This window comes from Emydura macquarii, unplaced genomic scaffold (genome assembly GCF_026122565.2).
Source record: "Emydura macquarii macquarii isolate MOO-44397 ecotype Brisbane River unplaced genomic scaffold, CSIRO-AGI_Emac_v2 contig_2676, whole genome shotgun sequence".
NCBI lineage: Eukaryota > Metazoa > Chordata > Testudines > Chelidae > Emydura > Emydura macquarii.
Window position 1 is genome coordinate 48,964,585 of NW_027132813.1, and position 71,355 is coordinate 49,035,939.

The window sequence follows — 71,355 nt, forward strand, 5'->3', positions numbered from 1 at the left end:
CCCTGGCTGTCCCCTTCACTTAGGGCAGGTCTACACTTAAAATGCTGTAGCGCTTTAGTGAAGATGCTGCTACACCAACGGGACAGCTTCGCCTGTCAGCATTGTTAATTCACTTCCATGAAAGGCAGTAGCTACATCAATAGGAGAAGCCCTCCCATTGACATGGTGCTGTCTACACCAGGGGTTAGGTTGATATCACTTTGTCACTGAGGGGTGTGGATTTTTCTACATGCCAGAGCGACATAGTTATAGCAATGTAAGTTTGTAGTGAGCTCATACCAGTTTTTACACCAGTGTAATTCCACTGACACCAGGCTAAACTCAGGATAAGCGAGAGGAGAATGAGGCCCACAACTTTCTGAAAATGTCTGATCATTTTAGCTTGCTAAATCTGCATTTTGCTGTAGTGAGAAAACAAGTACAACAAAAGTCAGGTTTTCTGCTGGCAATGCAATAAACATCAGATATAGCCCTCAAAATGTCGCTGTGGAACGCTTTCTGCCTTGGAGCTGCAGGCTTCTTGAGTTTATAAATATTTTCTCAGGGGCAGTGTATTTTGTAGGGTTTTTATTCTGTGCTTTTCGCTTTTTGTGGGCACATAGGTAATTTTTATCCTTCAGAGGCTGCTCCTCACGTCAGTCAGCCCTGCAAAGCAGATAGGGTATTCCCAATGACAGATGCACCACTTGAGTTTGTACTTTGTTTATTTCAGTGTTAGAAATGATCTGGAACTCTTAATATCTTTTAAAATCAGATTTGAATCTTAACTGATTTTAATGTAAACTAACCAGAGGTATAAACAATTTAAATTACAATTCCAGCTACTTTTTACCCCTAATACCAACCACTGTCCTCTACAAAAAGTCCCCCGATAAAAATGGGGAAAGAAAAATAAGTTAAAAGGAAAATAGATCAATGAAGATCCTCAAGAAATGTGGTTTCACTCTGATTCTATTCCTCCTTCTTCAGCACTTAGCACTTCTTCAGCACTCAGCCATAGAAATCTTTCACCGTTTGGTCCATCCCTGTGCGGCCACAAGGGCTTGATGGGCCGAGAGTCACCCAGACAAAGCTGATGAACCTATGTAATGGGGTCTGCCTCTGGTCCGCCTCCACTCCTCAGTTGGTGGAATTTTATCCTGGATGTTACAAGCCACCTGGAAAATGGTGTTTGCCGGAATGTCTTGTGGCATTCTCACAAGATGTCCGAGAAGCGTAAAACACCATCTGCTGACAATGGCCCCAGTAGTCTGTAGACCGGAGTGACCATAAACATCTGCGTTACAAATGAAGGCATTCCATTTTATGCCCAATATATGACACTGGCATTTTGTGTGGAAAGCCTCCAGCTTTGGCCAGTCCGAGCGGCAACTGTACAACAGTACGGAAAGGATACAGCTCGAATAGATCCTGAACTTGGTTGTCGTGGTGAGATGATGTTGATTCCATATTCATTGTAAACGAAATGGCAGTTGCTGCAATGCCAATCTGGTGGAGAACCTGTGTGAGAGTTAGAAGAACTGGTGAATATTGAACCCAAATAGCAAAGCCTGAAGACTGCTTCAACAGTTCCGTTATTCAAAGAGATTGGAGTCATGGATGGACCTGATCCCAGGTTTTGCAGCTTCGTCTTTGGCCACAAAACATGGAGGCTGACCTTAGCCGACTCCTCCTCCATTTGCTAGAGCCTCACGAAACCTGTCAGGGCTCTGTAATAGAAGAACAACGTCATCAGCATAGTCAAGGTCTGAGAGCAAGAGCTCACCAATCTTAATGCTTAGGGACCTGACGGAATGCTGCCTTATGAAATCCATTTCCTGACACGAGTGCAGGGGCCGAGATACAGTCCAGATGCTGATTTAAAAGGTGCTGACATCCGATTCTCCAGTTCTACATGGGCAGTGGTTCTATTAGGCAGCTTGCTGATCAAATTCAGCAGAGTGGTTGGGACGGCTACATTCTTGAAGGTGTCTCATAGCACAACTCGGTCAACTGAATCAAATGCAGCCTTAAGATCAGCATACGCTACGTGCAGAGGCTTCTTGAACTCATGGTGTATCTCCAATAACAAGCGGAGGGCCAAAGTGGCATCTAATGTGGACCTGTTCCTCGTAAAGCCTGACTCTTGGGGGCAATGTTCCAATGCAACTGGGACTCCAAATGTGCCCGCAAAACATGCACAAACTGGCCCAGACAACAAGGTGATCGGCCTATAGCTCTTACATTCACTGCCATTATAAAGGGAGATCACAACATGGTCCTTCCAGGCGGCTGGCAAGGTTCCCTTTCTCCACACCAGGTGAAAGGTGGTCTGAAGTGATTCCATTACAGGGTCAATAGCACATTTTAGTAGCTCCTAGGGGTGCCATCAGGGCCAGCTGCGTGTCCATTTTTCAGTCTGCAAATGGTGCGCTTCACTTCATCCAACGTTGGTGCGTCAGTGCAAGTGTCTCGGTCTAGAAACTGCAGTGGCTGCCAAATCATCCAGCACGGAGCAAGCAGCAGCTGGAGGGTGGTTCAGGGCGCTATGGTGATGTTCCACCCAGTGGGAGAGGATGTCGTCATCTGATTTACATGGACGGCCTTAGCTGTCACTCAGGATGCCATTCGTAGTGACTGCCTCTGGACCGCTGAGGTTGCAGATTGTGAGGAATGCTGGCTTTAAGTCTCTCCTGGCTAAGCCAAATTTAACATCATCTGCTACCTGGTTATAATATGCCCCAGGACTGCGGAGTGCTGCCAGGGGGTTGGCCTTTCACTTCAGCTGATTACAAGTGTGCTTATCGCTGTGCTGGTGTGCTGTGGCTTTCAATTTAATTGGCTGGAAGGCCTCCTCTGGGTCAGTGTGCTGGGCACCAATAGCTGATCGTCTGCTTGGCGGATTGGTGGAGGATGGAGGTGAACAGAGACCAAGCAACCTTGTCAGAGCGTCAGTGCCATCCGGGCAACAGCTAGTTGGTGATCTGTGTTTGCGGCACATTCCGCACCACGATATACTCTGCAGGGGGTGAAGAGTTGCCTGTCACTCGATGAATGTGGTCCAACTCCCCTGAGTGACGCCATCGTGAGATCCATGGCAGCCGGTATATGCATCACCGCTTGAACCATGACCCATGAATAGAAAGATTCTGAGAGGTGCAGAATGTGAGCGGCACGAGTTATCGTTGGGTATAGTTGATCCATAATGGCCAATGACCCATTTAAGCCCAATTCATAGAGAGACAGTAACTGCATTTTGGTCACCCAGGATCGTGAGATTATCATGTGGAGGGACAGTGTGTACTAGAGATTTGAATTGATTGTAGAAATGGTCTTTGACTAAATCAACAGATTCCTCTATCAGCGCGTAGACTTCTATGACAGCAAGGGGACCACGCTGATGTTTAAGATGTGCAATAGGCAGTCAAAGACACGGGCGTCCAGGTTATCAAGGGGGACTTGGCCTCACCCTGCAGTAGTAAAGCTACCCCATGTAAGTGGTCGGGGCCGCCGGAATACAGAAGTAATGCTTCTTCCACCTCGTAATGTCCATGATCTATCAGCCTTGCTTCCATTAAGCCTGCAATTGATCTGTCAAGAGGGTCCATTTCGCATGAGAGAGTGATCTGATGGCCACATCTGTGAAGAGTCGCAACATTCCAGGTTGCAATTTGTATGCATTGGCGGAGATCCCAGCTACGACTGAATACATTGTCGCAGTGTTCTGCAGACGTGCCTGCTGACATCAGAGGACCTGCATCCCCAGGGGGGCATTGGCATGAGCCCGTCACATTTGTGACAGGGGAGACGGCACCGGCAGGGCATCTGTAGCTGAGGCTAGTGCAGGAGCTTTAACCCTGGTGCTGAGTGCTAAGTTATTCATGTTGATCAAAAGCAAGAGTGAATGATTGTCCCAAAGAATGCCTCATCCCACTGGGATAAGATGGAGGCACAGTAACACAAATCTTTTCCTGTTCTGCTAGTACTGATTTCACGCTATATGGCCTGAGCCATTGAGTCTTTCTCAGCAACTTCCTTCGCCTTCGCAGCTGCTACCCTGCATCTTCGCCGGCTGTGTAAACCATCATTTTCAGGGCTCTTGTTGGACCTGTCCACCTCACATAATGCCCAAGTAGATGTTTCGAACCAGCCGTCATCGCTAATGGCATAGCTCCAATGAGCAATCCCCTACTTCAGATGCTGCACCCCTCTACCCCAATGAGGTACAGGTCAGGGGATTTTATTCCTGGCAATAATCATGTATCAGGCTACTCGTCTAAGCATGCCCTCTAAAATCCTGATCCTACATATGTTCCACATATGCCTGAGTCACCATCTATGGACTGTCCAATACAGGTTGACGTCTGTATATTTCTTTATTAAACCAGACAGCACTAAACTCTATGGGGTGAAATGCTGGCCCCACAGAAGTCAGTTGCAGAACTCCTGTTCACTTCAGTGGGGCCTGGATTTCACCCTGAATTTAAGAGAAGTCTTTAAAAAACAAAAACAAATAAAAAATCCACCTCGTTTGGCTGATCTCTACTTTGATATGGTTTCTTCCATCAGGGTTTTTATTTTTGAACAGCAGTTCAAGGGCATGGTTTGCTAAGAACATCGGTTATATCTACAGAACACATAGTTAATTACAGGTGAATCTTAACCTGCTAATTGCCTAGATTCACACTTGATTGAGTGCTTATGCATGGTGGTGATGATGGTGATTATTATGAGATCTCATTGATGCCCTGAGGCCAACCAATATCAGTGTCCCATTGTGCTAGGCGCTGTACATACATGTAGCGAGAGACAGACCCTGCACCCACAAATTTACAATCTAAACAGGCAAGAGAGACAAAAAGAAGGGGTTACAGGATTATTATCCTAATCTTGCAGATGAGGGGACCAAGACACAGTTATTTGCCCATGGTCATACAGGTATTCTGTGTCAGTCCCAGAGCCGGGAATTGAACTGAGACCACAATGGGTGCAAGAGAGAAGGTTATAGTCTGCTACCAGTCAGAACCATTAATAAATTACTGCTCCCACCACTCCTTGCCAGAACAAGAGGGATGCAGGAAAGGAATCATGATTCCCTGAGGCAAAATTGCTTCCCCGCATTGCTGCACAGCCTAGCTATGCACTAGCCTGTAGCCAGGGCAGACTGTAAATGAACACAAGGATTTGTGTGTGATCTAACTACTATGGCTGGATGGGAGATGGATTTCCCATCTCAGAAGAGTTTTTGAGACTTCAGTACATTTTCCTGCCTTGAAATGGGATGAAAAGTTAAAATCTCGTACATTTTCGTAAATCAATAATCCAGTAAGAATAATTTAGATCGGGTCAACTGAAACGTTATGTTTCACTTTTGACCTTTAATAAAAATGTTAACCTTTTTCAGTATAAATGAACTAAAATTTCAAAATAACAAGTCATTTTGAATAGACACACAAATATTCATTCTGAAAATGTCAAAACAGGAAGTTTGGTCAACTTTGAAATTTTTTTCAAAATTTTTCTAATCAGAAGATTTGTCAAAATCAAGCCTTTTCTGCGAAAGTTTACTTTTCAACAACTCAACATTTTCCAATGAAAAAACATCTTGTCAGAAAATTCCTGACCAGTAGGAAGCGAGCCTCTTTTTAGGACCAGATTTTGACACCCTTATTTACAAGGAGTGGAATCCAAGCCATTAAATATCCCATTGATTTTAGTGGTGGTGTTCATTTCAAACAAAGGTACCAAATCTCACCTTTATTAAGAGGTAGCACACCTTCTGGTCTGTTGATAGAGATTTGACTCTATTTTCAAGAAGAACCTCTAATTTTCACTTTGTAGAAAGTGTTCAGGTTGTTAGCAGTGGTAATCAGAAGCTTATTTCGCCAGAACATCTAAAAATATAGCATAAGGAACTAATTATTGCTGCATTCTTTATTATGTCATTCACACCTGTTCCCAAGTCTCTGACCCCCTCTAAGGTTTATGGGTTCACTGCAAACTGTTACAAAACACAAATCCATTTTCTTGGTGAAGCCTCCACTGAGATTTGAAAAAGCATTAATATGTTGTCTAATGGAGAGTATGAAAGTCATCTGCAATATTTTTTTCCCTAAATTATAAACCAAGCCAAAGTGCTGAAGTGTAATGTCATTGAAAAATACATTTATAATTATTAGCAATGGAATCAAATTGGCCAGCAGCTGCAAGGTATTAATCAAAAATCCAGTGTCCCATTATGCTTCTCTTTGCCCTGCAATATGTGTCAGATTGTTTAACTAGGCAGTGGCATGCTCTGGCCTTCAAAAGTCAGCGAATATCTTCTTCACGTGTTAGAGATCCTATGTGAACAAGTTTTGTCAGGAGATTTTTGGTACTTGCTGCTCACAGACTCTTTGGAAATATTGCAAGAGCGGTTTTTCATCGGTATTTCAGCATTTCCAGTCCCAGGTGGAACTAAAGTTCAGAGGTGAAAATGACCTCTCCCCTGCCCCATGCAGCCCACGCTGCTCTCTAACCCCATCTGTAAGTACTATGTTATCCATAAACCCCTTGTCCCATCCTTCCTTCTGACACACACACCTGACACCTACAGGCCAATGGGCTGCAGGAGTTTTTCAAAAAGTGAGCTGTGTGGCACCTGATTCGTGGACACACAAACACTGGTCGGTGATTGGTTCTGCCTGGGTGTAAAGTCTCACAGCAATTTTTTTTCTTTCTCTTTTTTCCATGTATGGACTCGGGGTGGAAAAGCCAAAGACACCGTTAGAACAAGCCCTGAGAAAAGCTGAGAGTGCTTTCGGGCACAGTGCTGACTAGAAAGGGGCTTGGAATTCTGGGCAAAGACACTATCTCTTGTTTTTGACTCCTGCTGTGTTCAGGGAAACAGGACTTTCTATCATGCAATCCTGTTTATTTATAGAGAATGTACAAACACCTGACTTCATCACCAATTTCTCCTCCTAACTGGAACAACCTGCAAGACCCTGAATTTTTAGCGAACTGCTCCAGTCAAAAGGGGCAACAATATAACAGAATGATGCTCCCTTCCCCAAAGAGCTTAGTCTTCTCCTCCCCAGTTAACAGCTGAATTGACCCTCTCCCCAATTGACCACAGCTCCTCCATTTCCTCCCTCCTTATTTTTAACGCACTCTGTCTTTCCCTCATCTGTTAGGACAACTAGTGGCCAGATCCTAGAGCAAATTTCCCAGAGTGTCTGGATTTGCTTTACATGCATCCCGCACATTACAATAGCTGACCTGAGGAACCTTGTGATTCAGATAGAGCCCTGAACCCACATCAATAGAAGTCCTTCCTTGGACGTCAGAGGGCTTTGAACAAGCCTAGCAGTAGCAGCTTTGCTTGGTTAGCTTGACCTCTGTGTAACAAAGGACAAGGTTAAATTTCACTCTGTTACCCCAGTACTGAGCTCGATAACTTATGTTTGACTGAAGCATGCCTTCCAGAAAGGCACCTGGTTGTGATTTGAAGACATCAAGAGAATTCACTACTGCCCCTAGTAGTTTGCTGCAGTGGTCAATAAATATTTGTGCCTTATTTGTCCGGCTTCAGCTTGCAGCCATTGGTTCTTGTTATGCCTTTCTCCGCTAGATTAAAGAGCCTGTTAATGCCTGATGTTTTCTCTCTGTGAAAGTACTTACACATTGTATTCAAATCGCTTCTCACTCTTCTTTTTGGGAAACCAATCAGATTGTGGTTCTTAACTTGTGAGATCTTGGAGGCCGACTGTCTTTTGTGCTAATGTCTAGCTAGTTATGGTAATACAAATCATTCTGACAATCCGCATCTGGGATACAGGTAGAGATTTGCTTTTCTTATTGTTCCTGGCACAGGTGATGTGTATAGTTCACATGTGGCTAGATGCCACGGTTATGAGCTGTGACTTTTGAGGTGGCTATTGGGGTTTCATCATTTATATCCAATAGAGTTTGAAGGGCGGTGGGCTGGATTGGACTATTTCATAGCTTTTGAGAATGCATTTGGGACCATTTTATTGTTTGTTTGTATTGCTGTGATGCCCTTGAATCTGCCAAGGCTTTTGTTTCATCAAGTTCTCTGCTATTTGTACTGGCTTTTCAGCTCGGTTTGTATGCTAGGAGGTGCCTGAGCTTTCTCTGTGGCCCTCCATCTGGAATTACACTCTCTCTGGCCCGTGTAAGGTTGGGTCATTTTGAGTTTCTTGTCTGAGCTGGTCCAATTTTGTTCTGTAAAGGGATAGTGCTTGTGGGATACTTACGCCAAACCACGCTGTCTGCAAGCACTTGCTTTCCCTCATTAAGAGGACTCTGGAATCCATGTCTTCTGTAAGATTCCCCTCCTAAGGGCTTGTATTACCCACTACAGAGCTCCTGCCAGTTCAATGGGAAAGGCCTGGGATTAGAACTCAGGGCATCGGGGGGGAGGGGGTGTTCAGTTCCTGTGCAACAGACTCCCTTGGGCAAGTCTGTGACCTCAGGCAAGTCATTTAGGCCCCGATGCTCAATGGCATGTCAGCACCCGACTCCCACTGAAGTCAATGAAAGCTAGGCACCTCAATGCCTGTGAGGATCTGGGCCTTACCCTCTCTGGGCCTCGGTTCCCTATCTGTAAAACCGGAACAGTAATTTCCTACTTCACCTGAGGAAAAGGTCCATTGGTGGCGGTGCAGGGCTCAGAAGCGCCGATAAAGGCATGTAAATAGATAGACCTCCTCTGGGAGTGCAGTTCTCTAATCTTTCAAAAGTCTAGGCAGCTCTTTGTAAAATGGTTTCTGGCTTCCAGCCGTTCATGGTCTGTTTCCACTTCGACCATCTTCTGCATGTTATCAAAAACAATCTGCGTCCAACCGGAGCATGGTTCCTTTGGCTTTCAATCAGCACTTTGGAAGCATCCGCTCTGGGGCTCTCATCTTAGAGCAGCACAGCCCCAGCCCATGGGAGTCTGCAGTGACTGAGATCTTAGGCTCTGCGTTAACCATATCATATTTTTTGTTCGGGTGCTTCTGAGGCAGCTATTTTTAATTTGCCACCTGCTGCTGCATTAGGCATTTCATCAGGTCCTGTCTGGTTCCTTTCTTCTGGAGAGTGTCTGATAGTTACTTTGGGCACCACGTTGTGGCAGTGCTGAGAGCAGCACGACAAGAATGCCTGTGGGAGAGTCTAGCTTTAATACCAAATTAACCCTTTCGGGGTAGATTTTTCTTTAAGGGCTTTTGGTTTGATCCAGATTACACCAGCCTGGCAAACGTTTTCGAGCTGTGTTCCTTGCATGCAGCCTGGCACATGAAGAATATAAAAAGTAAACACCCTCAAGTGTCAATCATGTATTTTCCCAGGTTACGTGCTCTGACATCCATGTGTGGGGGGTCTATCTCAGTCCTTCCAAACGGGTTCATCTGCACTTACCTTAATCTCAACTGGGTAGTGCATCCCTGAGCTGGGAATTTACACCTACAGCTCCTGACCATCAGCTGGCTCATTGCAGCCTCTGGCTAGTGACCCCGCTAGGAGTAGCCAGAGCAGTGATATCCCCTCCAAATCTGCTCGCCCTAATTGTCAGATTGTCCTGTTAGCTGAGGGATGGTATGAGCGGATGGTGGGGCAGGTGAGGGGAGAGGGAGTTGTTGCAGCTCAAACTGTGCCGGAAACGTTAGACTCATGCTGCAAATTTTAGACATGTAGCCACTTCCTACAGCACTCAATGAAGAGGGACTTTTGAGGTGAGGCGGGAAGGGGTCAGGCAGCCCAGAAACTTACCGAGGCTGAGGTCTGTAGCTATTTCCTCTGCAACATGCTCTCCCAATGCAATGGATGCGGTTACCCTGTTTTGTGCAGCCCTGCAGAAAATAGCAAGCAGGAGTGGCTCAGCTTCTCTCTGTCCCTCCCACGCTGGCCTCAAGGTGTTAAATTCAAAGCTTGAGCAGGACCTTCGAAATGCCGATATTGTTCAGCACCAGTGAGCAAGACGCAAACACTTAGCAGGAGTCCTGGTTCCTTATAAAGACCCGGGGCCCCATCCCCACCTGGTGTAAATCAGTGTAACGCCACTGGAGTTAATACACAGGTTGGCCCCAGCTGCAGATCTGACTCACGGTCTCTCTGCTTTCACTCTGTCTGCCCTCTTCCCCTGGGCCTGCCTTTCTCAACATCGGTTCTCCAAATGGGGACTTTCCCACCTGGGACTGGCAGGAGGTTCTGGATCTCTCTGCTCCTTTCCTCCTTCAAATTCCCCGTCTGTATTCTCCCCTACCGCCTGCCCCTCCAGATCTCCACTCCTGTGTGGTCACTGCAACATCAGCTCCAACCCCGCCAACAAAGCCCACATCAACCACAGCACCAGCACCTGGATTGCTCTTGGACCATGTGGCGGGATACCAGAGTTACGTATCTCTGCGCTCTTCCATCCAGTCGCCACATGGGCATTTCTTCAATGAAGCCTCACACGATTCACCCCTTCACCGGCAACCTTCTCTTTGGTGAGAGTCACTGCAGCACCATGAGGGTAGCCTGAAGCATATGCATCACTTTAAGCCTTGAATTGCGACCTTGGTTTTGTGCTGGTCCCTGGCCCAGGGGTGAATTTCACCCCGTGTGATCAAGGAGATGCATTTTAGGGACATTTATCCCCTCCCCCTAAGTACTGCTTATGGTAATTATTGTTCCTGGCTGTGCAAGATTGCTGTATTTGGGCTTAGATCTTTGTGCTGCAGTTACAGGCTTTCCATTGGCAAACTGCCTCTGTATCGATGACGGACACTAGCCTCTTAGGGTGTGTTTGCACTGCAGTTAGACACTCACGGCTGGCCTGTGCTGGCTGACTTGGGCTTGGCGAAGGGCCTGTTTATCTGCCGTGTAAACTTTTGGGGCTTGGCTTGGAGCCCAGGCTGTCGGACCCTGCAAGGTGGGAGGGTCCCAGAGTTCAGGCGAGGGGCCTAACCCGAACATCCTTAGCCCAAGTCCTGCGAGCTGGAGTCAGCTAGCACAGGCCAGCCCTGGCTGTCTAACTGCAGTCTAGACATACCCTTAAGGGAGAGGCGCTGCTCATGAAGCTACAGGCATAAATGGTGTCCTTCAGAGAGAGAGAGGCAGGGTACCCTGACCCAATATAGAGACCATTCCAAGCAAAGCAAGAGACCGGGTGCAGGACTGGAAGAGGCTGAGATGCTGGCAGTGGGAGAGTAGGTGTGAAGGCTGAAGTAAGAGCGAGTACCCCCATACCCAGTGACCTGCTCCCCAAATTATCCCTCCCCACAGCCGTGAAGCCTTTTCACTCCTCTCACGTTGGGCACTTCTTCAGGGTCCAGCTTCTCCTCCAGTGACGTGAACGGAAGCCAGGTTCCCTCACCCCAGCTTTCAAAAGTGCTGCATCATGCGTGCACATGCACACACGTGTCCCCTAAAGCCAGAGTCCTCCCACGGGGGGTCACCAGCACCTCCCATACTTGATCTGCTCTGGAGAGGTGCCCCAGATTTTTGGATTTAAAAATCAGGCCACTCTAGCCTTGTTAAATTACCTTTTATTTCCGCCAAATGCGAAGTAGCCAGCTAGCTGTCTTTGGAGAATTTATTATTAAACAGGCTAATTTAATTATTCTTAATGCTAAACTTGTCTTATCCTCATTATTCACATACACCTCATGAAAGTAAAGTGCAGGCAGAAGTGCTCAGGGCTGTTTTGTGTATGATTTCATTACGAATTGTTTAAATTTGTTATCTCAGACTTAGCGTAGTAATAACAGCACAGGGAGCCTGGGAGTAGACCTGTACACATACATTAAGTTTCTGGTGACTTAAGATTGCCTTTCAGTTGCCAACCCATCAAACAGCCATTGTCAAGAGATTAGATGGTGATGCAAACATAGTATTATAGCATCACTGAAACGCAAGGAGAGAAGTTGATCCCTGAAGGAGGCAGCTCTTAGTCAACACACGAGTGATCACACAGGGCCCACAAAAAGAAATCATTCACTGTTTTGCATTTTTCATTTTGTTGCCAGTTGGAAACTAACGTACTAGAGTTGAATTCTCAGGGCTGGGTGAAATTTTTTTGGCTGAAACTTTTGTCATCTGAAAAAGGTAGGTTGAGGTTGACTGAAACATTTTGTGAACTTGTGTGTGCTTTGCCAAGTTGTTCCCACTGGATAGAAAACAAAAACAATTCTGAAAAATTGAAATGTTTTTTATTTGTTTGAGTCAACTGACTTCATTTCAAATTTGACCTCTGTTTTATTCGTTTCAAAAGATTTTTAAAAAGTTGTGAAATGGAGGGGATTATTTGGCCCCCTAGCTTATTTATTTTTACATTTTCGATTTGGTCAGCAAACTGAAAAACGGATTATTTGCACAGCTCAACTTCTCAGTAGCTCTTAATGGGACAACCGTAATTCAGGCCAGTGGGAGCAATCTGATTGGCTGCTGAACATTCCTAAGGTGTATGTCAATTGGCTGTGACATTGCTGCATTGCACTCTGAATGGCTGAATCTGGCGCTGCTTCTGGCACAAACACATTTTGTATTTCTGTAAACATTTTTAACAATTGCTTTATACAATTCTGGGTCCTTTTTTAAAAGTGAGTGTGACACGCTGGGACCTCTTTTCTCTCCGCTGCTCCACATTCCTCTGTCTGCTGCTGTAATCTAGTCACTTGTTTTCTGTTGGGGGTCTCAATCTAGCTGATCTGTGGCCCCCCTTATCTTCTCACAAAGACAGAAGCGAGTTTCTCCACAATTTCCAGCTTTGGCATTCCCCCCTTGGAAATACACACAAGCTCCACTCTGAAAATTCTCGGGGGGGCCTCCTGGAATGTGAAACCTGGAATGCAGAACGCAGTTAGACGCAGTGGTCCCGTACAGGGCTGGTGACAGTGGAAGCAGACCCAGACAGGCCTGCCGACAGGGGCAGCAAGGGGGACAATTGCCTAGTGGTCTGGCGATTTAAAAGGGCCCAGGTGGATAGGAGGATAGATACGTACCCTCTTCTCCCCCACACCTCTTTTCCCCAAGACCCCGCTGCTCACGCTGTCCATCCCTCCCCTGAGCCGAGCTTATTTATTATGCACAATGCAGCTTCCCAGGTGGTTGAGGAGGTGGTATCTGCTAACTAGCTTCCCGAGTCCATCAGTACAGGAGTGCAAGGGACCCGAGAAGCTGAGTAGCAGATATCGCCGCCTCAGCCACCTGGCAACCTGCATGGCTCATAATAAATAAGTAAAAACTTCCAGCAGAAGCCCATGCAGACCTCAGCCATCCCTTTCTGTGGGGGGCCATTGGCTATTCTGCCCCGGGACCCAGAATTGTTGCCGGTGGGCCTGGACCCAGACACTGTCACATGACATCCCCCAGCAGCAGACTCTCAGCCCAGAAGGGAACTACATCTTCTTCTCTTCTACTGGGAGGCCTGTCGTCAGACTACACACAATGCTGACTCGGCATATTTACCCCGGCCCTGACCACATCCCTCCCCACCCATACCGCTAGACAGATGGCATTATGATAATTGTAAGGGAGACAAAGCATGACAGACGCCAACATCGGCCTCAATTTCCTGTGACCCCCTCCCAGAGAATGGTACCCTGAGCGCATTTAACTCCATGGGCCTGCGTAGCCCCTTTCAGCCTGAAATGCCCAAACAGGTGGTGAGCCAAGGGTGTGGTTTAGTCCTGGGTTTCTAGTGGTGGTAGCTGAGGCTTTAATATAGGGCTCTTCCCCCCCCGCTCCCTCCCCCGTGACAGAAAATCAGCCCAGAAGACTAGGGGTGTCTCTGCACTGCAGTTAGACATCTGCAGCTGACCCGGGGTCATGGGGCTGTTTAATGGCAGTGTAGACAGCTGGAGTCAGGCTGCAGCCTGGGCTCTGGGACCCTCCCACCTCATAGGGTCCTAGACAGCTAAGCCACAATTAACCAGCTCCTGAGCTCATCAGCTGGCCTGGGCCAGCCACAGGTGCCTAAGTGCAGTGCGGACACCTAGGGGACCATAGTAATGTGCATGCACTTGCGAGCTCCCCACTGCTGGGGGTCTGCAGTCAGGCAGTGGTGCTCCCCAGGTGGGGAGAGGGGTGCGTCCCGGGCAGTGGGAAATGTACTGATGGCCATGTCAGAGGCTCCCAGTTCCATGGCAGGCCCCACAGAGGTGTTCGTGCTACACTTCGGCTTATACCTAAGGATGTCATAGTGGCAGAGACTTACAGGCTGGAGACAAGAACTGCACCATCCACCCAGATCCACTTCTTGGTGCTGGAGACATACGATAATCCGATCCAGAACGGGAAATAATAGGAAAGGCCTTGGCGGTCTTCAGAATGTTGATAGGATGCTTTTTTTATGAAATCCTGCACAAGATGAAAGAAAGACCCTAAATTCCCTCAGGTGCGACTGATTAGAGCAGTAGAGTATCATTGATTCCCAGCGCACTATATTATTTTTCCAGACATGAGCGCAATAGCTGAGGTTGGCTCCTGCTTCCACTATATTAACCTGCTCTATCAGCTACCCAGAACTTACTCAAACAAAACCCTGTGGGGCTGAAGTTTTGCAGCCTGAATTTCAGCCCAAGCTGACTTTTTTTTTTAAGGGACATTTCAGCAAAATTCACATAGCCATTTTTGAGTTACATAAGGGGCAAATATATATATATATATATTTCCTTGCTATTTCCTAATAAAAACTTTTGCCCACGTTAATTCAAAGGTGCTTGAATAGATTTTATTCACACATGGCTCATTTTATAGATTTATGACATCCTAGAAAATCTAACAAAAGGCCTAGTTTGAAGAAAATAGCTACAGTGGATTTTGATTTAAAAGGCTCTGATTCTTGTTTAAACTAAGGCACTTTCACACCATTTCATCAGTGTAAAGTGGTCATAAATTACATATACACACTCTTTAGCGTCCCTTTTCACTGCTAGAGCAGAGTAAAAGGAGCTTAGTGTAAATGAGAATCAGATCCTAAATGTACCAATTTTTCTCAGACATATGCAGTAGGTTTAGATTTTTGCCTACATTTCTCAGTCTAAGCCCTAGAATGGTGACTGGGTAGCTGAAGGTGACTGTATCGTTCAGCAGCCAAAGGCAGCTGTAGAGCTGTGAAGTTGGAAATTCAATATAATCCAATAACTTCAATGCAAAATCCAGGTTGGGGATACAACCACTGAATTGCTAAATGCCAAAAACCAACCTTAACTCTGCCCCTTTTGCACCTTAAAATAAGGTATTTTTCTGTCACTGTGAACTATTTGCCAACACAGTAGATAATATGAACTTGGGCGTAGATTGTGACATTACAATCTGCCCAGTGTAAGGGGCAATACTTTGTTGTGCTAGCCCTGGAACAGCCTGGGAAGGACACTGTGACTTGGGGAACCACAATCTCCTTTCTGGTCCCTCCATTGCTCTAAGGAAGGATTAAACTGTGCTAGGCCTCTATCCCATGCCAGATGGCCTGTGCTAGCTAGTACATTGTGAGGATGTAGCCTAGGCTCCGCCCCTTTCCTATCCTATTTTAGCCCCTCCCACTCTCTAGGGGGAGTGGCAGCTCTGTGGATTCTGCTTTTGCCTTCCTGTGAGATGGGTACCAGGCACTGGAGCATAAGTGCCACAATTAGTCCATAGTCCTCCTTTCATTTATGCCAGTTTTACAGCAACATAACTACATGGACTTCAATGATATTTCTCCTGATTTATCAAAGGTGGCTCAAGGCCCTAATTCTGATCCATTTGTTTCCACCAGTGTTTAAAACGAGACTTGTTTTTACCAGCTCTTCCTGGCCATCAATCTTAAGCAACCTGGATTCTCGGGAGGAGCAAGAGGAATTACAGATTTGCCAAGTTTTGTTTTCATCAGAAAAGAGGTAAGAGGCTTGTCCCTGATGTATCCACTTCTCTGGACAAGGGCTGTTTTTATGTCCTCCAAAAAAACAAAAACATGCCATTACTCCATTGCATCTCGACATAAATGGTGCAACCTTTTGTGGCTGGGGATTTGGAGACCTGCCACCAGTCAGATCATCAGCTTGCCAAGTCAATAAAGTGGAGTTATGCTCTCCTTTATCATTTACTCATAACTCTTCTATGCTTCAATTATTATGGGATTTACAATCAGATTGCTGTTGAATGGTTGGCTGGTAAATTGCAAATTCAACAGGTCTACAGCTCTGAAGCTTTCCTAAGGAGACATCAGGTTCTAATGCACAATTTACCCCTCTCCTGTGTCAGATGCTGCAGATTCTCTGAGACGTTTGCATTCTGGACTTGGCAAATACTCAACTGATGGGTGAGGTTTTCTAGCTGTTGGATTAAATCCTCCTGTTGTCTGCTCAAGAAGATGACTGAAAAGTGAAACAACAGAACAATGTATTTTACAACAACTATAGTACAGTTTCACTCCGCAGTTGTCCTTTGATTATGGCAATACCACGAGTGATACACTTAATAATCCAGATTCCTTTCAGTGCTTGAAACAATGTCTAAAAATTCAGTCTCTCCAGAGTTTTTCTGGTGTGTTGGGGACGCGTGACTGATTTAGAACCTGATCCAGAAAACTCTGATGCTTGTGTTTAATTTTACATAGTCTTTTATGCAGTGAGTAGTCTGTGAAATGAATAGTCATTAAAATGCTATTTTAATGGGAGGTGGGAGGTGCTAAGCTCTTTGGAAAACCAGACCCCAAAATGACAATTCAGTGTTACAAATCTATGTAACAAAGATGACTGCATGCCACCCCAAAAGAGTTATATGCTTTACACCGCGGATTTGATTTTTTTGTGTCTTAAAAGTATTTTTAAAACGATCAACTTTTCAAAACAAAGTGTACCCACTCCAAATCAGGACAATTTCATAAATCATAATAGGAACCTAACTAGTTTTGAGATGAAGCTTTAACAGCTTATGAATGCGATCATATGACGGGGTTGCCTGAGATAGCAGGGGACTGAATTTGATGATCCTAGAAGTCCCTTTCAGTCCTATGTCCCTGTGTAATAGCGAAAGCCCTTGAACGACACCTAATGTGGGAGCATATAGAGAGAGGATTTCAAAGCATTCTGCCTAATATTAATTAATTATTCTCTCCAACATCCCTGTGGAGGAAGGACCTGAGCCCACAACCCTTTCTCCTTATCTAGATGTTTTGAACTGGGCCTGCTCCTCACTTCGAGGTGCAGGTATAATATACAGATATTTACACAATCTAAAAATAAACCAACCCTGCATTAGAAGACATTCCTCATGCAGCTAATCCATCCTTGTGCCTGCCCCTTTCTCCTTTCTGAGCCCGTCCCTTCCCCATCTCAAAATCCTGCATGAGCCAATGGCATTTTCCACCTGCCCCCAAAAGCAACAGACTCCACTTCTGTCAAACCAAGAAGGGAAGGTAGTTCCACAGGTGAGGGCCCCACCCTGAAAATGCCCTGTCTCTAGCCCCCTCCTATTTAAATGAGCTTGAGTGGCTCAGCTGAGCTGGGATAGGACAGGAAAAAAGAGGGGGCAGCTCAGACAAGCAGGGACCAAAACTGAACCTCCACCTGTGTAAATGGGTGCAATGCCACTGACATCACTGGTGCCGTGTCCATTTACACCAGCAGAGGAGCTGGCCCTAAGTGTCTGATAGCTCAAAACCTTGAGCGGAATTTGGAAACCAGTTGGCAACCAGGGCAGGTGTGAAGTGCTTCCTGCAAGGGGAGAGGAGCAGACATTCTGCAGACACAGACATTTCTGCACAGGCGTTAGGTGTAGCCCCATTCATGGCACATACAGTGACCCAGCCTTCAACTAGCCAAGGCACAGCTAACTGGAGCAAAGTCCATTTTTAAAAGAAATAGTCACCACTTTCATCCTAAGCACCTGGTGGGAAACACCTCTCCTGGCCAGTGCTATTACCTGACTGACCAGACACAGACAGGGATCCAAAAAGACCCCAGCTTAAGCACCTGCATGATGAACAGCAAGTTTGAGCTCCAATCCAGGGAGGCAAAATCATCAGCCAAGCCCCCCTTTCCATTGTCACTGCAGCCCATCACCTGAATCAAACAAGACTGGGAGCCTTTTTTAAATGTATTATTTATCATTTCCAAACGCATCCAAGCAAATAGCTGGGTTCCAAGAAGACAAAGTTCTTACAATCAAGCCAATAAACTTACTGAAAAAGAGCCTTGGGAAACCAGAGGGCCAAATAACTGTGGCTTGATAACAAATCAATAACTTGACACATTAAAATGTCCGTCTCAACAACAAATGAAAGAGGCTGTACAAAGCAATTACTACAGAGTTACAGAAAAGAAACTCCTATTGCTGCTTTGTAAATTATTAACAGGGCTTGTGAAAAATGCTACAAATAGGAACAAGAAGAAACAAGTGAGGAACATTAAGAAACAAGGGATTGCCTGACTGGCTCAGACACAGGGTTAATTTAATCTTATCAGTAACAGGTCTCCCATCATCACTGGACCCAGGTGCTTCAGAGGAAGGCACAAGAAACTTCAGCAGACAGTTATGGAATAACTTGTCTGCAGGGCACATTTCTTCCTAACCCCTGCTAGTTAGAGGTTAGTTTGTGCCCTGAAGTTTGTGAGTTTATATCCCTTACAAAACTCTTGGCTTTATAAAATAATCCTCAGTTTTGTAATGAAATAGATCATTCAACTTTGGTGCTTGATTCATCATTATCATTGAGGAAAGAAAAATCTTGGCATCCTCGTAATAATAATCAAAAAGAATAACATTTACCATCCTCACTAAGCCAAAATCTTAGACGGGAACAAGACCCAAGCTTTAAAAGCAAGATAAAAATGTCAGCTCTACAAAGTAACAGCAACTTCTCTTTCTCTGAGCTTGTGTGTTCTTAGAAACACCTGGGAATATGTGGAATTTAAAAAAATAATGTTTTTCAGACTTGACTCATTAGTCTTTCATGATTGGATAGTGATACCAAAAGCAACAATTAACATATACGGGAAAGGGCTTGCTGAGGTTAATGAGGAAAAACTCTGATTAGGGATGCAGGAAGTTTAAAGAGAAGATTAAAATGTCCATTAGAGTTAAACGTATCTGTGACATTCCCCTCCTGCAATCTGGACTGGTGTGTAGCTGTGTCACCTCACTCCTGGGCCCTGATTTATCCCGTTTTGCTGTGTGAACCACCCACTCCTGGGTCAGCCCATGCCCAGCCTCCTGAGAGTAATCAGTCCCTGACCTAGTGAAGGAGCACTTCTTGCCAGCCATTCATGGGATAGACCCCCAGCAAACACCCCCAGTCCCAGATGCAACCCCAGGAACTGCCGTCTTGCAGGGTTCAGTGCTGTGCACTGCACCCTGCGACTTCATTTACATTTGTCCATCAATTTATCAAAGAAATTGATATGCACCAGCTCTGTCACTCTAAGTGAGGTCTCTGCACACACTCAGTCCACATACACTGTTTTAGATAAAACAAACAATTACGTTTATTGACTATAGCAAGATTTTAAGTGGCTCTAAATCAGATTAATATAAATCCAAAGATTAATAAATGAGTCGAGGAGCTAATCATGATTAACTAAGAGATAACTTGCATCTTAACCTAAGATTAATATTTTGGTCTATATTCAGTTTACCACACAGGCTGGTTGCGACACCTCTTGCAACCCAGCCCCTGTGGGTAGATTCTCAGTCTTTGGTGACTGAGAATGGATCCAGAAGATGGATTCCAGGGGAGAGCCCCGAGACAAAGATGCCTCTTTCTTTTTAACAAGTTTCCTCGACATCCCCTGGGGTCAGGTGATCGTCCATGTCCGGCAATGGACATGATTTTTCCCTCTTGAGCCAAAGTTCTCAAAGATGCTTAGGCCAGTCCATTGTGCCTGTATGCATGCCTCTGAGAGACATGGAAACACAGCTTTGTGCTTGGTTGCATCTATTCAAGCCATGTGAGACACACCTTTGGAGATACAATACAGCAGGGTTTCATATCTGTACACATGTATGACATTGCAGGGAACGTGCTAGTGTTCAGTGTGCCATGAGCATTCCAAAAACACCTTACGTGGCATACCTCGCATCAGACCATACACAGTTACAATGTAAGGGTGAAGATGAATGATACACAAATCACACCACAAGGGTGTATATGGGGTACAGCATGTCACAGTATCTTATTAGCAAACAGTTCCCCACCTGCATAATCCTCACAGAAACCAAGCCTCCATCGGGTTTTGAACTTGATAACATTTCCCATTATTTCTATTTCCTAGGAAACCCCACATGCTCTCTAATAAACACCAAACACGACTCCTAACACTCGCCTCCTTCATCTCTAAATCAGCTGAGTTTACTTGAGTTTCATTAAAACTATGCTCCATTAAAGCAGTGTTTTTTCTCTAAATCAGACTTTTTTTTTCCAAAGACACAAAGAAATCTCTTCCCAGGAGAGCAGAAAACAGACTTGAAAACCCTTGTACGACACCGAATGTGTATTTAAATATTACATTAGATATTGTAGAAGAAACTGACAACCTGGCAGTTGATACCTTTCCTGATAGTATAACAGCCTCCCGAGTCGGCAAAGAGCAATGTGACAGGGACTGAAAGGAGACAGAAAGCAACCCTTCCATATTTTCAGCTCCATTTTATGTCATCAGTGCTTCTGCTGATATAAACTGATCGAAGATTGCTTCACCCTTAAATCTGTGCTCATTATTCCAGAAGCATGAGAAAGAGAGTTCCATTCGAGTCAATGGGACTTCTCACACAAGTAAGGACTGCAGAATCAGATCCTATGTAAATGGCATATTATTATTATTATCCATTTTACAGATGAGCAATTTGAGATCTGGAGATACTAAGGACCTGCCCGAGTTATGCAGCACCTCAATAACATAGCCAAGAATAGAACCAATGGTTGCTGACTAAAGCCCTTAGTGATTTTTTCCTGCCAGTACTTACTGTTGGAACCAAGGATTCTCGCTGCTATCAGCAAAAGCAGGCACAGCAAGAGGGCACCTAGCACCACTGCAATTGGTGACCAGAAGGACGATGGAGTGGGAGGATCTAGCACAGAGAGAGGGAGAGAGAGAGAGAGAAATGAACACAAAGAAGATGAGCAGAGAGAAGCCTGAGAAAGGAAGATTATGTTGGAATGTATTTGGGCAGCACCAAACTCTAAGAAAACAGAGACCAACCACCCAATTGGAAAAAAAAAATGCTCAAAATTAACTTCCATTAACAGGAAGCTCAACGGGCCTGAACACCAGCTGGCGAAAGTGGAGTGCAACCTGGTGGTGGTTCCAGCTCCATTTATTTCAATGGGGCTCTGCCTATTTGCGTGAGCTAAGGTTCTAGCCATATTTTTCCATAGTCCCGTATTTGTTACATGAAGTACCTTTGCTTCCAGCATTCTCGGGATTTTGTCTCTGGTGTTCAGAAGAGGGTTGAAATTTCAGGTCTTCCTGCTCACTCATTTCTGGTGAGGCAATATGGATAGACATTTTAGACTCGCCTTCAGTGGATGGATGAGAGTTGATGAAAGACTGGTGTGTCTATAAAAAAAGATCATAAAGTCAGGTGCAGAGCCCTTCAGTGAAAGGATTTTAAACAATACAATGATTTGTAGTATCTGGGAAGACTGAGATGAACAGAAATCATGGAATAGACTTTTGAACATAAAAATGGCCATATTGGGTCAATGCCAGATGCTTCAGAGGGAATGAACAGACCAAGGCAAATTATCTAGTGATCCATCCCCTGTCGTCCAGTCCCAGCTTCTGGCAGTCAGAGGTTTAAGGTCACCCAGAGATAGGGTAACAACCCTGACTATCTTGGCTAATAGCCCCGATGGACCCATCCTCCATGAACTTATCTAAGTCTTTTTTTAACCCAGGTATTCTTTTGGCCTTCACAACATTGCCTGACAATGAGTTCCACAGGTTGGCTGTGCGTTGTGTGAAGAAATACTTCCTTATGTTACTTTTAAACCTGCTGCTTAGTAATTTCATCAGGTGACCCTTGGTTCTTGTGTTATGTGAAAGGGTAAATAACACTTCCTTAATCACTTTCTCCATACCATTCATGATTTTATAGACCTCTACCATATCCCCCCATAGTCATCTCTTTTCTGAACAGCTGAACACTCCTAGTCTTACTAGTCTCGCCACATATGGAACCTGTTTCATACCCCTGATCATTTTTGTTGTCCTTTTTTGTACCTTTTCCTAGTCTAACATACCTTTTTTTAAGATGGGACGACCAGAACTGCATGCAGTATTCAAGGTGTGGGTGTACCATGGATTTATATGGTGGCATTATGATATTTTCTGTCATATTATCTATCCTGTTCCCAATGGTTCTTAACTTTCTGTAGCTCTTTTGACTGCCGCTGCACACCGAGCAGAAGTTTTCAGAGAACTGTCCACGATGACACCAAGATCACTTTCTAATGAAACTAAATTAGACCCCCAGCATCTTGTATGGATAATGAGGTCATTAATTGGAAAGATTTTCTGATTCAACTTCTCTTTTCCCATTCTCATTGTGTGTGTGTGTGTATTCTAAGTCTTTAATCCCAGTTTTATTCTGTAAAATTCTCTCCTTGTTCAAGGAAATTTAGGGAATATATCTTCCATCTGCCAGTGCCTTCTGTCCACCCTACAACAAAAGTCAGGCATGGCACCAGGACAATGTGCCAAGCCAACCTCCTTTCCAGGACTACAAATTTTCCTTTTGGCCCATGACAAGTCCCAGCCTCATCTCCAAAATCCTACCAAAATTCTGTTTTTTGTTTTTTTTTATTGGAACTATTCAGTCACCTGAAACACAACGGATCAGTCTCCCCGATAGCCAGTGCCCATGATCAAGCTACAATCCATGGTAGCATGCGGGAAGGATACCTTAGCGTGTGTCCGGAGGTCTGTAAGCCGCGGCCGCTGTTTCGGAACAGAGCTCTAAGTGGTTTCTCAACCCTGGGGCTGTTTGTGAATCCCAGTGGGCATGGCAGGAGGAGGAGCAAGGCTCTGATTCTCCTCCCCCATCTGCTTTGCATGGGAGTAACGACCTTGGCTTGCTCCTGATTTACTCCGGAGTAAGTGAGATCAGAATGAGGCTCCAGCAATGCATGTATTACAGTCTGACCGTCTGGCTCTAAAGGGCCCAGCACAGAAAGGAAGGATGATTTGCTCATTACTGTTTCCAGCTGAAACCACACAGGAAGAGCTCTCTCGCTGCTAATTTGAGATGTGCAGTTTCTACACACAGTACGCCGTGAAAAGTGACTTTTACCGTGATGAGATAAAGAAAGCAACACTGATGAGGAGGCCTGAGGGGCTAACTTCATAGACGAATGGAGACTCTGCAAATGCTGAAGTTATTAAACAAGCATGAATTGGAAATAGATGCTCAGCTGCTGACCAGGCTTGTTGAAAAAATACAGGCCAACATTTGCAAGCCAGGGCGCCTAAAGACCGGCTCCTGGGGGCCTGATCCAAAGCTCACTGAAGTCAGTGGAATGACTCCCATTGACTTCAGCGGCCTTTGGATCAAGCCCTTCAAGCCATATTGTAGGATCTAGGCTGAGATGTTCAAAGAAGCCTAGGGGAGTTAGATACTAAACTTCTACTGAGTTTCAATAGGACCAGGGTGTCTTATTCCCTGAAACCCCTTTGAAAATTCCAGACTTAGCCCATGGCCTTATCTCTAGAAGTACTCAACACTGGCAGCTCCCCCTGAAGTCTATGCAAGTTTTGGTGCTCAGTGCCCATGAAAATCAGGCTACTGTTAGTGAGGTGCCTACTTTTAGACACCCATATTTCAAAAATATATGCTGTGGCTAGAGCATTGTCTATATACACTTAGGCCCTCTTCTTTTCCTTAGAAGGGACTCCACCTGGAATGGGACGTCCAGTCCAGCCCCTACACTGTCTGGGCTGAAAGGAGTTGGGGGAAAGTTTGTCCCTCCCCCCATCCTTGATATTTTCTTTTTTGTCTCCTTTTCATTGTTATTTATGGTGCAGCATCAAAACCCATTTTCCAGCAGCATCCCCAGCAACAAACACCTTAACTTTTTAGACCCAGATTGTAAAGGTATTGAGGCAGTGCCACACTCAGCCTGGCAACATCTGACTGGTTTCGGAGACAACATCTGATTCCCAAAAGAGATTGAGGCACTTAGGAGCCAAAATCCCATTGACACTCAATAGGGTTTAAGCTTCTAAGTGCCTAAAGCACTTTTGAAAATGAGATTTAGGCTCCTGAATTAGCTAAGTGTTGCATGGCTGAACCTAGCAATGTCTCAATACCTTTAAAAATCTGGCCCCGCGTGACCAGGCAGCGCAGTCTCAGCATGAAGGGTGGGAAATTGAGCAGTCACAGTCTCTGACTTGGACCAAGGATCTTCATCAGTGCCTCCAGGGATATTCTCTCCAATATGTCACACTTAGCAACAATTCGCTCTGGCTGATGAAGGAGCTGCACAGCAAAGATATTCTTCTGTGCCCTAGCTCCAGGGTTTATGGTAATTGCTGACAGCTCTGCAAAGTGCAATTACCCAGCACCACAGGGAGTGCTATGCACCACAAAGGCCAGGTGCCCTCTCTGGAAAGTGCAGATCCGTGCCACAGTCATCAACACGCACTTTAAAAAGCTATTCCCCACACAGAGTAAATTAATTGATCTCTCCAGAGTATTGACTCCCCCACTGTCAGGATCAACTGCATGTACAGTTCTGAAACCGTTTCAACACTCGCTCATGATGGAGGACGCAGAGATGTTTGCTATGAGATTTATTTTAAGAGCAAGTATTCAACGTGTGTAACAGCTTTCAGATAGATGATGTGGCATCTGCCTAGGGATGTGGTGGAAATCCTCGCACGTGAGACTCTTGAAATCAGACAGGATCAGACCCTAGAATATAAACAAGAGGGGGCAATCGTGCATTTGCAGGGAGTTGCAGTAGGGGAGTTCATAGGTCTTTTCCATCTCTCACGTCTGTGATTCTGTGACACATGCATGTGGCTGTACACACCAGAGGCTCTGGAGAGTTACAGTTTGCCCCAGTGGTTCCCAACATTGCATCAAAACCCCTCAGACAGCCATGAAAATAACATTTGGTGATGTGAGGAATGCAACTTTGTTCAACCACTATGGATGCCAGCAGATAAAGTTAGGCTGTAGGAGAGAGAGATTGTTTTTAACTCTCACACATGCAACATAAAAGAGCAGCTAGAGGAAATCGCCAAGCAAGGAAATTAGGTTTTTTCCATATCTAGTTGGTTTAGCAGACTGTCCCAGGCTGGCGGTCCCTTCTCTATATGATGCAGTTCACGTTCTTGCCAAATCCATCATCTTCTCACAAAGGCAGAATCGAGTATCTCCACAGGCTCCAACTCTAACAGTTCCATCTTGGATGTAGGCACAAGCTCTCTGCCGATAATGCTGGGAACTGGCTTCTGGGATTTCAAACCTGCAATGCAAAATCACAGCTTCCACTTCATCTTAATAATGCCTGAGCACACTGCTTCACGCCACGGTGCTCAGACCCTGTGGGATTGTCCTGGGGACAGGAAGCAATGCTGAACCAATGCCCCACCCAATGTGTCTGAGGAGACTCCATGAGCACAGGATCACTAAGACCCTATTTGTGAGAGTCAGCACATTCAGCCTGGTGACCTGAACAAGTTTCAACTCACACTGACCTAAAATTGACCCTGGGATTCAAATTGAAAAATATGGTCTTTACTCCCCCTCTTCTTGTGGTATATTATGGCCAGAGATGTCTCCAGTTCAGTGGTGGGAGAGTGACAGACAGACAAAGACACACACACACACACCGCCACGTTCAATCTATCAGTCACGTAAGTGACGATGATATCCAGGGGATAAATCCAGATGTCACATGGCTCTGCACTTTATCATACATCTGAGATCAACTCACCTGCCCTTAGCCTGCTAACCTATCTCTTTGGGACTTGATCTAACGCTGAAAACCCTGGCGCAGGCTCAAACAGCTGACTTAGTTCTTGTAAACCAGCCTGCCAGAGAAATGTTAACCGACATTTACACTGACGTGTTCAGAAAGAGAAAAGTTATTTTAATATACTTCAAAGGTATTTTTACGATTCTGGCTAAGCCCTGTAGTGCTGGACTCATGGTGTAACAAAGTCACCAGGTGGAAGGATACAAAAGGAGTCCGGATACATATTTTTACAATAACACATCGTTCCTGTAACATGTGGTCTGTATAGAACACGGGCCAGGGTTGTGTGGCCCTTGTTTGACACCAGTGAGTTCAGCAGCTCATCCTTCAGAGATTGCTGAATAACCATGCCCAGCCAACAAGCCCACATTGAACCAGTGTGTCCAGCTGCAGCCCCTAGCAGGGGGACGTTGCAAGTGCCTTTCTCCACCACGGCCTTTTTGGCCTTCTGAGATGAATTTGTGTCACTGAGGGCCCAGCACCACATACTATTGGGTTCACAAACTGAGGGCCCTTTGGGGTGTTTCAGGATGAAAGGCTTCACTAAGGCGTTTGAATGGCTCAGAACACAGCACTATGGGATCTGGGAGTAACAGGAAGTTCCCAGTGGCCTAGATCCAGTTCAGGCCTGTGCTGTGGGTTGGTGTCTCTTGTTATCTGTGTCTCCACTAAAGACAATAACCCCATCTCATTCAGGCTGGCTGAGGCTCACGGTGGAGAATCAAACATGGGACTTAGTGCTGTTCTTTGGTTCATAGCTGAGAATGAGCTAGCGACAGAGACTTACAGGCCAGAGGAGAGAGCTGTGCTGTCCACGCAGACCCACTTCTCGGTGCTGGAGTTGTACGATAATCCAATCCAGAAGGGGAAAAAATATTTAAAGTCTTGATGCAGATCAAAATAAAGATAGGATTCTTTTTGTATGAAATCCTGCACAAGAATAAAAGAAAGTTTTAAGACCCCGAATTGCATCACGTGTGTATAAATGGAAATGGCTGGATAGGTTAGGAGATCATGAGCTCACAGTATCACCATAGGTCTTATTAGAGGTATCGTCATTACCGTTAAGGTTGAGTTCCCACTTCTATTACAGTAACTGGCTGTTTCAGTTACCCATAACTCTTTCAAATCAAATCCTTTTGGGCTGAAATTGTCCAGCCTGAATCTCAGGCCAAAGTTGAATTTTTATAGCAAAGTTACAGTAAAATCTGTTTAGCCATTTTTGGAAGGATGAAAAAAAAAAAAACCCTACATTTCCCCCAAATGTACCAATCAGGAGGTTGTGCAAACATCTAACTCAAAGAGACTGTACAGTTTTTGAGCAGACATGGCTCATTTCATAGATCTCAAAGGGATTTAAGAAAAAAACCTGCCTGAAAGAATGTCAGCTCAGTTGGGTTGAGTTCTAAATGTCCTAACTTTTCTCAAATACTCCCACTCAGTTTAGACTGAGATAATTCGCTTTTACTAGTTTAACTGCTACGAAGGTACAAAAATGGTCAATTGAAACTGTTTCATTGATATCAATGCAGAACTTGAATGGTTTAGCATACAGGGGGCTGTGAGGGACATTAGCTTCATTCAGTCTCGTTGCTATGGACCAGTTCCTTTGGGATTCATGCTTCTTGGTGGAAGTTCTCAAAACAAACTAGATGACTAAGTCACCCAGTTTTGTTATTTTCAGTGGGAAGTTGCGTGGCTGAATTCATTGCTGAGTTTTGAATATTGCAAGCCAGGATTCCATCTGCAGGATTCCCCTGCAGCCTTGGGAAAGTGATTTAGGACAAACATATCAAGCCTGAGTGCCCCTTTCTCCCACCAGCAACAAAGCCCAACCTCAAGCAGAGCTCATAAAATGGCGGGTGAGAGAAGAGAGGAGATGGACAATGGACATTGCCATTGGCAGTTTGGCTTTGTTCACCACAAACAGGGCTTAATGGCAGAAAGAGGAATTTTCTGGCCATTTTCACGCTCACAAGATGGTGTTACCCATAGGGCCTTGTTAATACATTTACAAGAACTGATCTCAGGATCTTCAGACTCTGTTTGTTTAGGGGAGTTCCCTGATACTTAAAATCAAGCTGAGTCTGAAGGTGGCAGCGCTTTTGGTGCCGTGATGCAGAGTCATTGAGCCCTGCTTGTAGCTAGGGGACAGATTGTGTGGCAGGCCCAGTCCATCCCCCGCATTCTGCTATATGGAGTCACTGCAGGAGCAGCCTGCTCCTGACGGCACATTCACGCTGTGCTGTTGGCTGGCGCAGGCGGCAGTGGAGTCAAGACCCTATCTCTCCTTCCACTGTGCGCCCTGCCTCGCAGCAAGACTCCCCTCCCCCAGACACCTCTAATACACATTGCACATTTACACACCCAGCAGGGCTGGAAAAAGTGTCTCTGAATGGCGTATTTTACACTGAGCCCAAGAAATATGACAGCAATGGCCTTGTTGCTGATTAACACAAGGAGAATCAGCTTCTTCCTTTTAAGTGACCCGTTTGCCCCAGTAGTTTAAAAGAAACACATAATCACCGTCTCTTCTTTGCTCTCAGTTTTAAGCAGCCAGGTGGTCTGAGTTGAGCAGTAAGATTTACACTGTCCCCAAGTTTTGTCTGCAGCAGCAAAGAGGTACCAGCTGTTGCCGGATTGCATCCACCGTGCTGGACATTTGTCCCCTTGAACAAACAAACACAACTGATCAGTTCACCAGGGTCCACGTCTCCTGGTGTGACATATTGTGCTGGGGTCCTTGCCACCAATCCCTGGGACCGTACGCCAGTCTTCGTCCTCCGCCACTGCTGTTGCCATGGACTTCACCTGCCATCCCATGAGGATGGGTCTTTCACCTCCACGTGCTGCTGCTGCCGGGCAGGCAGCCTGAAGGGACTGGCTTGCCCAGCAGCAGGACAGGGTGACTGGCCAACCAACCACCACCATCTTGGTAGAGGCCCAACTGCCATCCTGAACCCCAGTTGGGTTGGGGAGGCGGGAGCTTGTCACCAGCAAGGAGAGGAGGGCAGCTGGGAGGAGCCCATCGGCCCCACTCAGCAGACTCCCAGTTGCTCAGGGGAAATGGGGGAAGCCAGCTGTGGAGCTGGATATGGGAAATGACCCCCATGCTTCTGCCTGAGCGCGACGCCTGCAGCTGGGCTGCATCAGGCCGAGGGAGGGGAGTGTTAGTCACTGTGTAAGTTCCTTCCTCTCCCAAGGGACAGGGGAAAAGCTGAGCTGGCTGGGCTGAGAAGCGAGGCAGGGTTGGCCTGTGCGATCTCCTGGAAACACCCATGGGAATGCTTATCCTAAACCCAAGCACTTTGGGACAGAAGGATGATAATCCACAATGCTACACGATCTCCTGTACAGATTTGGATCTGCCCTTCACTTCCTCCATTTACCTCTTTCGGTTGGCAGCTCCTGCAGAGTCCCTGGATGGTCTGTGGTTTGGCTTTGGTAAAACTTCAGCTGCTGGGTGAGGAGTTCCTGCTTTTGGCCCTGCTGAATGACTTAAACAGCAGAACAACAAAAGTATCTCTTACAGTGTTTACTGAGCAGTCGTTCTTTGTATCATGGTGATGCAAAAGCCCTTTCTGCCCTTGAGAATGGCACCAGTAACACTTATAATGATTCGGTTGAATCATCGTAATTGGCAACACTGCAATTGGTCCATAAAACCCACCTTGATTACCCTAGATCTGTTCAGACTATCCGTACACCGCATGCCATCCAACCATTGCAGTACCAGTGCATTGTGGGTATCTGTCCCACAAATCCAAGCACATTTACCTTGAATGGGGATTTTCTGCAGTAGTTCTCCACACCTGGGGTGGTACAATTCTTTCTAGAAAGTCTACCGTATAAGGTAGCTTTTCTAACATATGAAATAGCATGCATTTTGCAATATTGAACAGCCTTGGTACTTGTTTAAAAATACAGAATATTTTTATGCAACACAGGCACCAACACTGCAAGCCAGATTCTCAGCTGGTGTAAATCAGCGTAATTCCTGTGGCTATGTCAATTTACTTCAGCAAAGAACTTTGCCTGAAAGCTGTATGCATAAAAATACAGAGGCGGTAGTACCTTAAAACAAAAGCAGTCAGGTGTACACGGGACGGTTTATGTTGCACAGAGTGTTGGCTGATTTATTACAGGTGACTGCCTCAACACCCCAGTGATGTCTGCCTGGATTATAACCTTGTAAACATGGGTTTGTGATGGGGTGGTTACCACCACACAATGCCGGACTAGGTAAAAAAGGGCCAATTAACTCTGTGACCGGCTGCACCTGGAGGAGAGTCAGGGCTGATAAAGTTCAGCTGCGGGGGAGGAGCTGGGACAGGCATAGAGAGGGGAAGTTGGTGGTAAGAGAGGGTGGCAGGGAGGTGCTCTGCTCTGCTCTGCTCTGCTGTCACTCCCTAAAAAGGAGAGCAACAGACCAGGAAGAGAAGGTCCTGCCTTGGGATACAGACTGACTATGGCAAAAACCCGAGAGTAGAGAGAGCCATAGGGAGCAGAGGAAGCTCCACTGGTAACCTGGGCCAGAAGATAGGAAGAGAAGTAGGAAGAAGCACAGCAGGGATACCGCAATGGGGTCTGGGAGTGAACAGACTGGACAGAGAGTCTCTGTGCTGGAACCCGGAGTGGTGGGGGGGCCCGGGTTCCCCTCCCAGCCTCTGAGGAAGTGACACAGAGTGGCAGAGGACCGCCTGAGCCGGGACTTTGGAACCCCGGAAGGGGAGGGCTACAGTGACCAGGCCAGAGGGCCAAGGCATGAAGCACCTCAAGTGATGGAGAGGGAGTAACCCGACTCTAGAGAAAGAGAGCAACGCCACGGAGTGAGAAAGCGAAGGAGGGGGTATCAGACTGGTCGGGAGCTAATCCCCAGATGCACACAAGGAGGCGCCCCAGTGGTGAGTGGAGCACAGAGAAGGGAAGTGACTTGTGCAAGGTCAGAGGCAGAGGTGTGACCAGAAACCTGGCATGGAGCTGGCGTTAGGCCTTTGTGGTGGGTCTCCCAAAACGAAAGTGCCTCCTGACTGAGCCCAGGAACTTCCCCAGGGTTTGGGGGCGGGTGAGGGAGACGATTCTAGCTCTCGTCTCGCTAACGCTCCCTTCCCTGAACTGACTCTGAAATTGTTCTCGGCGTGGCACGTGGGGAGACTCGCCGGATCGTGTCCTGCTGCATAGCTTGAGCCCCGCTCCTTGCCACCCTAGTGGCCCTTTTGCATCGATGCAGTTTGACTTCAAGGTTCTTCACAAGCAGAAGAGCATTTTTTTTTTTTTTTTTAAACGAGGTTTTCTCATGCCCCTCTAACTCCCCCAGAGCATGGAGGGTCTGCGTACAATGCAAAGGACTGCTCCCCCCCAGAGTCCTGATTCTCAGTCTCTGCAATGGTACGTGGAATTCCTGTTTGTCTTAAATAGGAAGGCACTTATTAAAGAGAACCCCTGCAACTATAGACGAACAGGCTTCCACCCAGCTTGTGTTCCAGTCTTGTCTCCCTTGTTTGCGAGGGTCCACACTCTGCCTACGGCACACAGAGGTATCTAGTGACTGAGTAATATACTGCAAATAATATGGCATTATGGTCTCCTGCTGTGGCCACTAGACAATGCTGCCTTCCCCTTCAAAACATTATAAGAACTCATGTTGGATTCACAATGGCTCCTTTTTCCTGCACTTACCCTGGAAAGCCAAAACTTCTGTTGCTATCAGCAAAAGCAGGCAGAGAATCCCAAAGATGTCTGTAGTGAGCAACCACTGAGGTGGCGGGGGATCTAATAAACAAATACAAAAAATACTTCATAATTATTGACATCTGCAAAGCAACACAATGAACAACATCAAAAATAAAGTGCCTAATAAATCAGGAAGGAAGGGGGTGGGGGGGCGGACAGAGCAGGGGTTGTTGTAGTTGTCTTAAAAAAAAATCTCCTAGAAAGTGTGCTTTTGATTAAAAAAACAGAGTAGCAGGACAAAGGAACAGTAAGCTAAGGCGATAATTCTGGCATCTCCAGTAGCACAAATAGCTAAGTGCCCTATCTTGAGAAAGTGTGCTGAACCTGACAGAACCATTTTGCAAAGCAAGTAATGTGCATGCAGTCACAGAAACTGATGGTGCAAATGCCGCAGTAGATTACCCGATTATTGAAACGGGCTCCCCAGCAATGCTGAGGGGAGTGGGAATAAAGAGAAGGAAGCATCTCTGGAAATGAAAAATGGAGAGCCTAGCTAGCTAGCTGGACCCTGTCACAATTAAAGTTGATACAGGCACCCAAGCCAATGTGTTGTCAGCAAAGTGACACCAGAAAATCAGAGATAAGCCTGAGCTAGGGAAAAAAGAGAACTAGCAGACAGAGGACAGGGGAGAGAAATTGCCAGTAAATGGAATTTCAGCAAGAGAATGTCTAAAAGGGCTGTGAAATCATTTGATTTTTAGTGAGTGGGGGGCCAGGAACATCAGCCTGTATTAGGGATTGAAATTTGTAAATAATTAAAACAGGTCAAGTTTATAATGGGGGGCTGGTGTGGTGGGAATCAAAATGCCCCAGACGAGTTTAATGTTTGGTGAAATGTGCTGCATTAAGGACAGACCTGAGCATTTTAAAAATACAATGTAAACCCAGTTAGCGCTCAACCCAGGAAATCTGCACTTGCCCTGAGAGGCTGGGTTCTGCGGGAGCTAACCTGCCCAGTGCACCGAAAAGTCATAAATAGAGGCTATGTCTTCACTGCAGAGATAACTCAGGCTGTTTCCTGTGCGTTGCTCTTAAACCTTTCCTGTCCATCCTCTCACGTGAGTGTGGTGATGCTTTCAGTCCAGGGTAGCCAGCCCACCTGGGGGTGTGGGTTAAAATATGGGCACTGCCTTTGCATGGGCTGGTAACACTGAAGATGCAAGCTACACCTATCGAGTGCTGACATTCCTCCAGTGCTATCCCACAATTCCCTCCATGTGGCCAGAAGGTTTCAACAAATAATTCTTACTGATTATTTTACTCAAGAAATGTCCTTCTTTTTCTGTTTGAACACACTGCGAAGTTCTGGAATGTCATTATTATTCCAAATTATCTTCAAATTTCTTGGATAAATAATTCTTCATTTGCAAATTATCCAGACACAATCCACTGTAAATGTTTGTAATTTGCAGCGCATTGGGTGTTGTTTCCGTTCCCTGACAAGATGACATACAATGTACTCAACACAATGTCAACTGTGAATTTTACAATCAAATAGACCACGCACAATTGGCTTTGTGTGAAATATTCAAGCTTAAGATGTGATTCTTACAAGTATTTATGCTGGAGCGCTTGACTATTTACAGAAAGTGAGTACAAAAAGTTGCAAACGGGTTCAAATTAAAATTAGCTTTTGCATTTAAATGAATGTTCATGGGGAAAAATTCTACTGTTCACTTAGTTCTACCATCAAATACTCTGTATTACATCTGAGGCAATTCCTCCAGTTGTTGTGGCCAAGTCATGAAAAGGCCCAGTGATTAAAACTGAATCATGGAATTAGTGGGAATACATGGATCGTTGCACTTAGCTGCCTTACTACCGTAAGTATGGTACCGCTAGTGTTGTAAGTACAGCATAGTGACAGCAGCACTGTCCAGCCAGTGCGATATAACTCAGCCAAAGACCAGGAGGGGATACCTACTATGTCACAACCCTGGTTGAGAGAACATCAGATGGCCAAAATATTCTTCCTGGGTCCCAGATCCCTTCATGGTGGGATGATTTTTCAGCCATTTTGGGGTTCATGGAGCAAAAAAAAGGCTGAGATCCACTAGTATGTTTTCTTCTTACTATTTTTAAGTGTGATATATCATACACACATCAGGTTAAATTATGAATATATTTGTTACACTGAGCATATAAAATATGGCCATGGCATAAACAAGGCTACATTCACTACAGAAATTGGGTCATGAGTTCAGTTCTGACCCTTATTAACTCAATATGAGTCTGTCTTGCTCAGTTAGACCCTTTGGTTTTTGATCTGAGGGTCCAGTCCCTTCTGGCTTTAAACATTATGAAATGAAAGGAAACCTTTTTAGGATTTTTAAATCGATTTTCCCCACAACAGAGATGTTATTTCCAGTGTTGTCAACTCTCTCAATTTTATCATGAGTTTTGCAATATTTTTGTGAAGTCCCAGCTGCTGGAGTCAGGTTATTACCTGAGACTCTCAACTTCCATTTTAAAAAATGGAAAGATACTTGCACTCATTGGTTGTGGAGACAAGATTGAACACCTGAACCTAAACGCCCCAATATCAGAAGGAACATAAAAATAAAAGAAAATGTAATATTTTTACATCTCATGATTTTCAGGCCTGACTCATGATTTTTCAATGCTTGGGGCTAGCAATTCTGAATGAGCAGCATACAGTGGTGGTCTATGTTTCTGTTCCAGATTTTCCCTCTTGTGGTGACAATGTTTTACTTTGTAACTCAAAGACTGCAGCGACAGCATGGCTGCATCTGAGATACAACAGCCATTGGCCTTCATGAAAGAAAAGTTCCAGCTTTAAGGGACTTGATATAGTGTCCAGAGCAGTGGATTACACTTAGATGCTTGCTTATTGGCAGTTCAGTAATAGAACGGTCAGGAGAGCAGCGCATGCGGTGACTGGTTAGAAGGTACAATACAGTATTGTGCTAGTCAATTACTACAGGTAGGAAGTCTCATGGGGTTTTCATATATGGCAGGTGAATTTAATAGGAAGTACAGAAGATGGTTGTTGGATATTTGTTGTATTGGTGGTGAAGGAAGAGTGGAAAGGCTAACTTCTGAGCAGCAATTAAGACAAGTTTAGCTCTATTTTCTCTAATAATGCTTTTGTTACATACAGTACCTTTGTGTCCCGCACCTGAGGTCTCTGGCTTTCCTGCTGCTCAACCAACCTGTGACATTTCAGGTCCTGGTACATTGTTGATTCCTTACATGTTTCTGGTGAGATTATAGAGGCAGAAATTTTAGACTGGACGTCAGGGAGGTTGATAATACAAGCACAGTAATAAATGGGCTGATCATGAAAACAGGGTCCCATATTGATAGTGGGGGAAGGAAATAAAAATTGTAAGTATCTTTGGAATTGATGAATGAAGACCTTTGCAACAGTTAATTTGATGTAGGGGGCATTGTGCTGCCCGCAATATTATACCCAGAATAAATCCAAGATGATGGGGAGGAGGGAATATAGCACAGGGCCCAATGGAGAGAACGCTTGTTTGGAAAACCTTTGATTAAAACACCCTACAGAATGCAAAGGGCACTGTTAAGCTCATGAAAGTATGAGTTCAAACTAAGGCTTAGCTAAGACAAAATCCCTAGCAAGGGCAATGTTATCAGAAGCTGAGAGTAGCATGGAACATGATCTAGACGGATTTGTTTACCGTGAAAACTTGCTAACGCCTGTTGATAAAACATAGAGGTTGATGCAAAAAAACTTGCAAAGATACAGATCTAAAATCCTCATAAGGATCAATCTTGAGTGATAGGCAGAGGTGAGGAGAAATCTCATCCACTGGCTATCATGACTGGTCTGCTTTTGATGAGCTTCTGATGGTTAATGTAATCCTTAAAGGGGAAAAATAATCAGGGAGTCCATGCATCACGAGGAAGCAAATGTTATGTTGTATTCACGATGAATACCGGGGTATGAAATTAAGGAGAAGAGCCAGAGAAATCTTTATTAGCCTGGTACAAACACACACATTGCTGATTCACGGCTATAGAATCAGCACATCTTTAGTAAGGAAAAGAAAGATTTTGGTGAAATATATCAGCTGACCTCTTTTACTTTGTAAGCACAGATTATTTAGTGGTAGAGGACTCGTATTCAGACTACTTTGAGTTTCCTACTAGTACCCTGAGTGAAACACCATTAGATGTTATTTCTGTACAATAATGTTTTACTATATACTGTACATTTGTCACTAGCTCTCGGCCTTCTAGACTCAGATGACTTATCAAATTTCAGATCCGTGTAGGTTATCACATCCTCATTCATTTCTGGTGGAGTAGAAATTTTAGACTTGATTTTAGACGACTGAGGAAGATGGATGGAATTCAATGAGAAACTCACAGATTCATGAAAGATCTCTGTGTGCTGTGATAACTCTGTCAGTGTCTTGTACTGCTGAGCTTTATAGCATGTTAGAGTTTATGACATTTTTCAAAAGAATTAAAAGAATGTTAAGTTCGCAAAATCAAGCATTCAAAAATTAGGAAATGCTAGATTTAACGTTGCCCCTATAACCTTAATTCACCTCCCCCCACTCCCGCCTGTGTGTATGCATTTTGGTGCAATCTTTAATTAATGTTTTTTCCACAGGACCTCAGCCTCATTTGGTGCACAGGTTAGATGGTGCTCTGCGAATGGATAGCTATTCAAGATCTCTTTCTGTTCTCATTATTTAATATGTGGCACCTGCATTATTTACTGTGCACTATTCAAATCCAGCCCTGAACAGAGAATTATTTATTTCTTCATGGACTTTTCTATGCTACTCTCATTGTGGTATCTTAGTGCTTTGCAAACCGTAAGGAATTCATTTTCACAACATCCCTCTTTGGAGAGGGGCTATTAGTATTTCCATTTTACAGATGGGGAACCAATGCACAGAAATTAAGGCCAAAATTGTCAAAATTGTTAACTAATTATGGATGCTCAGTTTAAGAAACCCAGGGTCTGATTTTTGCAGAGTACTTAGCTTTTTGTAGCACTTTATTTGTTCTGAGCAGAGGTCCCACCGACTTCAGTTTCAGCTGTGAGTGCTTAGTACTTATGCAAATCAAACTCCAGGTATCTGAAGTCAGGTACCCAGAAAATGAGGAACATACAATTAGTGACTATGCATGAAAAGTCTCATTTAAGTGACCTGCCCAGCATCACATAGGAACTGTGTGGCAGAGGCTGGGATAGAATCCAGTCTCCCGGACAGCATTCAACTGCCTTACCCAGGAGGCCCTCCTTTCTCTTCCTGAAATCCCCTGCCTCATTCACTACACATCTTCCAACTTCTGCAACAAATGACACATACAACAGCCTCCTTCACTACACAGAGTTCCTAAAAGTTGTTTTGAAAAGGAAAGTGCCATTTGGAATCATTTTGTTTCAGTCTAAACGCTTTTTGGAATTCTTTATTTCATGAAAAAAAATTTGACATTTCAACTTTTCATTCTGATGCGGAAAGGAGAACAATTTCAAAATGGCAACCTATCCTGGCAAAGGAAAGCTCCATTTTTCAAACAGTCCTAATAATAACTGATCTGAGTACTGAAAGGAGCAATAGCTTTAGATATATATCATTTGAAAATGATGACCTCTTGAGTTGCAGAGGAGACTTTAAAAGGCTGCAACCCAAAGCCCGTTCAGTGCTGTTAAACCAAAACCTAAATATTTTTGTGAAATCAATGTTCTGCTGTCAAGATTTGTCTGTCTTCAGAAGGAGCTGGAAAATACTGCTATGAGTTGGATCTAATGTATAAAGAGCTTGAAATTGACTATCAAACTGCCAAATTCTTCTGCACCAGCTATACACGCAACAGTTAAAGTATGGGCAATGAGACAGAGCATAGCTCCGCTTCCTATGGTAAAACTAGCAAGGGACATATATAGGACCTGATTCTGTTCAGTTACACTACTGTAATTCCACTAATTTCTCTGGCGCTACTCCTGCTTTATACCAATGTAGGAGAGATCAGAGTCAAGTACATTGGATAAATACAATTTCTTTGTCTACTGTGAATCTCCAGTAGGTCTGTCTCTATAGTGGGCTAGTGTAAATCAGCATACTCCATTGGAGTCAACAGACGTATGCTGATTTATGCCAGCTGAAGGTCTGACCCATTGTACATTAAAACAGGAAAACAAAATAAATCAGATTCTTTTTCTTGAGGACATTAGCTCCTTTCAGAAAAGTCTCTTCTCCCATTTCCCAGGCTGCTTCTCATCAACATGACGTCTGACCGTGACAGGTTTCAGTGGTATAAATACAGCAATCAAAACCTGTGATTTCTCCCCCCTGCTGTAAAACCAACATTAACCTTTACCACAAGGACAATCACCTCCAACCCAATCCCGCTCCAAGCTGCAAGATCCTTCCACTAGCCCTGTACAAACATTTCCAACTGCCTCCCTACTCTTGCATTTCCTACCAAGACATTGACAAGCAACTCCATCATGGCTCTCATCCACTGCTACCAGAATCTTCCTGTGTATTTTCCAAAATCATCCTGCGTTCTTCCTTGGAAAACGTGATTCTCTAAAAGGGGATGGGCGAACTATTGTCTGCTCTAAGGATGCTCCCCGCCCCCACCATGATTTGAACACAGTACCTTTGTTTATCTCCAGTGGCTCACGGGCAGAGGTTCTGAAATGGACGTTGAAATGGGGTGTCTCCTATATATGAGTCCCCAGTGGGGGATAAAGGAGCACAATGATTGGCTGTGCAAAGTTCCATCAGAAGCTGCACAGGAAGCTCTCTTGTTGCTAATTTGATACACTGCCCCTACCTAACATGTTTACCAAAAAGGGGATTTAATCTTTACAAGTTAAAGCATTTATGCAATCAGAAGTGCTAAGCTGCAAAGCCTTAGTGGGATGATTTAAATGCTGAAGTTACTGAAGGAAGGAGACATGCTCTCAGGCACTTGTTATAACTATTGGCTGATGCCTTCAAAGCTACTTAGCCCCTTAATTTGCCATTTTAGGCCACAATCCAGCAAAACACGGAAGCACAGGCTTCACTTTAAAAATCAGTGGGAGGATTCATGTGCTTAAAACCAAGCATGTGCTTCAGCTCTTTGCTGGATCTAGCCTCAGTGCTTAATCCAGCCCTTATGTTTCGTTTAGGCATCTAAGCAATTTTCAAAGTGGAGTACTAGACAGGGACAGAACTGTGCTGTCCCAGGGCTGGCTGCACCTACATTTTAGATGGGCTAAACGTTCAGTGGCTTGCAGCACCCAACAGCTAGCTTGCTGCACTCTGCACTAGCTGAAGCCTCCAAGTGCTCTTCAATGGTAGAGCATGTTGCAGTGATCTAAATGTGAGCTTATAAAGGCTTGATTCAAGTTCCACCAAGTTTTAGAGAGCAGTCACTGGCTCTGGGCCATAATTCAATGCAGAAAAGCTCTTCGTGCCCTGGGAGCAGCAACGGATCTATAATGACCCCAAGTTGGCAAACTATACTGCTAAGGGAATGGGAAACACCAGCGAGTTATACCCTGCCTATAGATAATTATAAGAACTATGTAGGAATACCTTAGGACCTACAGATTTGGGATAGTGTTGTAGTAAATGTGGCAAAGATCTGAACTGTATTGTTATTGCTGCAAGCTGTAATTGAGATAAGGAGAGCAGAGTCCCCACGGAAGGGTGAAACGTCCAGCCAGGGCAGAAGACCCTGTCAGCCTCCTGCCATGCTACATTAATGACCCAGTGCTCAGAGATGTTTAGGGGAAAAGAGGAGTTGCCTTCAAAACCGGAAGGAGCCTTGAACTTGTGCAATGGGTGGGGAGGGCCGTTGAATTAAAGCGAGTTTCCCCTTGGGATGCTAGAAAGACAGCACACTTGTGCCACTCAGGAACTTTTGTGCTTATGGTGGCAGCTCAGAGTCATTTTCCTTTTGAATGAATGTTGCATCAGAACAGATCGGGGGGAAAGCCCTGAGTTGCTGGGGAGTCAATGGAGTTGCTTCGGGTTTCTCACCACTACAACCAAGAGTCGCATTCAACCCTACCAGGATTTGAAGCTGGGTGGGTGGGAGAGAAGCTGCAGGTTGGCTGAGGGTCTGGAGGTCTGAGATGCAAGCTTTCCTGCTGCTTCTGCTCTTTAATATCTATCCCCGCTCAAACCAACAAAAGGAACTATGGTCAAAGACACCTAAATCCACACTGAGACACCTAAATAACAGTGGCTGGATTTCCAGATGTGCTAAGCATCCACAAATCTGACTGACTCCAGTGGCAGCTGCGCTGTATAACTGAGGCCAGAATCGGACTCTCTAATGTGACGTTTATTACACTGACTACTACTGCAGTGGTGGAGTTTTTCACCCTGCCTGGCTTTGTATTCAGATCCAGTAACAGCTGATCTTCACTCCCTGCTCGGTAGCACTTGGGAAGTAGGCAGGCTGGATTCTAGACAATGCCGACATTGTTAATAATCCCTCGCTCTTATCTAGTGCTTTTTATGCATAGATCTCAAAGCATTGTGCAAAGGAGGTGTGACGGGGCATACACACACCACCCTGGGCAACAAAGGGTCAAGGAGCTGGTCTGGGCTCAGCCTGCTATGCCCATCACACCTGTGAGAAATGCACAGGCTGGAGCGGAGTCTTAAAAGGGGAGCAGAGCAGCTCACTTGTTAGCAGACCGGGGAAGAGACCAGCCCTTCAGCTCCTGACTGGAGCTGAAGGAAAGGGCTGCCTGAAGGCAGGAGCTTCCTGGATGTCTGCTGCCTGATGGCCCTTCGCTAAGGGAACAGATGGTCAGATTCTGATGCACCTTGCGAGGGAGCCATTCACCTCTATTTCCTGTGAACTCAGTTTATTTGTGTTCATTCCCCTTGCTTGTTGTTCATAGACTACCCTGGGTGGGGAGAGATGTTAAAGTGAGCTGGCTGGAGGGCCACGGTGCAGGAAGAGGCAGACCACCACAGAGGTGGAGTGACTGCTGGCAGGCAGTACCCAATGGGAAAAGAGCTGCTATGCCACATCTGGCCATAGTGAGGTGCTGGTGGTGAGTAAACCCATTTGCAGGAGGTCAGTGTCGTTTTAGAATACTTTGCATGGCCAGGGCCTGACATCAGTTCTTTCCCTCCACCCCCATGTAGCTCAATTTTAAATCCTGTGTCTAGTATAAAATTATGATTATCTTCCCAGCCAACGAATAAAGCAATAAAAATCCAAATCTTGTGCTATGGAAGCTCCGGATAGGGCACTAGAGTCGGTAGGACTCAGGTTCTTCCCGTGTGTGCAACATTTTATCATAGTGATTGAATCATGGGTTATTGCTTCTCTCATTGGTGGTGACACTCACCACATCCCCTCCTATCCACTATCCTACAACATCCCCCTGGCAACTACAGTCATTGTTTACATGGGGAAGTATTTAATGTATTTTTATCTGTCTTAATGCAAGGGAGTCAGCCCCATCTGACCAGCTGGTCCTCCGTGGTCCCACCAGCCCTCACTGCAGACCCGTAGTGGTCCACAGGCCCCAGTGTGAGAACTACAGAAGCAGAGGAGTCTGGATTAGAACCTGCTTCCCTTGCATTCTGGTTTTTGCTTGGTGCATTTCCCCACATTGTGTCATTCTGCAAATGCAAAAACCAAAGAAGCTACAGATTTGGGGGTAGGGAGAAGCCACAGCATGTAATAGGAGGAGATTTTAAAAACCCAACTATATAGTAAGTGTATAACCCTTCCAGACATCTCTCAATACTGTCACTTGTCTAGACGTCCAATTTCAGTGTCATAGACCAGGAGCAAGGGCTCTGAAAAGACCTACTGTATTGATTCATTGTTTAGACTTTGGAAGTGTACATCTGCAGTCTAATATACTCAAGCATTGGTCCCAGTAGTCGTATGCAGGTGACATACCAGCTCATCCCTTCAGTCACTTGCTTGTCCTTGGTGGTTTGTATCGCTCTAGCTTCTCCACAGTTTTAATCACCTATGTAACACCCATCCACTCACCGTGGTGCTCTGTGCCCCTCTAGTGGTGACTGGGACTCATTTAAATCCTTGCCTGACAGAAGGGGGCTTTTTTAGCCCAGCTAGTAGAGGCTTGTGTGTTAAGCTCTACTTCAATCCCTGCTACCTGACCCACCCACAGACACAGTATTACAAGTGGTGGCCTGTACTGAGAACTGAGCTGAGCAAAACTCAGGATGAGCCATGTCGTTATATCAACTATACTGCAAGGACGCCACAAAATAAACCTTTGCCGCAGATGACTGTAATCACGTCACGTTCAAAACTCTCGAGGCTTGATGATCCTCTGTCATACGGCAGCCACATCAAAGCCAGATGCCCAGCTCACCAAACTCCCTGGTTTCCCCCTGGAAATCACTGGCACTCAACAGGGCTTTGGGGATTTCTCTCTCATCTGCATTGTGCGATATAATACAAAGCAAAAGCTTGATCGAAAACCCACAGAAGTCAGTGGGAGTCCTTCCATTGATTTCAGTGTGATTTGGATCAGGCTTTGTGACACCGTTTTATTGTGCAGTGATGCGATCTGCTTTCTATAATATAGATGATCAAAGGATGATATTGATAGATTTGATTAAGGGCCAGAGAGTGTCTAACCCTTATGCAGGTGAGCAAAGGGAGTGTGTGCAAGCTAAGTTTCTCTCCTCTCTCTCACACTCACTCTCTCTCTCCTCTCTCTCTCCCCTTCTCAGAATCAACCACCCATAGCCCGAAACAGCAGGATCAAGCTCCTTTGTCATTTTTAGCCTAACCAGTGTATCTGAAGACACCGTGCTTGTTCATGCAACTGTCTGATGCCGTTCTGAGTCTGGTTAAGCTGTCAGCAAGCAGGGGAAGGAAGACTGTAGCTGTAGGGCAGGGCTGGGATCACATGACCATTGGCGGGCGCCGAGCAGGGCTCTGCTGTGGAATGGCCACTGTTTGCTACCTGCCGTGGAAGGCCGGGGTTTACACTTGTGGCGAAGGAGACTCTGTCGTTGGATATAAACACAAAGCTATGAATGGCTGGTCCTGGCATTTATCATTTTGCAATTACAGGTGACCAGCAATGGGTCGGAGGGCAGCATGGCAACCAGCCGTAACATAAGGTGACCTGAAGAAGAGTTCTGTGTAATATCTTTGACTGGACCTAAAGAGGAGTTCTGTGTGGCTTGAAAGCACGTCTCTCTCACCAACAGAAGCTGGTCCAATGAAAGGTATCACCTCACCCACCTTGTCTCTCTGAGCAGCCTTAATATAACCCTTTCCCCTTAAATGTTTTGTGGCCGTCTCTCTCCATTCAGTAGCAGTGATGCACAGAATAATATTCGGACAATAGCTACTATACCACGTATGGTGGCTAAGCGGCTTCTACCGTCCCTCCCATAATGTCTGTGTAGTACTCAGCTCTCAGCCCCTCTGTCTAGACACACAAGAGGTGCTAGGCATCAATAAGGCAGGTCCCTCTTCAGACGCAGCTTGCGGACGTCCACCCCCAGTTCATACAGGGACAGCTCTACCCGCATTGCTGGCTTCCTCGCCTGCTGTGTGCCTTACTATCGCCGTGAATGCATGCACGCACACCCCACCCAGCATGCTTTATGGCTGGCTAATCGCTCTCCCCACCCTTCCTCCCCCACAAAAGAATCATAGAATATTAGAGTTGGAAGGGACCTCAGGAGGTCATCTAGTCCAACCCCCTGCTCAAAGCAGGACTAACCTCAGCTAAATCATCCCAGCCAGGGCTTTGTCAAGCCGCAGCTTAAAAACCTCTAAGGATGGAGATTCCACCACCTCCCTACGTAACCCATTCCAGTGCTTCACCACTCACCTAGTGAAAAAGTTTTTCCTAATATCCAACCTAGACCTCCCACACTGCAACTTGAGACCATTGCTCCTAGTTCTGTCATCTACTACCACTGAGAACAGCCTAGTTCCATCCTCCCTGGAACCTCCTTTCAGGTAGTTAAAGGCTGCTATCAAATCCCCCCTCATTCTTGTCTTCTGCAGACTAAACAAGCCCAGTTCCCTCAGCCTCTCCTCATAAGTCTTGCCATTCGGTGGGCTGCACATCAAGACACTTCACTCCCTGTTCATGTGTAACTACAACAATCTCTGGCCGGGGACGAAGAGGCCTTAAGCCTTCAGCTAGCCGGGGAGGCCATTACTCGTTTATTCCCGACACAGGTTAGCTCTTGCTGTGGCTCCTATTGCGTCTGCTGACCAAACGGCAACAGGAGCGGGCTTCAGGCCTTCCCAGGTGCCTGCTGCCCATGTAGGCTGAGAGAGGGGCTGGCTGTTCCCAGCACAAACCAGCCATCCTTGATGTTGTGCAGGCCTGATTCCCACCCATGGGAGGCTCGGAAGGGGGGGGGGTTTATTTTTGCTGGCCCCCACTAATGAGAAGAACACTACTTCTGCACTGAACCACTCCAGCATGTGCCTGAAGTATTGGCCACAGGGCCCACCTGGGACTCGGGTGGGGGCATCTCCCCGCTCCCCGTTAGCTCCACACAGCTGGCCCCCTTCTCAGCTCACCGGGCTGCTGACTCCTGGCAGGCATCAGGTCAGATTCCATGCCACCCATGGGTCCGGATAGTCTCTGCCCCGCCGTCTGCTCCAGGCACAGCTAGGGGGGCGGCACACTTGGGACTCCACACTGATTTGAGCCCCAGCGCAGCCACTTGAAAAGGCCGTTACAGAAGCATTTTCCAAGAGGGGCCTGGCCTAAACCCCCCTGAAGTCACGAGGTTTTCCATGCTCTGCAATGGACTTTGAAGCACTGCTGGCACCTGATTTATGCCCCATTGCACTTCGGGGAGGGCGAGGCAGCTTCTCTATGGGTCTGTTTTTACGGGTGCAGATGCTGCATCGGCAGGAGCGAAGTTTTGGAAATATTTGCCCCAAATCTTTTAAAACTCTCTCCCTTAGTAGCTTAGCCCTTCCGCGTGCTCCCCTCCCCACCCCACCTGGGGATATCCCTGCTGTTTTATTTGGCACCTCCGCCTGGACGGGAAGAAGCTATGGCAGGTCAGTCCCAGAGCAGCGTTGACAAGCCAGTCCTGATGGAGAGCCAGGAAAGCTGTTGTTCTTGCTTTGTGACGCCAGGTCCAAAAAACACAGAGCTGCTTTGGAGCTGGCAGCTGCAATGGTCTGATTCCTGTCCCACTCGCTGATCCACTCAGTGAATTCCAGTGTCCAGAGAGGGGTTTCAGCGGTTTCCCTGGAATCACAAAGAGCCAGGGAGCTCCCGGAATCCGGCGGCCACCTGCCGTTTGCAGGATGGGAAGCAAAAACTCACAAGTCACGTTCACAAACAGACTTCGTTACACCTGCCTTTGGCCTGCCACCTGGCGCCTGCTTCCACTGCCGTCCAGCACCGACAGCCCTTTCTCACATCTGCGTCTCTGCTAGTGTTAAAACGCTTACCTTATTTCCCAGCTGCTTTGCAAATTATTGCCCACTAGGATGAATTTCAGTTGCAGACGTTGCTCCTGCCCCGCTGGATTTTCTGGCAGCAGGAGACTGGGGCGGAGGGTGTATTTTAACTCTATGGCCTTCTACCCCATTTTTTCTCAATTGGGCAAGTGTAAATAGGGTATACAGACCTCACAAGACAGCTGACATTAAAGAGTTAATGAAGATAGCCATCACTTTCCCAGCTGTGGCTTAAGTGACTGATTAGCAATAGCTGGGATAAAAAGCTGCAGTGCAGGCAAAGTAGTGGGCTGAAAGTTGCTGTGATGGTGTGCTACTGGATCAGAGGAAGGCAAAATCCTGGTAGAAGGATCTAGGCAAGGTTATGAGAGGTAGGGAGCAGCCTGGGAAGGCAGCAAAATACTTATAACAGCCTTTGATAGCCCAACACAGAGATCTGGGCTGGTACCCTTAGAGAGAAGGGAATGGTGCTTGCTGAAGCCCCAGATTCAGGGAGGTGCTACTAAAAGACTGTTGGACTTTATTTTTGTCCTGTTTTAATTTCCTTTGCTTTTCCCTAATGAAGATGGGAGAGGAAGATACTAGTCCATCATAGGACTTTAGTGTGTGGTCTTACTACCCCTGTCTGGGGAAGGACTCAAATGACCAGCCAGAGGGCTAGAGCTGTATAGGGAGGCCAAGTGCTAAATCTCTAAACTGACACAAAGGGAAACTGAGACAAGCCACTCCTATCAAATACATGGCTGGGGGGGCTGTGTGAGAGAAGACTGACTTCAGCAGGATTTTCCCAATAGTGTATTGAAATATAAGGGTGTATTTCTTCTCTTTATATCCAGGCAAGCAACCCACAGTATTATTTGGTATGAAAAACCATTGTACTCCCCATTCACCAACTTCTGTCCCTGAAAGTCAGAGTAACTGCAAATTGGTTGCTGGGATTTCATTGTGAAAATACAATCAATAAGAACCCACAAGTTCTGCTACATTGGGGCCTTTACCAATAAGTGTCTATTTTATCTATTCTAACAAACTCTGTATTCCGTTCAGAAACGCAGCCTGGTAACTTAATGGTGAAAGCAGAGCTGTGTAGAGACACAGATTCACTCCTCCTCTCTCTAACATGTGTGCACATGCACCCCTGGCTGATTCTTATGAAGACAAGAGCAATGCATTTGCAGGAAATAAGGGGAAACAAAAAGCTCTTCACTTACACTTGCTGTATATCAGCTTTTCCTATTTGTTCAACACCTCCAGTCACACTCCATGCACTATAGTCTGCCCTATCTAGGTTCCAGAGATACCATGATTAGGGTGACCAGATGAACTGATTTTATAGAGCCAGTCCTGATAGATGGGGCTTTTTCTTATATAGGTGCCTGTTTCCCCCCTGCCCCACATACACACACTCCCTGTCTTGATTTTTCACATTTGCGATCTGGTCACCCTAACCATGATGTTGGAGTAATTTTGAAAGCTCCAGGTGGGAAAGGGGAGGAAAGGAATAGAGCATACACATGTGAATTATAACCTTCATAGGGTTAAGACCAGAATGGACCATTGGATCATCTAGTCTGACCACCTGTATAACATAAGCTATTATAGTTCACGGAGTTACCCCGTATTGAGCCCAATAACTGGGGTTTGACTGAAGAATATCTTCCAGAAAGGCATCTAGCCTTGATGTAAAAACACAGAGACATAGAATCTACTATTTCCCTCCATAGTTTGTTCCAATGCTCACCCCCCCCCCCCCCCCCTGTTAAAAATGTGTGCCTTGTTTCTGATTTTAAGTGGTCTGGCTTCAGCTTTAAGCCACTGGTTCTCATTCTGCCTATCTCTGCTAAATTAGAGCCCTTTTAGTATGTGGTATTTGCTACCAATAAAAGTACCTGTACACTGTAATCAAGTCACCTTTCAAACTTCCTTTTGACAAGCTAAACGGACTGGATTCTTGAGGCCTCTCACTGTAAGGCACTTTCTCATGCCCTCAAATCACTTTTGTGGCTCCTTTCTGCACTCCCTCCAATTTTCAACATCTTTTTTTTTTTTTTTTTTAAAAGGTGGACACCAGAACTGTACCAAGTATCAGTAGGGACTCTCAAATACCCTATACAGATGTACAATCCACTCTCTATTTCTACTCACTCCTGCCTGTTTAGCCAAGGATTGCATTACTCCTTTTAGCCACAGCATCACCCTGGGAGGACCTGGTGAGTTGCATGTTCACTGTGACCTCCTTTCCAGCCCCTTCTTTCCAGGCTGCAGTCCCCTGTTCTGTAGGCCTGGCCTGAATTCCATGTTCCTAGACATGTAACTTCCATTTGCCTGTATTAAAACACACTTTGTTTGAATGAGTCCTGGTTACCAACTGGTCCTGATCGCTTTGTATGTCTGCCCTGTTCTCCTCCTGCCAATCTTTGTGCCATCTGCAAATTTTATCAGCAGTGATCTTTATAGTTGCATTTACAGTTACCTTTTAGCCACTAAACTTGTAATCTCATCAAAAATAAAATCAAGTTTCTTTGATAAGATCTATTTTCTGTAAGGCTCTGACTGGCCTTAATTATATTCCTATTATCAATTTAATTCCATGTCAGCTTTTCTATTATTTTGCCTGGGATTGATGTCAGGTTAACTGGCCTATAATTATCTGAGTCCTCCCGCTTGCCCCTTTTTGAATATTTGCAAAACATTAGCACTCTTCCAGTTTTCTAGTACTTCCCTGGAATTCCAAGGTTTATAAAACATTGGTTTTTTTATATGTATAATAATAAAAGACTACTAACATGAGGGACCTGAGATTTCCTCAGCTCACTCTTTTTGGACTCTTGGGTACAAGTTATGCAGCCATTTAAAAATGGTCATCCCCAGTAGATATGGTTTAACATCCTCCTTGTTTACTAAGGGACTGGAACATGCTTAATCATCCTTGTGAGAGACATGTACATCCTTCCTTCTAAATAAATGCTTCTGTTCTGTATTTAACACTTCTGCATCATCAATGATGTTACCATCCTCATCTAGTATTGTCTATCTTATCTACTATCCTGCAAACACTTGTGCACATCTGCAGGTGCATGTGTTTTGTCTGTTGCCTTCTCACACTGGGACCGATTCTCTGAAAACAGTTGCTCCTCCCTCAAGTTGTACTTCCAACAACACCAACCGAAATCACTGGGGGAAAAATGGCATCATGTTTCAAGTTAAAGCCTGTTTAACCATTACAAATGCTGGGAGCTCAGACTACTGCTTTTGGGATACCTGATCCATGTGTCTAGGTGTTCATAGTGCACTGAAGCTCATGGTATATACAGGGGCTGGGAGGGGGGTGCAACATGATGTTGGCACTTTAAAATAACAAAAATCCACCCTTAAGAAAAGCTCCACCCATGAGTCACCCCTCCCAGTAGATTGTGCATGTTCTCTGAGCACCCCGGGGCAATTGAAACTAGGCTCAACCTTTGGTGGGGCTTGAAAATGCCCATGAGCTTTGCCAGGCTCCTTGGGCTTAGTTCCTTCTGGATTTGAGGCAGTCCACACCTCTTGAGCTATTGTTCCAGGCTCTCAGCAGACTCAGGCAGAAAGATCGCAGTGCCTCAGTTAACCCTTGAAAACATGACGAGTGTTCCTCACAGCTAGATTGGCTTTTTTCATTTAAAGCCAAAATTCTGGTCAGCGAGCCCGTAGTCTGAAAAGAGGGATCTGTTCATCGTACCACCATAATCTAAGCCTGGATTATGTGGGTGCTATCGGTAGGATCTCTCAACTTCCCCACACCACCCTCTGTGTACAACAAAACCCCACCACACAACTGGTGCAGCAAAATCCAGGGCAAATAGCATGAGTGCTATCGGTCAGGGCTGAGTGACACAGGCAGAGCTGCCTGGGGAATTTGCAAAGCAGCTGCTTTGCAATGTTAGCTCCTGTGAAAACTCCTCCCTTTAATTAGCAACACATCCATTCAAAGGCTTCTAACACACACTCATGACAAAATGACTACATGCTACAGCGCTGAATGATTCATTTTAATTCTGTCAGTCACTCTAACAAGGACACAAACGTTTCTCAAAACCTGTGATGTTGACAAGTTAACCTTTTATTTGAAAGGAAAGATTGGCAGAATAAAGTAATTATAGCTTAGAAACAACGTTCTATTGTGCTTCAAAGAGAGGTTATATAGCTTTATTTGCACAGCACAAGTATACATAAGCATTTGAGTTAACAGCAGTCCATTTCCAGAAGGTATTCAGATTGTCTTAAAAAAACCCAGCAAACTTCCAACAACTGGTTGCCGCCGTGTGCCGGAACAAACAGGTGCTTATTGGCAGTTATTTTCCAGTAGGCTAATTCGGTTTAGCCAAGGAACAGTGTACACGACGAAGCTGCAAGTGACATGCTGAGGAGAAAGGGGTGGGGGGGAAGAGTCAGTTTACAAATATCAAATGCAGATGTCATGGAACTTTTCATACAAGGGATGCAAATATGGACTCTCTGGGGGGGGGAGGGGGGGTGTCAGCAGCCTATTGCAGAACTGAAAAGGTTTTTCTGAAGATCAGGTTAGATCCTCTAAGAGTGTCTGTACTTCAATTAGATACTTGCAGCTGGCTCAGGCTAAGGGGCTGTTTAATTGCAGTGTAGACATTCAGGGTTGACTGGAGCCTGGGCTCTGGGATCCTGTGAGGTGGGAGGCTCCCACTCCAGGGCTCAGACTCCAGCTTAAGCCCGAAAGTCTACACTGCACCTACAGCCCCTTAGCCCAAGCTGTGCGAACCCAAATCAGCAGGCACTGGCTAGCCGCAGATACCTAATTGCAGTGTAGATGTACCCTGGGAGCCTGCTGTTAGGCTCCTGTTTGAAAGTTGGCTGAAGTTTTGAGGGAGCTTTTCAAAATAGGGCTAGCCTGCGTATATATCTAAAAATACCCATCACTGCAGCTAACTCATTAATGCATGTATCACTGCAGCATGCATAACTCAGGTAACTGCACACGCGTTACCTGCGAGCTGTGCCATTAGCAGCATGTGTGCATGCACAATCGCAATAAGTGTGCATGCAGGCACATCTGAATCTAGACCCATAGTTATGAAGTCAGGACTGATGCTGTAACATTATTAAAAAGACTGGATTCTGATTAGGCACATTGTGTGGCTCAGTTTAGTCAGTAAGGGGTTGATCTGAAATCAGCCAACATTCCTCACTGAATTACATTATTTCTGTGCAGAGAACTGGGATTCCCTGAAACTCTGTCACAACTGTCATATATAGACTCCCATAGCATCCAACCTTTGCCACTATTAACCTGTTTGTAGACCTCAGGGACAAAATGAGCCTCTAATAAGTTTGGCACTGAAACTTCTTCTCCAAGTGCCACTGAACAATGTGAACAGAGGAGTATGATCTGGCGTGATAGCCAGGAGATCTGGGTTATATTCCCAGCTCTGTCACAGACTTGTGTGACCTTGTGTAAGGTCACTTCCACTCTGTACATCAGTTCCCCATCTGTGAAATGGGGTTAATAGAACTTTTCTCCCACCTTTTATCTGTCTCTTCCATTTAGGACTGCAAGTGCCACAGAGACGGTCTCATTCTGTGTCTGTACTATGTCTAACACAGTGGGGCCCCAGATGAGATCTGGGGTATCTAGTTCATACCTCAATACAAGTTATATAGATGGTTAAAATAACCCAGAGCGTTAGCATCTTTTTCTATGCCGTACCTTAGCCAACTCTGGTCCTTCATGAAATGCACACTCCTTATCTTCCGAATCTGACTTCGTGCAAGTTGTCCGACCAACCTTAACATCCAGATAGTACTTGATTCCAGACACAATCTATACAATGAGGGGAAAAGCTCGTTTACAGCACTGATAAAAGCATTACAGGACACTGATTTGCAGAGAGGGTTGGTGTGAGACAGACTAAGAGGAAAGTGTGTTCTGTGGTTATGTTGCTAGTCTAGGACTGAGTTCTTCATGGCAGGCAGTCTTTTCCTATGTGTAGGTACAGCACCAAGCACAATTTAATCTCAGGGGTGGCCTCGAGGTGCTACCGCAATAAGTAGTAAAGAAAAGTGTCTTGTATGAAGAGAGGTGCAAAGAATAAATGAGTGACACTGGAAAAGCAGATAGCACAAGTTACTAAAACCAAACATGGATTCTGTGTGGCAATTAAAAGTACTCAACATCCTTTACAGGCCAGAAAACAAAACCCAAGGTGATGATTCATGGCATGAGATAGCTTTGTTTACTGGTTTAAAAAGCTGTACACTAATAGGTACATTAAAAAGGAACTGAAGCAGCTTACTCATGCTTCTTTAGTTCATCAACGGTAGCATTGCCAATACCGAAGGGTAGAAGGGGGGAGAAAAATCACTAGTCAAGTCCCCAAAATCATGATTGTCTAAAAATAACCCAGCTTTTAAATTCTGTTTGCCTTCTAGGTTTTGAGCCTTCAAGGAACGCCCTGTCAAGCTTTTCTCTGCAACTGTGAGGGCTTGAAACTTGCTTCCCCCACCGCCCCCACAAACAAAATTGAAAGCTGAAATTCATGTAATTACATGACTCTAAGACCTGGGGCTTTAAGAAAAACACCAAATATCCCATAACTTGAGCTAAACGTCATGAGGATGGTTGTCAACACTCGAGAGGAGACTTCAATGAAACGAAAGCAGGTGCTCGAGTGCTTTGCAGAATGAGGGTCTCATTCTCCGCCTGATGAGAACTGCCCAAGCGAACCATTTGAAATGGCAAGCGAGGATAGTAAAAAAAAAAAAAAAACCGACACAACTGATAGACAGTTGAGGGCAGTCTATTTAAAGTGTTGATAGAAAATGAACTAACAAGGCAGAAGAGCAGCTGAGGAGACTTCATAGGTTAGAAAACCATTGTGGAATTAACACAGTACAGGCCTACCCTAACCCTGATCACTTCCTATGTCTGTTGCATCCTTTTCATCCTCCTTTCACAGGCCTTGCTTCTTTGGATCATTGGTATTGTCTCTGTATTTGTACAGTGGGAGAAATCCATCATGCTAGGCAATCACCATCAGGGTCTTTGGGCATTACCATAACATGAATTAGAAAACATAGTAACTGCTAAGCTCCTCCAATTTCAGTTTCAAAGTGATGCACAGGCTTCCTCACACCATTTGGAGGAGCAATGTGGACTAGGGGCTAGAGCACTGGACTAGGACTCAGACCTGGGTTCTATTCCCTACTTTGCCACTGGCCAGCTTGCAGAAGCCACTTCACTGCCCTGGGCCTCCGTTTCCCCAGCTGTAAAATGGGGATAATGCAACTGACCTTCTTTGTAAAGAGTTTTGAGATCTACTAATGAAAAGCACTATGGTAAGAGCTAGGCATTATTTAAGCAACCAGTCATTTTTCTTCTTAAGCATTGATGGAATTGTGGCAAGGCCACTAAGCATCATATCAGCCTCCAAAAATGTCCTGCAGAAGAGGAAGGGGAGGAGGGAAGGGTTTGTGGCATTTTTTTTCTTTATGATGCAGAAAAACAGTCTAAAGTTTTGGTTCAGTTCCCCTAACTCTCACCCTCCCACTTGTTTACTGTCTCCACCCCAATCCTTCACCAGGAAGCAGCGGGAGAGGGGGGGGGGGGGGGGGGCTGACAGGCAGAGCTGTGAGCCCAGGAGCTTAATGTCACAGCAGGAAGCCTACCAGCAGGGACACTGACATTATCAGCTTCACAGCTGCTATTATTTCACATTTGGTCTCCAGCTGGCTGTCAACCCCTCCCTGGGCACCCTGCAACTGCGAGCCCTGCAAGTGGCTGATAGAGAGAACCAGACAGCTGCTATGAAAGGGACAAGGCTCACAGCTGGGGCTGTGGCGGCTCTAGCAGTGAGCTCCATGGGGCTGGCGGCGCTCCACAGTGCCCTACTTTAATGGGCACAAGGGCTCCTAGGGAGGGCATGCACCAGCAGCAGCAGGAGGGTATTGTAGACACCCCCAACTGATTTAATTACTGTGGTGGCTGTAAGTCAGCCTAACTTAAGTGAGCCTACTTTTGTAGGGGAGACAAGCCTTTAATTCTCAAGTAGTTTAGTGCCTTCACAAGAGTTCTCTAAAACAGTGGGGGAAGGGGGGGATTTTAAAGCCCCACTGCACAATGCTTGATTAGTAAGAGAGGTGGCCCCTAGAAAAGCATGACTGAGGAGGAAAGCCTACAGCAACAATGGAATAAAGAGTGAATGAAGCAAATAAGTGGGAGAAGGAATCTTTGCACGTTGGCATAGCATGGGTCTCCAGCACCAGGGGCCAATACATGATGTGCACACACCCCGTTTCCCCCTGTTGGCAGCAGCACCCCACAGGTGGGGTTTGTGGGCCCATTTCCCGCTCTCCCCCTCTCACTGGGTGGGAGGTGGGTGCGGTGGCAGTGGTGTACTGATGGGGCCGTGCCCCCAGGCATCAGCAAGGGGGGGGGGCCGCCAGCTGGACCCTCTGCAGAGCAGCCACCCACCTGACATTCCTGGTGGCTGTGCCAACCCGGGCCCTCTGGTGGGGACGGGAGTGATGGGCACATGCCCCCAGGCTGCCTGGCGCTGGGGGGGCGAAGGGAGGGCAGGAGGATGACTGCCTGGCCCCTGCGCAGCCGAGGTCCCCGCGGCTCCCTCATTGCACCCAGCGCGGGGGCAGAGTGGCCAGGTCAGCATGGCCAGTGGGGATGTCAGCGGGGAGGAGCGGCTCCTCAGAGGAGTGTCTGGCTGGCACCCCCCAGGCTGGTGCCAGAGGGCATGGCCCGCTCCTCCTCTGTACACCACTGTCTTCACATGCAGCACGTTGGTTACCAGGTGAAGCCTACTTGCCTCACCCAGCCCCATGCGCTCAGTGCCAGCCGAGAGAGGGGAAACAGGGGTGGAAAGAAAACTCTCCGGGACCCGCTCAGCTGGCCTTTTGGATCTCTTGCTTGCGCTGTGTGACATTTGCAACAACTAGCTGCCCTCTCCCTCTCTCTCCCTGGCCTTTGGGTGGCAGGGAGGGGGAATCCCCCTAACTTTAGGGGCCTCTGTGAAGCTGAGCTAAGAGCAGCCCGCTGGGCGTTACAGGGCGGTGCCATGAACTGAGTGGAGAACCAGCCGCTCCTTCACAGCTGGGGCTTCTTTTTCACTTCTGCTACAGGGGCCACATCCCGGGGCCGGGTTAACAGGCAGGACCCCCTCCGGGCTCTTCTCGGGCCCTGGGCAGCGGATCTAGGGGGTTTATTAATCGCGCCTCTCAGCAGCCATGAGCGCAGCCCAGTCGCTGTCTATTCAGTGTCCTACCCTGCTCCCCCCGGGGCCCGCCTCAGCGAGCGGGGGAGGATGCAGGCGGCCGGGCTGGGGGCTCCCCGGGTACCCTCCCCTCGCTGCAGCAGCTGGCGGGGCGCGATGGGAGATGGGGCGGGGGGGACCCTGACCTGTTTGCGGGCCTGGACGACCTCGGCCACCCGGCTGCGGTACTTGTCGTTGCTGGCCTTGTTGTACTCGCTCATGGCGAAGCGCAGCGCCCGCTGCACCCCCTCTTCGTTCGCCTCGGCCTCCAGCGGGGCCCCCAGCAGCCGCCGGGGGCGGTCTTCGGCCAGCGCCGCGCCGGCGGCCAGGGCCAGGGCGGCCAGCAAGAGCCACGGGGCGGCCGCGGCCATCGTCCGTCCTGCACGGTGCGGGGGAGGCAGCTGGGCTCGCTCGCCGCTGCTGGGGTCCCGAGGGCTGCTGCTGGGGCCGCCGCTGCGCCGCCCGCCCTATATCCACCTCTCAGGGGGCAGGGACCCGCCCTGCCCGGCCCACATGACCGCAGCCGGCCCCCGCCTCCAGCCCCGTGTGGTCCGGAACCCACCCGTCCGCTCAGCCCCCAGAGCCGCCCCGGCCGGAGTTGGGCTGTGAATCGTTCCCCGGCCTGTCCCCGCGTGGGGTGGTTGGGTGGGTGGATGTCAGCGCCCCTCTCCCCTTTCCAGTGCACCCCCGCCAGCCGGCCGCTTGCCTGTTGCTTTGGGTACAAATCGCAAGGCGCCACCGTGGGGCTGCGAACAGACCTGGGAGCACGTTCAATGGGCTTCTCCACTGCAGGGGGAGTCAAACACAACCATTCCGCTGCTCCTCGGAGTATTTCCCGCCCACTGTACATAGGTGCAAGGCAGTGGAGAAACACGGCCTCCTTTAAGAGCAATCCAGTGTGTAACTAGAGTTCTGTGGCACCTTAAAGACTAACTCATTTCTTTGGGCAGAAGCTTTCCTGGGCAGAAACCCACTTCCTCAGATGTATTGTGTAACTGAGTCTGGCTTTTGTATGCAGTGGTGGTGTAGCTGTGTTGGTCCCAGGATATTAGAGAGACAAGGGAGGTGACTGAACCAACTTTGGTTGGTGAGAGAGACAAGCTTTGCAGTTACACCGAGCCCTTCTTCTGGTCTGGGAAACCAACTCAAAGTGTCACAGCTAAAATACAAGATTTGAACAGATTGTTTAACATAAGTAGTTAACATATATTTCAAGGGACCATTCAAGGTGAAGTGGCCCATTAACACCCCTCCAGTTATAGGGAGGAAAGGAAGGGTGGACTGAAAAAAGACACTGGATGTATGGTTTATTATAACAATCTGTAACCCACTGACAACCCCCACAACTGCTTCCCCTCTTTCCTTTCCTCCCTGGAGGGGTGTTAACAGGCCACTTCACCTAGAATGGTCCCTTGAAATAGCCATTAACTACTTACGCTAAACAATCTGTTCAAATCTAGTATTTAGCAGTGACATTTTTTTGAGCCCTGGTCTACACTACAAATTTATGTTGGTATAACTACATCGATCAGGGGTGTGGAGAATATTCTGCAATCCTGAGTGGCGCAGTTTGACCGACCAAACTCCCAATGTAGACAGTGCTATGTGGACGGGGGACTTTTCCTGCCAACATAGCTACCAATTGTAGGGGAAGGTGGAGTACCTATCCTGATGGGAGACGATCTTCCTTGGTACAAGTATGTCTTCACTAAGCACTACAAAGGGACTGTAAGTGTAGACAAGCCCTGAGTTAATTTCCCAGATCTGAAGAAGAGCTCTGTGTTAGCTCAAAAGCTTGTCTCTCTCACAACAGAAGCTGGTCCAATAAAAGATACTACCTCACCCACCTTGTCTCTCAGACGTTTGTAAGCTTGGCCATACAGACCTAAGGTATTTATGCAGTGCTAGAAATAATGTAGAGCCTCCTCCCAGTGACTGTCCAGAAGAGGATAATGCAATCAGGGGAGGCCGTATGTGATGACGATAAAAAAAAAACCAAACAGATTGAAGCACAAGGACACCATTAAAAAAGGTACCTATTTCAAATGCCTCACTTTTACCCAAAATCAAGTGATATCAAATCATTCATAATAATAAGTGCCCCACAGTCCCTGCAAGGAAAGACCAAGGATATTTTGGTTACTCTAAAAAACCGGTGTTTCGAAGCACTGGTGATCCTTTCAACCAACATGTTTAAGTTTCAGAAATCTTGTCTTCCCTATCTCCTCCCGTACATAATGTACCTTCCCCGCTTCAAAACAATGCAGTCACCTAGACACCATTTGCACCAACAACAGAAGGGTAGATTGTGAAATTTCAATCTGACCCGGAGATGGGGTAGCGCACGTGCATTGCTGCACTGCTGCAGTGCAGATTAAGGAACTGATTGTGACTCTAAGTCAGTTGTTCATTCTTTGTCCTCCCCTTGCTCCATGGGGGAAGTGAGCCGCTGGTGGAACATCTGTTTCCGTGCCCTTCATAACATCTTAGCTTGCTTCCAAGCTACGATCTTGGAATAGCATCATTACTGCTTATTATTTATATTACTGTACTGAGTTGCAATCATGGACTGGTCCCCCATTGTGCTAGCTGCTATACAGCCACACAACATAGGACAAAAGACAGCAATGGATCCAGACAGACCAGCGGGTAAGCGCAAGGAAACAGTGGGACAATATTGGTCAGCATGACAGGCATGTGGTCTCAGCACACTTAATTGCTGTTAGGTTTTTTTTCTAACAAAGGAAAGTTTTGAGATGGGATTTAAAGGAGGACATGAGGTAGCTTTATGGGGCGCTCCTCCCAAACGTGAGAAGCAACGTGGGAGAAAACACAAAGGTGCTTGTTTGAAAATGTAACAGGTGGGTAATAGAGTCTGGCATGAAGGGCCGATCGGAGGCATATTTTCTCTGGGCAGGATTGTCACTTGCTCTTATGATACAGCCACCTGCATAACTGCTTATAGGATTAGGGCAACAAAAGCCACTGTGGCACTCCCCCTCCCACACAGATGATGGGCAGAGAGCTACGGCTCTGCCACGCCAAGCGCCAGCCAACAGAGCTAAACCGACACAGAGGTGAGAGAAATCTGCTACGGATGGAAACCACAATGGGACACTTGCTCCCTGGAGAGGCAGAGATGGGCTCACTGTGGCAATTTCCTTTTGGTGTGATAAAGTGCATGAAGACATTCACGGGAATGTCTCACGCATTAGCACTGTGGAGCCATGCCGAGAATCACAGGAGAGATGCCACCGAGGTCCCACAATTCACAGGGACAGCAACGGTTTAGGTAAGCAGTCTGTGTGGAGGTGGCAGAAAGAAGGAAGGAAATTTGGGCATTGCTGCGGGTTTTAAAGGCATGTTATTTCCCCTATTTCAGGCCTGATCTGCTGCCCCCACATAGGCCAGAGTCTCTTCCGTTTCACTGGGAGGCTGGCTGGGTGGGAACTGCAGCTGTAGACCTTGTAGACCTCAAGATACGCTGGTTTCTGTCACTCACTTGTATTTCCCACTAAGGAGCCAGAAATGAGTGTTTGCCAGACCAATGTCTGCAGAGAGCAGATACATCTGAGCCAATTGCATTCATGCCCCCTCCTCCCCCCCCACCTTTTGGCAGTGGTACCCAGCCTCTGAGGCAATGCGGCAGGATGTACAGCAGCCGGAAGGGATGGCAAGCGTGAGGCTGAAGAATGATTGGGGAGGGCGGTGGCATGCCTTTTGGAGGTGTATATAATTATAATGTTCTTCCTGGAGTGTGTGTGTTCTTAGGAATTTTAAGAGGCTGCCTCAGTAGCTCATTTGTCACTTTTCAGGGGGGGCAGAGGGGTGAAGGGGAGGCTGAGATGCCGGGGGCAACTCAGTGTCAGACACACAAACCAAAGGTGACAGATGAGCTACTGAGGCAGCCTCTTAAAATTCCTAAGGGAGCCGAACGTTTTCTCCACAAGGGCTGGCGCAATACCGGACCAGCCACAAACCAGAGCATTCAGTGGACTCAGTAGCCACAAAGTGCTCTATGAATACAAATAAGTTCCTCAAATCACTTACCCAGCTGTCCTGTGCACCAGTGTGCAGTGAGAATAGCATTCATTAGTTCACTGCCTCTGTTGTTCAGAGGTTCACATGCTTGGCTTGGCTTGACATGTTATGACATAATGATTGCTAGGCAATCACTTGTTCAATTTTAATTACTCAGGGGGCTGGATTTTAAAATCCAGAGGGCCAGTTTGTGCCATCCTGGCTAATGCTAAGTGGTACCTTATTCTGTGACTAATCCCACTGAAATCGATAGGTTCTTTGTGAGTCACCGTGGCAGAACATGATCCATAAATATTCAGCAGGCAGATAAGGTTTTTGCATCATTATGGTTTTAGGCTTCAATTAAAACTTCAGTTCTAATCTTTGTACTCTTTGGAGACAAACGACGGGTTGTGATTATTAGTAGGGAGCAGAGTGCTAGCCAAACACACACACATGTGCGCGCACCCCTCCCTCCATATAGTCACACAGACACACATTTCTTGGGCTGGCAGTTTGGCTGACTCCCGCATTCCAGCAGCCAAAGCAGATCAAGTTTTGTGCCTCAACGCATGGACTGTGGGTAACATTTTCATAAGCTCACACACAACTCAGGGCTAGGGGGAGTGGGACGATGGGGGCTTTTTTTGTCCCAATCCTGGCCTGTTCCAGGGCTACCAGCAGAATTCAGACGGGAGGAGGGGGCCTATCTAAATTAAGGCTGCTCCAAATCTTCGCTGCTCCAAATCTTCGCAGCATGCCCTGCCTTAACATGCTCTTCTCACCTGAACCCCAGTCTGGCACATCCCCCTCTGCCAGAGCCTGCGAGGCCATCCTTGAAGGGCAGACAGTGTATTCTACAGTGCCTGCACTGGGGGAAATCCTCCCCCAGCTGGAACCAGGGCCATTCTGGCCACTTCCACAGTGCAAAGAGGCCAGATTGGGGGTGAGGATCTCACCCTGCATCCAATTGTTCAAAGGATCCAAGCCACTTGCACCCCGGGTCCAAGGTCCCCAGGGGAAAATCAGGACATTATGGATACATGGTTTCACAGAAGTGGTTTCAGGAGCATCACAGACTGTCAATTACTGAGCTTAGCGGAATCCAGGACTGGAATGGATGTTTATATGGATAATAATGGGCAGAGGTACAATGGTAAAGATTAAAGAGAAAAACAACCACAACAACCCAGAGATCTTTGGAAAGGCTAGAAACCTTCCTTCTTCTGGGCATAAAACCTCTACTCAATGGGATTTAAGGACACCTTACCCTGGGAGCAGGTCGGCCTATCCCTGCCTCCTGAGGGTGTCTTGCACCTTCCTCTCAACCAGCTGACCATTGGTCAGGATACAGCCCTGCCTAGGGTTGCCACCTTTCTAATGGCTGGTAACTGGACCCCTGAGTCCACGTCCCCTGCCCCGCCTCTTTCCCCCAAGGCCCCACCCCTGCCCTGCCTCTTCCCTCGAGGTCCTGCCCCCCACCTTTTCCACAGATCAAAAAAACCGGACATCAGGCCTTGTCAAATGGCACACAAGCCAAAACCCAGACTGTCTGGGTGAAAACCGGTTGGGTGGCGACCCTAAGTAGACAGATTCACAGGCTCTGTCCGTGCTGATGGGCTGGGTGCAGATCCCCAAGGCATGAGTTCAGGTGGCAGGCCCGAGTCTCCACTCGAGCCCCAATGTCCACACAGCTATTTTTAGCGCACTAGATCATGCCCCGCTAGTGTGAGTCTGTCTACCCAGGCTGGGAGGCTCTCTCTTGGCTGCAGTGTAGACAGACCCAATGAGACAAGACTGATCAGCGTGATCGGCGGTGGTCTCAGCACGCCAGGGCCTAATTGTTGGCAAGTTGTTTTTATAGCCATCACAGGCAAAGAGAATTTAAGCAGGGCTTTGAAGAAGGAGAATGCAAGGTCCCTCATCTTCCCCAAGGGTGAGTGACAGCATTCCTGAAAATAATTTTAAAAGAACTCTTAAGTTTCTCCTGAAGAGACAGCTAGAAAGAAGTAACGTCTCACCAACTTGCTAGAATTTGGAAGAGTGTTAGTGCCAGAGGAGTGGATATTATTATCTACTCAGCGTTTCAAAACCTGTGACTAAATTTCACACCAGACGTTTATCTCTAATGTTGCAGAGTTATGGAAGAAATGGAAACTTGACTGAGTCCATGAAAATCAGCTTCAAAGGAGGCAACGTAAAACTAGCCAGGAGCGCAAAAACAACCCCAAAACAATGCCTCAGACCAGCAAGTAGTTGCCACCTTATTAATATTTATGGCTGGGGTTTTTCTGAAGGTGCCTAGGAGAGTTAGAGGCTCAGTCCATGGGAGTTGGGCACCTAGCTCCTTTAAAAAAATCCCACTCTGTAAGCAGCATGATCGGTAGTATGAAAGATGCGCTGTCTGATGCTCACAGCATCTCAGGTGTGGAATGCACAGTGGGACTGCTCTCTCTATGGCAAGTTCCCCTTCTCCCTCTTTTATACACTGATACAAACAAGCTTCATGTTGCCTCTCTGACGTGTGTAGCTGCCACCCTCTGACATGGCAAGATACCACCCTTTACTTTGTACAGGATAGTTCAATCAAAACATCTCATTGATATTGTTATCTTGACCTTGGCAGGGGCAGTATCCACTTGTTATCTCTGAAAAATGAGCTTACACCATTCCTGGTATCAGGATGTCCTGGCATGTGCTAGTGTGTTCTGTGCCTAGCATTTCTTTAAGAATGTGTATCTCTGCAATACCAGCCCTGTTCTCGTGAGTTCTGATTTCTGCTAACTTTCCTTCCTAATAACTGCTGCCTTAGCTCATGCCTCAGGCTTGTCATACTAGGCCTCATGTCTTAGGGTCTCACTTTCTACTACAGGAGTCTGTCATAGACTTGGGCACTGAGCCCAGGTCACCCAAGTCCTAGACTGGTACCTTAACCAGGTATCCTCACTGGCCAGGAACATTACATTGGGAAGAGCAGCAGCTAAATGGAGTGTCATGGAAATAAACAGAGTGTGAGAGCATGGCATGGTAGTTAGGCTGAGAGATAGCGGCGTGAAATGGTTTAGAGAAGAACGTGCATTCTGCTGCGGCAGCCTTGTCATGAAAATGAGGGCAATGTGCAGTGACTGGAAAGGCTGTGTGTGCTTTGCTGAGCAGAAGTAATGTACAGTACGAGAATTATTGCAGGAGAAATCCCTGAAGTTGGCAACATGCTATGCAACTAATTTGATGGAAGCCTAATGTGACTGTAATTTATATCGCTAGATACATGTGCACTGCCAAAGACATCTAGTATACAGAGAAAGAGAACTGCAGTGTATATCTGAGGGCTGGTTCCCCAGAAGTCAATGGGAATCTTTCTCCATTTTCTTCAATGGGCTTTGGATCAGGCCCTAACTGTTTTAATCCTTGTAGCGGTAGAGTTAAGTGCTCTGTCTTGCATTGTCAATGCCTGATATTGAAGAAGCAGGCCTAATGTGTTATGATCACTCATAGGCCCTGCTTTCATGAAGTACAATCTCCCCTCAACCTCCGTTCTGGCAGCTGAATTCCAACTTTGTTCCTGGGATGCAGTACAAACCCTGGGGCTATACAGTATTACCAGGGAAATGGGAAGGTTTTAATGAAGCGGGGAGGATTAGAGAGTTTCGAACAGGCGCGTAGGGTTTGAAAAGCAGTGGGCCAGGATCCCCTCTGCCTGCATCTTGTGTAGTCATTTATTCAATGCAAAGCCAGTGCAGTTGGTGTAAAATGCTGCCAGATCAATATAGTAACATATTACATTCAGGTTGCTCTGATGTAAAGGACTATGCAAGGGGTAGTCTGCCCCAGTAAGTCCCATTAAAAGCTAAAACCTTGCCCAACTCAAAATTATTATTATTTATTTATTTATGCTACCATAGCACCTAGGAGGCCTCGTCACAGATCAGGACCCTGTTGTGCTAGGTGCTGTACAAACACAGAACAAAAAGATGGTCCCTGCCCCAAAGATGTTACCTAGTAATGTTCTCTCCAGAAAAAGAAGAAACTTCACAGTCATCTCATTGAAGGTTTTAAACAAAGTTCTGCATTGAATTCTCTGCTGTTGTTCCACTGACTTACACGAAGTACACTCCTTTACACTACAAGTGAATTTGGCCCCAAGGTTATGATGAGTGACCATCCAGGTGAGTTCTCTCTATATTTGTACTGATGATTAGAGCGCGTCAGGCATTTCTGAATGAGTAGGGAATTTTAAGTTCAAACTTTTCACGGGAAAGAGTCAGTTTCGATGACAATTTTTGGCTAAAGAATTTCTGAGTTCCAGAATGGAGTTTTTGGTGAGATAGGTCCCCGTCACCCCAGAATAGCCAAAAGAATGGTGTTTCGGGCACTCCCCTAGGATGTGTGAAACCAGGTGAGGATGATCAGAGTTGGTCAGTGTGCTCCGTTTTCTCACAACAAAAGTTCAAAAGGTCTCAGTTTTTTCCCGATACAAACAAGAAATGTTTTTGAAAAAATCTTTAACAATGTTCGCAGGACAAGAAAATCTTTTCCCACCCAGCTCTATTCGTGACCCAGAAATGGAGGGAAGGAATTGAGCAGAGTCAGCGCAAAAGACTGTTGTCCATAGTAGGCGGCAGACAGACGGACACAGCAATATAAAGGATCCCTCCTGGTCAGTTCTACACAAAAAATGCAGTCACTGACAAGTGTTGATTATATCTGGAGGCAGGGGGCAAAGCTTTCTTCATATGCTTACACAGGAGGCAAAACTAGGAACTAAGTGTTATAGAGATGGCCAGGATGCTCTAAGAACTTAAAGCAGCCAGGCCCAGATCCTCAAAGGTATTTAGCCACAGAGTTGCTGGGTCTCGTCCCCAGTTCCCGTTGAATTTCAGTGAGATCTGAATGCCTCTCTCTTCCTTTGGCTCTAGTGAAATCTCAGCCATAGACTCTAGGCAATTGAACCTAATCTTTCGGATGCCACAGTGAATTTGTGGCCCCTGGAATAACTCCAGAGGGCCCAGCCATGCCTTTAACACACAGCCCAACCTTGCCCAGCCCTGTGGGAGCGCTGGAGACATGAATTTACCCCAGGCCTTTTGTCTGCCTAGGCATTTCACCAGTGCACATCCCAGTGCAGGCACAATTTGTACTGGTGTAGCACCATTTTGGGTAAGCTACCGTGCTGCAGATCATGCTGTACCAATGTCAATCGTCAAGATAAATGGTTTGTGCTGGAGCAGCTGCCCTGCTCTAGCTACCCCAGGGGTTAAAATTGCAGTGGTAGTGGATCAGATTGACCATATGCTGGACAAACCTGATGGAACTGAAATAAACTGTACTGAATTAAATTAGACCTTGTTGAATGAGATTAAATATCTTTGGGGTCCAGTGTATTAAAAATGCAGGTGTGGAATTGTACGTAACTTTTCGAGGAGGAGGGGAGAAGCTAATGTCATTCCTCCGGATATCAGTGCTTGGAAAGTAGCCCTAGTAGAATTTATATCAACTGAATAATACCGATATAGCTCAACCGACAGCATGAAGCCACCGGCTCAAGCAACGTCGCTTGAGAAGCATTGTAACCACGCAACGCAGTACTGTTTCGACAGAGGCGTGCAGCGTCCTGTGTGGATATCCCAGGGTGCCACGTCTTGCCCCTAGAATACTCTGGGCATTCTGGGTAATTTTTGCAGCAGGGTGTGGAACCTATGGGTACAGATTTGGGAACGGGAACATCTTCTACAAATCCAAACACTACATCTAATAAAGAGAATACTGGTCATGACTGGCCAATTATGTCACTTGTTATATAAATGTCCCCCTCTGGTTTCTTTGGTTATTTGTCTTCTGGTTTGATCCATGGCAAAGCCAATGTGTTAGAGACTAAAAATCCCACCCTGTCCTAGCCACCCAGCTTTGAATCCTAGTCATGATTTCCAGCTGTTTAATAGCAGTACATGTGCTGGCTGCCAGAGAGTAACAACACAGGAGGTTCTTAGAACACTGAGCCACTGGGGGGAAAAAAGAACCCACTAGAGTGTTTAAGAATATTTGAGGAAGTAAAGATGAATTTCACAGCTCACAGACATTTATCTTGTCTCCCAGCCTACACTATGGAGTCAAAGATGTACTTTATGTCTTCATTTGCTGTGATCCACTGAAAACGAGTTCAGACTTGCCAAACCATGAGTTCCAAATTCATCAGTCAGGCCTCAAAAATCATGGGATTAGCTTAAAAAACCATGAGATTTAAAAAAAATATTGGCGTATGTTTTAGTTGTCCTCTGATTTCTGAGCTTTAGAAGGTGCAGGTGAGTCACATTTTCAAGCTTTTCTCTGCAACCATGAGTGCTTAAAAACTTACTCTGTTTCTTTGCAATGAAAGCTGAGATTCTCATGTTATCACCTGGCTCCTGGAACTGGGGCTTTAAGAAAAACACCTAATATCATGAGATTCGCAGTGAAATTGCGTGAGCAGGCAACAATGCCAGCTTGAGCTGGAGATCACTCACAAAATGTGTGTGGTAGTTGATGTATTTTTGTGTTGCTTTTTGTGTTAATTAAAACCCAGCTAAGCAGCAATGTGTCTGCAGGGGGCCGTCTTTTTCAGAAGTATTTAGGCACCTAGTGAGATGTTCAGAAGTATCTAGGATTCCACCCTGCTTTGACGTCAATGGGTGTTAAGCATCTAAGTGCTTTCGAAAATGACACTTAGGCCTGGCTTACATTAGAGAGTTTTGTCAACAAAAGTCAGTGCTGGTGTACACACTGCAATCACCCCCCACCAATAAAACTGCCCTGTTTTTTTGACGAAATAAAACCACCTCAACAAGAGATGTAGGGCTTTTGTTGACAGAGCTAGGGCAAGACAGGGTCAGTGTAGACACTCTGCTGGAGCGGTGAACTTGACAAGAAAGCCGGGGAAGCTGGTTCCTGCTCTGGGCTGGTACCAGGGCCAGAAGCTGCCTCAACTGCTGCAAGCTCGTCAGGAGCCGGGACGCAGGCGGCTGGAGCCTGGCTCCTGGCTCTGAGTGGGACTTGGGTGGCTGCAGCCCAGCTCCCAGCTGGGACTGGGAAGGGGAGAAGTCCCTGTGCAGCTGCCCTGGCTCCTGGCTGGGACCAGGGAGTTGGAGGGCAGCCCACAGGGAGCCAGGGAGCTGAGAGATGGGTGTCCTGGTGAGGACCCAAGGAGAGCAGTGTGGACATCAACCACTGCAGTAATGATAGCGGTGGCTGAAAGTCAACATATCTTATGTCGACAAATTTTTGTAGTGTAGACAAGACCTAAGTACCTTTAAAAATCTGTCCTCAATTCTGTTTCTAAGGGCATGCCCATCTCCAAATATTTGCTGTATGCAAACAAAGCTAAACTACCCTAGTACTGGCCCCATCCAACACCCGTCTGCTACCTGCATGAGAAACAGGCCTTGCTATCTCTTTTCAGAAGCCTCATGAAAAGATAATGTGACCTGCTGTTCAAATAGACCTCTTTAAACAAGGCAGCTTGGCAGCCCTATTCAGTTTCTTCATCCAAAGTAACTGTTTCTCCACAAGGTTGACCCCTCTGTGACCCTCAGAAAGTAATTACTGCAGTAGATGGTAGTAGTTACAATAGAACAAGCCTTATCAAAGAAATAAACAGCTGTTTTAAATTCATCTTAACCCAAGGAGCAGCAAAAATCTCCAGGAGGAGCCAGTACACACTGCTGTTTGACACAGGGCCAGATCCTTAATTGGTGTGACTCAGTGCGTAGCTCCACTGAAGTTAATGGGAACCATCAGATCCAGAGTTTGTGTAAATCAGCGCGGCACCATTGTGGTCATTTTACACCAGCCGAGGATCTGGCCTTTGGGTTTTTTTCCCCACCACCCGTTGCTAGGGCTAAACAACATGCTGGATTTTGGAGAAGTGCCGCTCTGAAGTCCTGTGATCCAGATGCAAAATCAGTCAGCAGTTCATGAGGCAGCTGTTGGGAGTGAGACATATTTAAAGAGACAGATGGCCCCCTTGTTTTCATCCTGGTGTGTAAGGCCCAACATTTTCGTTATTTACCAGTTTTCTCCAAAACATTCCTGGATTTTGAAAAAGCCCATAGTTGGGTTTTTGGTTTTTTTTTTTAAACCTGAATTTTGGCCTCCTGACCCTGGCCCATGGCACTGTTTGCTTCCTCTGTGCAGGCTCTGTCTGTGCTGAAGAGCTGGGGTCAGCAGAGGAGTGAAAGGCTGCACCTAGCAGGGCCCACTCCAGACCTCAGCCCTTCAGCGCAGCCCCCAGAGCACAAAGCATTGTCTGCACCCCCTGCCAGATGGAGCCTGCTCAGGGGAAGTGGACAGAGCTGCACTGAAAGAGGGCTTTGCACCTCTGTGCCTCCAGGACTTGTCTACACTAGGCCCCATAATTCACCAGCAGTTTCAGTGGGGGACTCTGACTTTCCAGTGACTCTGTTTTTGGGTCTCCAACTTGACACACCTTAAGGAAAAGGGATTTGCCTCTTCTACACCTACACGTGTGCACACACACACAGACACACACGTGCGTGGGGCACAAAGGCACACACTCCCCTGAGTGGCAAGCTCAGAGCACACCGCCACTCTGACGTTGACATTGCTTCCTCCTTAAGCCTCAGAAAGAACCGCACTGTGAGTTTCACTGAAACAAACACGTTACTTAGAATGGCTTTAAATGAGCCAGTGAGGACCAGCTCCTCAAAAAAGCTCAGCGCCCAGTGTGCTGAGTTCTTGTGAAAATGTGGCCCTTATTTTGTTCGCAGTGACAAAAAACTAGGGCCATTCCACAAGTAATTTATAATAAAGTAACAATAAATTAAAGTCTAGCTCTTTTCATCAGCAGATCTGAAAGCGCCTTACACAGAAGCTCAGTATCATTAGCCCTATATTACAGAAGGGGGAAACTGAGGCACAGAGCAGCGCCGTGACTTGCCCAAGGACATCCAGCAGGCCAGGAGCAGAGCTAGGAGTAGAACCCAAATCTCCTGGGTCCCTGTCCAGTGCTCTATCCACTAGTCAGTGCTAGTAATTAACTACCAAACAACACATTTAGCATTATTTTAAGTGAGTAATTAAGTTACTATTTAATTACAAGATTTCCCTGTCCTACACAGTTCTTGCTTATATTCTCCCCTGGCCACCAAGCCAAGGAAGTTCTGCCCGTTTTGAATCCCCTTCACTCATACAAGTGATGGGGATATGCTGGGTGTAGATAAGGTATCATTCTGTGTAAACATTTGTATTAATACTTGAATAATTTGTATTAATAATTCTTGGATGTTAAGTCATTCTGAATAAGCACAAGTGAACAAGTCATTATTTCACGTTAGTAAATAAAAACTACTAAGTAACTTCCAGAGCTCTGTGCAAGTTTGTCTCTCTCACCAACAGAAGTTGGTCCAGTAAAAGAGATTACCTCACCCACCTTGTCTCGCTAATATCCATGCTGGCTACAACTGCACTGCGTATAGCAATAATTAAGTCATTCTAAGTAATTATCTAGGGCCATATTAAAATCTGATGAGATTTTTAAGCAATGATTTCAATGGAGAGTCCTGCTTGAAAACTGACGGCATGTTGTGGCTATTAGCAAATAAAAATGACTAGGGAATTTTTTTTTCTTTGAGTGAGGTGATTTCTATTATCAGAACTACTGGCACAAGGCTAGAATGGCTGTGTGCTCAAACATGTTACCGTAGTTTGTATGCAATGTGGTTCTTAGATAATCCTGAGCATTGTCTTGCCATAGGTTTAAAAATAGCAATAAGTTGCTTCTGTTCTCTTTTTTTTTTTCCCCCTCAGTCTGCAGGAGAAATAGCTTGACTCATTTATAATTGTTTTGCTTATCAGTTTGCTTTCGTTTCTGTGTCTCCAAATAAACTATTGGGACTAAGCCAAATCGGGGAAATGAGTTTTACATTCAGTCCCTGATCCAGCAAATTGCTTAAGCGCGTGCTTAACTTTAAACCTAAAAGTAGTCCCTGTGGCTTCAGCGGAACTCTTCATGTGCTTAAAATTAAGCACCTGCAGAAGTGCTTTGCTGGATCGGGGCCCTGGTGCTAGCCGTGGTTAGTTCCATGGTCCGTTCTTATCTCTTAAAGGAGTGGGTTCCAAAGTCTGATCCAAAGAGTTAGCTGTTTCTACAGAAATTTGATTAACAGGCAAACAAAAAAAGGTCAGTGTATAAAGATAAAAGTGCTCTCTGAGCTGGCTTTGGACCATGCCCTCCTGTCTGCTGCACCCCGTGGAAATTAGCAAGGACAACAGAGCAGAGAAGCCACCAAACATGTGGAAAGGAGAGCTGTGCCTAAGTTGCTTGCTCTCCCATGGGCCTGCAGAAAACCCTCCTTGAGAGACCTGTGCAGGGTGACCTCGGCAGGTGTGCAGGAAAGCTGGGAGGCGGGGGCTGGCGAGCAGCCTCTGACTACAGCACACTCCGCTCCACACCATGTGGATTCTCCCAGCGGTAACTGCTCCAGAGAGGGGGCTTTTGTGCAGGGCTGTGGGCTGCAGTGGGGCAGTTCTGCTAATAGGCAGGATGGCCCTTTGGGTGGTGTCCAGATGGTTCTCTGTGGACTTCCTAGAAGGTGCTCATTTACCAGCCAGGACTCCTCTCCCTCCACACCATTTCAAACTTTCCCCAACTTCCCCCAATAGAAACACATGCCTATAACTCTACTAGTGCTCACTTGAGGAGTTTGGAGGGGCAGCAGGTTACCCTATAAAGGGTTCTCTACCTTTGGGTGGCATGAAGCACATGATTCACTAAACACACAACACTGTCCATTGAAAAAAGCATTACCAGTAATGTGGGGGGGGGAAGGGGGATTGATCAATCATTCATTTCCAGTCTGAATCCATTGCTTTGGGCCACGGAGTCTCAATGACTTTGATGTGATCTGCTGCCCTAAGTATTTCTTAGAGAGGTCACTGTTGTTTCCTTCTGCCTAGTGGTAGCAGTTGTCAGGGCGATGGAGTGAAATCAGTGATGCACAATTTGGGTGTATTCTTAGTATAACTTGTTTTATTTACAGCGTATACACCAGCCCCTGAACCGAGGTGGTCACATGTTCTGCTAACTCAGCATTTCAGTGCAACAAACTCTGCTTGCTTGAGGGTTTGGATCTTGGGAAGTGAAACCATCTCTATTCTGAAGCATTCCAGGACAGGGAACAAGTTGTTCTCATGGGGACTGGAAAGCATGACACCCAGCTGTTTCTCATTAGAAAGGACTTAGGTCCTTTTAGAAACCATGCACACGAGGGTTGAGAATTTGACATGTTTTCAACGTCTCAGTTTGCAAAGCACAAATTCTCAGGGAATTGCAGTCATTCGAAAACAGGTCCAAATGGACCGGATTTGAACCAGCGAGCTATAAATTGGAAGTGATTCTGCCTCAAAGAAAGATACATTTTGCCAAGGGCTGAAGTTGCATGTATGCCCGCACGCGCGTGCTATTGAACTACAGTGGAGCTTCACACAAGCATGTGGAAAAATTCATCTGATAGATTACACTGCATTCAGGGGTCCTTTATAACAAAAGGCTAAAAAACCTGGGCATGTGTACTCATGAGACAAGAAGACGGAGGGGAGGACCTGATAAGTTTTCAAATATGGCTATAAAGAGGATGATGATCAATTATTCTCCCTGGTCACACTGAAGGTAGGACAAGAAGCAATGGGCTTAATCTGCAGCCAGGGAGATTTAGGTTAGCTATCAGGAAAAGCTTTCTAACTATAAGGGTAGTTAAACACTGGAATAGGCTTCCCAGGGAGGTTGTGGAATCCCCGACATTGGAGGTTTTTAAGAACAGGTTCTACAAACACCTGTTAGGGATGGTCTAGGTTAACTTAGTCCTGCCTCAGTGCGGGGGGGAGCTGGATGTATTGAGGCCCCTTCCAGCCCTTCATTTCTATGACGCTATGAAAGGTGCTCTCTGAATGGAAGATAGTGCGAGCATATAAGTAAAGGTCAATTATCGGTATTACATGACAGCTTAATGAGTATAAATAAATGCACAGAAAGCCTCAACATGTTGTTGCTCAAGCTGATGTCAGGTGCTCTGTGTTTATCAATTACTAAACAGCCCTTGGGGAACTGGGTTTTGCTACGTTCAAGTGTCTGGGGCATGGCTGTCCTTCAGAGGGATCTTCTTACTTCCATGCAAACCAGGTGATTCATGTCCGAGCAAGAGCCTGTGATGCTCGTTGTTCATTTACTGCTTTCCTCCAGTGTGAAAAGCTCCATTCATCCAGTCAGAGGAGCAGAAACAAACTCATGTGACTTAGGAACCCACTTACACAGCACAGACAGCGAGCCTGGGAAGGAAGCAGACAGCTCGCAAACACCACGTAAGCTGATGTTTGTGCAAACTAGCGGGAGACTCTTTGTGAATAACAATCCTATTTGCCGAAATTAGGATCCCTTGTTGAACAGAAAAAGGGCTCAATTCACTGGATAATTTCTTTACAATGAATTATGTGAGCAGTAAAATAAAAATGTGCACGTGTCTCTTCTGTTTATGTTAGTAGGAAACTAACCACTCTGATGATCGTGCTCCAAGTCACCGGGAACTGATCTTTAAAGGGTTAGGCTGGGAGTTTCATTAAAACCTAAGGGATTTAGGCACTCAAATCCCATTTAAATGCACTGGGAGTTGGGTACCCAGCTCCCTTAGGCACTTTCAAAAACTCCCAGCCCTGATGTCTGGGGCTGTGCCTACAGCTGGCGTGGAGGGTGTGATTCCCAGCTCACGCAGACATACTTGCGCTAGTTCCCATTGAGGCAGTGTGCTAAAAATAGCACAGACAGCAGCAAGCAGCAGCAGGGATATCCACCTCAAAAACATACCCACGGCATCCCAGAGGGTTGTACTCATGTTGGCTAGCCTGTGCCATCGCTCTCTCTTGCCCATGCTGCACTACTATTTTTGGTACACGATCTAAATAACAGCTAGCGCAAGTAAGTCTACCCGAACTGGGGATCTCACTCACCTCCAGCTCCAAGCACATAAC

General features: G+C 46.3%; 2 protein-coding genes and 1 long non-coding RNA gene across 3 annotated transcripts; all 3 read right to left on the reverse strand.

Annotated features, from left to right (window-relative positions):
• Positions 1 to 16,175: 16,175 nt before the first annotated feature.
• LOC137164319 (uncharacterized) lies at positions 16,176 to 21,382 on the reverse strand. Its single transcript, XR_010922996.1, has 3 exons — positions 21,329 to 21,382; positions 20,893 to 20,997; positions 16,176 to 16,304 (listed from the first exon to the last, which is right to left on the reverse strand). It is a non-coding gene; the product is annotated as an uncharacterized lncRNA (long non-coding RNA).
• Positions 21,383 to 23,697: 2,315 nt separating this feature from the next.
• LOC137164460 (C-type lectin domain family 1 member A-like) lies at positions 23,698 to 44,204 on the reverse strand. The gene is made up of 6 exons (XM_067565369.1): positions 44,156 to 44,204; positions 31,592 to 31,684; positions 29,302 to 29,409; positions 28,439 to 28,581; positions 26,700 to 26,842; positions 23,698 to 25,399 (listed from the first exon to the last, which is right to left on the reverse strand). Exons 1-6 carry the CDS (start codon positions 44,202 to 44,204, stop codon positions 25,258 to 25,260), a joined length of 678 nt encoding a protein of 225 aa, XP_067421470.1. The 3' UTR covers positions 23,698 to 25,257.
• A 4,862-nt stretch (positions 44,205 to 49,066) lies between these two features.
• On the reverse strand, positions 49,067 to 54,866 carry CST3 (cystatin C). The gene is made up of 3 exons (XM_067565348.1): positions 54,471 to 54,866; positions 50,772 to 50,885; positions 49,067 to 49,451 (listed from the first exon to the last, which is right to left on the reverse strand). Exons 1-3 carry the CDS (start codon positions 54,693 to 54,695, stop codon positions 49,374 to 49,376), a joined length of 417 nt encoding a protein of 138 aa, XP_067421449.1. The 5' UTR covers positions 54,696 to 54,866; the 3' UTR covers positions 49,067 to 49,373.
• Positions 54,867 to 71,355: the final 16,489 nt, after the last annotated feature.

Bases quoted from the DNA above. Each gene is read 5' to 3' on its own strand.
- LOC137164460 (XM_067565369.1), bottom strand. From the start codon at position 44,204: ATGGGTGGCATGGAATCTGACCTGATGCCTGCCAGGAGTCAGCAGCCC. The intron at 29,410-31,591 runs GTAAGTGCAGGA...CTGCTGTTTAAG, and splicing joins AGAAGTTTTGGCTTTCCAGG to TCATTCAGCAGGGCCAAAAG. The intron at 28,582-29,301 runs GTAAATGGAGGA...TGTTTGTTCAAG, and splicing joins GGAGCTGCCAACCGAAAGAG to GGGACAAATGTCCAGCACGG.
- CST3 (XM_067565348.1), bottom strand. From the start codon at position 54,695: ATGGCCGCGGCCGCCCCGTGGCTCTTGCTGGCCGCCCTGGCCCTGGCC. The intron at 50,886-54,470 runs GTCAGGGTCCCC...CTCATTGTATAG, and splicing joins TCGTCCAGGCCCGCAAACAG to ATTGTGTCTGGAATCAAGTA. The intron at 49,452-50,771 runs GTACGGCATAGA...CTTTCTCCTCAG, and splicing joins AAGGACCAGAGTTGGCTAAG to CATGTCACTTGCAGCTTCGT.